Source organism: Pongo pygmaeus, chromosome 1, assembly GCF_028885625.2.
Source record: "Pongo pygmaeus isolate AG05252 chromosome 1, NHGRI_mPonPyg2-v2.0_pri, whole genome shotgun sequence".
Taxonomy (NCBI): Eukaryota; Metazoa; Chordata; class Mammalia; order Primates; family Hominidae; genus Pongo; species Pongo pygmaeus.
The window spans coordinates 145,720,083-145,785,783 of NC_072373.2; the positions used below are offsets into that span (position 1 = coordinate 145,720,083).

At 39.9% G+C, this 65,701-nt stretch overlaps 1 protein-coding gene and 1 pseudogene across 1 annotated transcript; one reads left to right on the forward strand and one right to left on the reverse strand.

The window, feature by feature from the left end:
* Positions 1-1,804: 1,804 nt before the first annotated feature.
* DNASE2B (deoxyribonuclease 2 beta) lies at positions 1,805-32,132 on the reverse strand. Its single transcript, XM_054478582.2, has 7 exons — positions 32,100-32,132; positions 18,116-18,454; positions 14,741-14,918; positions 8,312-8,393; positions 5,828-5,989; positions 4,287-4,484; positions 1,805-2,295 (listed from the first exon to the last, which is right to left on the reverse strand). The coding sequence occupies exons 2-7, from the start codon at positions 18,238-18,240 to the stop codon at positions 1,955-1,957; spliced, it is 1,086 nt and encodes a 361-aa protein (XP_054334557.1). The 5' UTR covers positions 18,241-18,454; positions 32,100-32,132; the 3' UTR covers positions 1,805-1,954.
* LOC129043719 (uricase-like) lies at positions 30,024-51,500 on the forward strand (annotated as a pseudogene).
* The last annotated feature ends 14,201 nt before the right edge of the window (positions 51,501-65,701 follow it).

Genomic DNA, 65,701 nt, shown 5'->3' on the forward strand with positions numbered 1-65,701 from the left:
GTTACATGTGTATACATGTGCCATGCTGGTGTGCTGCACCCATTAACTCACCATTTAACATTAAGTATATCTCCTAATGCTATCCCTCCCCACTCCCCCCACTCCACAACAGTCCCCAGAGTGTGATTACTTATGCTTTTTTGGCCTCAGATGCTCTCTCAGAGGCCAAATAATTTTTTTCAGGCCTCTTTATATTTGCAAGAATGTTAGTTAGCTAGATAGCATACAACATAGTTTATGCTTGCTCCTGACAGGAAAACCAAGTTAGTATTTTCTCTGTTTGTCATTGAACTAGTGCCATGAATTTTGGTTGATATCGAGATATTAAGATCGATAGCCTCAGAGGTGAGATGGACCTCTATGATACTAAGCAAGTTCCTAAAACTCTGTAGGCCTCAGTTTCCTTGTCAGTAAAATGGGGATAATAACAGTTCCTACTACATAGAATTGTTATGAAGATTAAATAAAAATGTAATTAATCGGCTGGGCGTGGTGGCTAACGCCTGTAATCCTAGCACTTTGGGAGGCCAAGGCAGGCGGATCACGAGGTCAGGAGATTGAGACGATCCTGGCTAACACAGTGAAACCCCATCTCTACTAAAAATACAAAAAATTAGCCAGGCGTGGTGGCAGGCAGCTGTAGTCTCAGCTACTCGGGAGGCTGAGGCAGGAGAATGGCGTGAACCCGAGAGGCAGAGCTTGCAGTGAGCCGAGATCGCGTCACTGCACTCCAGCCTGGGCAACAGAGCGAGACTCTGTCTCAAAAAAAAAAAAAATTGTAATGAATCCTGAATTAATATGAGTTGAATACTTATTACATAGTAAGTGTTCAGTAAGCGCTAGCTTTATTATTGTTGTGATTACTTTTTCTAGGTTGTAAGCTGCTTGAAATTGTGAACAATACATATGTCAAATGTTATTAAGCAATTAGTACTTAACACAAGTTTATTATTATCCATTTATATAATAGTTACAAGTAGTGATAAGAATGCCAGAAAAAGAAACACATTGAAATTAAGATTATTGCATTTGGCTGGGTGCAGTGGCTCATACCTGTAATCCCAGCACTTTGGGAAGCCAACGTGGGAGGATTGCTTGAGCCCAGTTCAAGACCAGCTTGGGCAACAAAGCAAGACCTCATCTCTATTATTAAAAAAAAAAAAGACTATTGCATTTGATTCTGGTTTCATTATGTTACACTTCCTTATTTCCTTCAAGTTGATGAGTCACACTTATGCAGTTTTTTCTCCTAATGTGACTTTAACATTCTTCTTGTAAAATATCACTCATTTCTGAAACTTATTTGTCTTTTTTTTCTGGAATTCAAACTCAAATGCCACCATTATTTTTAAGTGTCATCTATGTGCCAGGCTCTGTGCTAGGTGCTTGAACATACCTAGCTATTATCTCCCTTTCATAGATTAAAAAAATCAAGGTTCAGAGAATCCAAGTGAATGGCTCAAGATCATCCAATTAGTAAGTAGTAGCTGAGAGAATGACAAATAAGTCTTAACCGTAAACCAGTGAGAAAGAACTTTAGGAGCAATATGATCAAATAGCATGGAAGAATACGCAGAGAGAGTTATTTGCTTTTCTTCAAAAAAGGGTGGGGAAGAGAGTCAGGGAAGTCTTTGTGAAGGAGATGAAATGTAATCTACTAGGTGGCCAGTCAGTCCATAAACAATTGGAGTTGACTGATGTGGAAAAATATTTTTCTTTTTATTTCCTCTGTTCTCAGTTGTGTATAATAGTTTATGTCTATGATATATAGTGCAAAGTAAATAAATTACCATTAAATAGAAGATTAAACGGTAAACATGAGAGAAAAATGTTTTATTTTGTGATATGCAGGTTATGAGTATATTCACAGGCCTTTAAAATATAAAGAAGGTGTAATGGAAGAAGACCCATTGTCAAGGTTTTCAATGATAGTACCTGTGTCCTTTCACCAAGTTTAGTTACAGCTTTCATAATATAATACTAATCCTTGAAATGCTTGGTAAATATGCCAATTCTGGGTACAAATGAATCCTCCACTTCTGAAGGCTTGGTATGGACTCCGATTTAGGTCTCCAATACATGTCCAGCTATTTTTGGTGCCTTTTTGGGAAATACACCACTTGGCATGATCCTGATAAGAACTGAAATGAGAGTGTCGTGATAACTTAATTGCTTTTATATTGTAGACATGGTAAGGAAGGGAGCAGTTTGAAGGAAGCTCTTGTCCTTTTCGCTGCCAGGTTTCTGTTAACAAGTGTGTCTTCAGCCGTTGAGCCATCCAGGCTGCAAAGATGTCTAGGGTTTAGGAGGAGAAAGATAGGGAGGTTGATATTTACACTTAGATTAGTCCCTGAAAATATACTCTGGAACGGAAATCATCTTTCACCCCTGATATGTGGATGTCGCAGGCACAATAATAACAACATAATTGAGATAGTGGATGAGAAAACATTTTGTAAATGCTAAAGTGATGTGCAAATGTAAGTTATTATCATCATTACTCTGATGATGTTGGTGTTTCCAAACATCTTCTGTTCTATAAAATGAATGAAGCAATATATGTCTTTGTCCTGGAAAGACCTTTGGAAAAAATTAGGCTAGAGAAGGAATCAGGGCCAGTTTCAAGGGACTTTGTAAATCATGCCAAAATGTTTGGATTTTCCTGAAATCAATGGGGAATTTTTAAAGGAATGTTAGTAAAGAATTAATAGAAACTGGTTTATGATCATAAATATCAGTTGAGAGGCAATGGGCAGGATGAATTGGGAAGGACGGGTTAGAAAGAAGAAAGGAAAAACATAAGGCTGTCACAATAACTGTGTCAATAAACACAGATGTGACCCATGGCAGTGGCAAAGAGTTTGGAGAAGATACAATAAATGTGAGTGTTATTAAGGATCTGGAACTGACTGAATTTGATGGTTTGATAGAAGGGTCAGAAAAAGAAGAGATGGGGAGTGGCTGGGTGACTATGCAGAATACAAGAAAAAGTAGATTTATAGGGGATGATGATGCAGTGAGTTTGGCATGTTGAACTTGATGTGGCTGTACCACCTTCAAGTAGCAATGTCTCACTTGCTGTTAAATACATCAGTCAGTATAGAGGTCTGGGGTAGAGATCAAGACTTGAGAATCATTGGAGGGCTTGCTGGAATTGCCCAGCATGGGTATGTAGAATGAGATAAGGAAGGGTAGGGGCCACATGGCAACCCAGTCACCTAAATAGTAGTCAGAGGAAGAGGAACTGGCATAAGAAACTTAGAAGTGGGAGGAAGACCAGGGGACTGCGTATTCCCCAAAATCAGTGAAGGTGAGAGTTTCAAAAAGGAAAGAATTTCAACAGTGCCACATTCTCCAGAGACTATCTCTGTCCTGTCAAGTTTGAGATCTCCAGTGCCTAACACAGGGCTTGGCTAGTAGTAGGCATTCAGTAAATTTTATTCAACGTATAAAGGATGGAAGCAAATAAGCAAGGAAGACAGTGAGGTCATCTAAGACAGCCATTGGTGACTGGGCAGAGATTCGAGTGTCTACAGACAGAAGCAAGACTGCAGTGAAGGAACATTGAGCAAGTGAAGGCCCTGATGAGTTTTAAAAAAATAAATCTGAAAGAAAAGGAAAAATAGAGCCATAGATGCTTTAGAGTTGTGGGAGGGTTTTTAGTCATGTTTGTATGTTATGAGGAAGTAGCCTGGGGAGTGGGAGAGCTGAAACGGAACACAGAGAACAGATCAAGTGGACAAATCAAGGTATGCTGAGGCTGAGATAGGTTTCAGAGCATAGGGGGTGCATCACTTCTTTGGGGGTGGGGGAAAACCCTGCAAAAAGGAAGGAGAACAGATAAGATTGTTGGAGGGGTGGAGGGGGGGCATATTGAACTGGTTTCTCTCTAGTGATCATTGTTCTATTTATGAAGGAGAAAAGGAAGCTATGAGTGAGGGGGCAGAGTAGTGTAAAGGGCTTGAGAGTAAAGAAGACTTAAAGTAACTGCTCAGGGAATGGAAGAAATGGAGATGGCTATGGCCCCATGCCAAACAGAGGATGGAGACTGTGAGTTTTCACTGGCCCCTGGCTGGTTGGTTGTGAGATACTTTTGTGGTTGACTCAGCAACCTGGTTATTCAAGTATAGCAGGCTGATGTTCGAACTGATCCGTGACTTTCCTTTTCGTTTGCTCCCTTTTTTCATCTCTCTTTCTCTGAATACTCAAAATATTTCTCTAAGCTATCCCTAGTCAGTTCAACAGCAGAATTATATAGCATGTTGTTTGATGATGGTCTTTCATACCGTCAAGAAAAGAATCCGACTTTGCAAAATGGAGGAATTTTTGTCCCTGGGCTGACTGAAGTGTGGTGAGGAGCCTGCCAGGAATCTCTGATGAGCTGGCCCTGGTGCACAGCTGGGGCATGTGAATGAGCTCCTGGTGAAAGGTGGCTGGGATGGAACAGCTATAGACGTTTGGGTTGCAGACCAAGAGCTGAGAATCTGAATCAAGAAACAGTAAAGAAAAGTTGAGAATTAAGACAGAAATGGAAATACCTGCTGTTATTATAGATCTTGTTGTGGATTTAAAAACAAAACAACACAAAAACAAAGGCATTTCTTTCTTTAAACCAATAGCCTTCAAATAACCTTTTGTTTAAATAACTGACACCTGTTAAGCACTTCCTAGTTTCCAGACATGGTCCTACAAGTTTTACATGGGTTTATTCATTTAATCCTCACAGCAACCATATTATCAGGTAAATTCTGTTGTTATCCTTATCTTTACTTTATAGATAAATTAACTGAGAATTTACATCACACACCCAAGATTATAAAGTTTGTAATTGATGAAATTGATATTGAAACCCAGGTAACCTGGACTTGGAGACCATGTATTTTTTCTTCTAAATGTACATATACATATACAAAAGTTGAGAACTCCATGTACAAAACAGCTTTAAGAATCATCAGCTCCTCAGTGTGCATGCCTAATCTCTGTGATATTCAGCATCATTACATGATTTCAACTAGTGAGACTAGAGCTTGACTTGGGTGAGGAGCTCAGTGATCCTTGCCATAAGATGGAAATTTGATGAAAAACATTTTCTAAACCTCCTGTTTCTATATAGGCAGTTGGTTTTCACTACTATTTAGCTATGAACCTGTCCCTACTTCTCCTTTCCCACCACAGTTTGCCAAATCTAAGTATTTTTGGCTGAGCTTGAAATCTTAAAAGGAGATTATCTGGCTCAGAGGTGTCATGTTGGTGGCCTACAAGGAATATGTGGCCTGGAAAACTTCAAAAACAAAATTAAGATTGAGCTCATATTTAGAAATCAGTTTCTCTCTCTCTCTCTCTCTCTCTGACACACACACACACACACACACACACACACACACACACACACACACACCCCCTAGGTTTCTGGTACTTCATGAGAAATATGGAGATCTGTAATCATTAGGCTTGTATTCCTGTAGAGCCACAATATGATGGAGCTGAGGCTTTAAGGGAAGCTAGGTGAGTCAACACCCCAGTTTGTCACCATCCTCACTTCCTATGTAACATCTGTCTGTTTCACTCATATAGGTTATCTACCAGGCCCCTGAATACATTTGAAACTACTGCCCTGATCAAGTTCAACGACTGCACTGGTAGATTAAGAGCCAAAACCCAGTAAGCGAGCCTGCCCAAGACCTCACCATGGCAAAGCCAGCATTAGAATCTAGGTATCAGAGGGTCTATGACTAGACTAACAAATGAAGTGACACATTTATGAATATATTTCCAAATCCTTTCTTCAACATAGTTATCTGTTTTTTCTCACATACTTTAGTTTTACCTATTGTCTCATACTGGTTGTACTTGAAAGTTATGCAGATGCCACTTTGTCCATTTCGTCTCCCTGTGGGTGGATAATCATAGCCTTCTTCTGGAATTGGAGGAAACTGAGGGATGGAATGAATCAGCCAGAACCCTTGAACTCTGTTCCACAGCAGTAAACCTACCAAAGACACATTTAACAAAGATAAATCAGAAAAACAAAGCTTCTTTTATAATAGGGTTCACAGTGGCAACATTTAAGCCCATTTATGCTTCAGACTAGTGTTTTATTAGGCTAATAATCACAAGGATCATGCTTATTTTTCAAAGATTTCAAATACAATTCTGGCACATATCACATTGCCTGATTACTGATAAAAAGCCACCACAGAAAGGGAACCAAGGTAGCCATTCTGTGAAGAGTTAAGAGGAATTTCATTTTGAAATCACAAGGAAAATTTGTTTTGGCAGAATGCAAATTTGCTAAATTGGAATTTGACCTTGTTAAACTATACAGTCACCTAGCAAGATTTAGAGAGTGTCTTCACTGCTAAGCAGCTAGGCTCTTTTCAAAAGCCAACTAAAAAACAGAGTTGAAAGAGAAAATATCAAATGGAGAAATGTACTCACAATAATTTGTTATAAAAAACTGCTGCTCATTTATTGGCAGAAGAGTCACTATTTCTACAAGCCCAATAAAAGAAGCAAAGAGAAAAAAAGGAAGCTGTGCTAAAGCATCCTAGTTAATTACATTTGTAAAAATCTCTAGAGCAAAATAAACAACATGAATGCCAATAAGGAAGAAAATAGAAAGATTTTTATTATTTTGTGACATACCAAAAAGAACTTTGTAAAACAGACATCTGACTATTTTTGTGTTTAGAAATTTATCATGGTAGGTTTGGTATGATAGCTAGACTTTCCAGTTTGCATATGACTATGCAAACATAAGATTCACTCGTGTTTGCCTAATTGTTAGATTAAAAACCAAATGCCTTCTAGTTATTTTTTTTTCAAAGTGCCTATTTTAAGAAAGCATACTGTTGTTCTTTGGGTGGAAATAGAATCAATACCTGTGTCAAAGTGGAAAATATTGAAAGTTCTGTTGTGTAATGGAACTGGATAACCTTCAAGAGTTCTCTGTGCAGATGAGTGTGCCAATTTGCTGGAATCCTATCCTCCTGGTACAAATGCCATAGGATATTAGGGCATCTGTTGGCCAAGAGAACCCCTCCACTTGATATTGTGCCCTACTTCTTTACAGCCATTTCCCCAAAGCCTTGTGGCAGCTAGCAGGGTAGAGCAGGAATGGTGTGGGAGATTGTTGGAGGAGAGGTTGAAGAATGTAGCATGTTATGAAAATTGTTGGGTTCCCAGTAAATAGGGCATTCAGGAGAGCAACTTTGCTAAATAAAAAGCTTTCAAAGTTCATGACCTTTGTCAACCATTACAAACTATTTTCTAAATCAGAGGCTGCAAACTGACATCCCATGAGCCAAATCCAGCCTATGGATACATTTTATTGGGCTTGCAGAATATTTTTTAAACTTCGAATTTAGTGCCAACATTTAAAAACTGGGGAGATTTTCCACAAATATTAATTTTCAACACCTCCTGGAAAATTGTGTCCGTATCAGGCAAGTTGAATAGTAACTGTCTCCTTTCACTTGCTGACATCATTTGCCTGCTCCCTTGAAGGCATTTGAATTTGGAACCTTCTGAATACTTGTTGTCATGGAAAGTTATTTGTGATATATTAAATTGAAAAAAGATTGAAAAATAGTCATTACAGTAGTTTTGTAAAAATGTTTTAAAATATGTATTTTAGAAAAAGTAGAAAGGATTAAATATGGTTTATCTAATGGGCATTAGGATTATAGATTTTTTTGTTTACTTGTATTTTGAATTTTTCTATAGTTCACAAACACATATGCAAAGTTTAGAAATAAAAAAATTGTGAAAGTATAATAAAAATTACTATATGTGATAATGTAAATAACATGATAAAAATTAATATAAAAAGTATTTAAAATGCTTTTTCAAAAATGTATATTTCCAAGGGAACTGTATGTTAAGAAGAGCTCATTTTACTCTCTATAAATTATACTTCAATAAATCTGACTAAAATGTGTTTGTACATATATACTACATGCACATATACATATATACATATTCATATGCATATATATATATATATATATATATATAAAAAATTGCTGGTGTGTGTGTGTGCCCTCAGTATCAGTACCTGGATTCCTGCTGCTGCAAAGCAAATATTTTAAAATATGTTAAGAAATAAAATGGGATTTCTAAAAATGAGATTGCCAAGTCAAATCATATAATTATAACCAGTGATATAGAAGTCATACATTTCAATAACTCAAATAAACTCTTAAGAAGAAAGGCTATCTATTTAGTATGGAATATAAGGATATTCAAGATGAAATATTTAAGAAAATGTTGATTTCCAATAGGAAAGAGAAACCAAGAATCTTTGTCATACCTTTGGTATGTCCATACTTTCTGCTGTAATTCACAGATTTAGGGACTCCATCGTTGTATATTAGATAGGCTGTGTTGTTACTCTGCAGGAATATATTAGGGTTATAATGGCGTAAATCTTCCACTTACAAACTCCCACAACATTTCTACCAGCTACCCAGCCTGCAATACATTGCTTTCATTAATACACATGAGAAGTCATCTATTCCCCTAATAGGCAGCTTCCCCATCAATATGAAGCCTGTGACAAGTAAGACAGGGGAAAGGAAGTCCATTTTTAACTATGCATGATTTTTACTCAAGTGACAGGAGCCCTATGCATTGTGATCTGTGTGTGAGGGCAATGTTCCTATTTCTCTTGGTTGTTTTGGAACCAAGTTTCTGATTAAGCAACCAGTGTATAATAAAGGAGTACTGAATTATTTGTTCAGGAAATGAAGTAGGAACAACCAACCAAGGATTACATCTGAGGTTTTTTCCATTGATATTATAGGCACAGTGCAGAACTGGCTGTCAGGATCTGATGTTCTCTGCCCACTTTGTGCTTCACTTCACTGCTGGGTAGTAGCGTTGTGTTTAATCAGGATTCCTCATTATCTGCTCTCCCTTCCTCCCATTATGAGAGGATTTTTCTGCAATCCATTTTTCAGTGTCACTTCACCTTTCCAACTTGATATTTTCCTGCTTAAAAAAAGTGGTGAAATTTACTGTGTGATATTGGATTTCCTCTGGTAAGGCCAAATATGAGTCAATTTTCAAACAGCCAAATCTTAGAGCCAAAATAAAGCTATTATTTCGATAGTATCTATTTTTCATGTTTTAGAAAGTTGCTAATATTTGTTCTAGGTGGTTCCATTTAATTTGTGTGATGATACAACTTTTATTGAAGCCAATAATGTCAATATTAAAAAAATCTGAGTGACATAATTAAAAGCAGGAATGGATAACCTATGTCCTTAAAAAAGGCCCTTGCTTTTTTCTTAGAAAACAAAGTCAATAAAGAAGCCTCTCATAGTTACTTAATTATATGCTGTAATAAAATTTTTTTTAAATGCACAACATGGTCTGTTGTAGCATTCTTGTCTACTGTGCTTAGGAATGCCCTGAAAAGTAAGCTGTTTTCTTACCTTCATTTTCCATAATTGATCGTAGCTACTGAATGGCATTCATATCATCATCTGGAGAACTCTGAAGAGTTAGTTACTCTATGAACTTGCACTGAATGTGGTAAGGAGGCCATTTGTGTGCCTTTGGGGTACAACATGGAGGAATTCTGGGATGATCCAGTGAGGAATTTATTTTTTATGATAAATGAAGTTTATTATTCTAACTGAGTGTAACTGCCAGCTGAGGTTAAGTGGATTGTAGCCTTAGTTGGAAGAGAGGCTGTTGATAAAGGGAAAAGATCATGGACTTAAGAGTAGGTAGATGTAGGCATGTGCCTTTAAATAGCTTTATTCCTGTAACACATATATTCAGTATTGTTTTGACTATTGAGTGTTGAACAAGAGGTGTACAGTCTCTGCCCCCCTGTCTAGCAGAAAATATAGTCAGACAAGTGCAGGCAATATAGTTTGATAAATGTTTATGAAGGTGCATGGAAGATTCTTATTTGTAAAGGCAAGAGAAGGGAAACAATTCCAAATGTAACCCAGCTATTGGCCTTGGTCACCTTCACATTTGAGATTTAAATCAGTCGGTCTAATCTTGCATTTGACTCTCTGTCGGAGGTTCAATTCCAGGTCAGGGAGTGGAGGAGTAATATTCTCACAGTCACTTCTGGCACATAATTCCAGCTTCCAAAGAACACTGAGTCATACCTGGATATCACCAACTGCTGTTGCTCTCTTCTTTTGGCTCTATGCCAATCAGGCATGGAAATCAGTCCCTTTCCTGTCATTTTCCCCCCAGAACCAATCACTCAAGACATTGCATGTGGCAGGTTTTACTAAAGGTAAGAAATATTGAATGGTTTTACATCACCATAAGGCCTTACCCCAGTCTCTCTCCATGTTTCTTATGCTTTTTAATCCCTGGCTTCCTTCTGTCCCTTTTTTGTTTAGCAGAGCAGTTTGACTGTGTCTCCCTGCTAGGGTATGGGGCTACCTTTGCACCTTCAAAGATCATTATTGTATTCCGCCAAGTGAAGGCCTATCTACTCCAACTAAGGCAAATGATAGAGGCTTTACAATGTTGCTCTTTCCTTCTTCCTCCCCTAGCAGTCTCATTGATGTGGAAAGAACAATGTAGGCATTATTTTCCCACTAATAGATATGCTCCTGGTCCCCATCCCCAACCTGGAAAGCAGAAGCAGCTGCAGGCGTTTTCATTTTATGTAATACGGTTGGCCCTTGGGTTTGAACTGCATGGGTCTATATGTATGCAGGCTTTTAAAAACATATATTGGAAAATTTAGGGGGAGATTTTTGACAATTTGAAAAAAAACCTCACAGATGAACCACATAGCCTAGAAATATTTTTAAAAATTAAGAAAAAGTTAGATACGTCATGAATGCATACAATATATGTAGATACTAGTCTATTTTATCATTTGCTGCCCTAAACTATGCACAAATCTATTATAAAAAGTTAAAATTCATCAAAATTTACATATACAAACATAGACCAAACATGGTGCCGTTCACAGTCAAGAAATATAAACAAACATAAATATGCAGTATTAAGTCATAACTGCATTAAATTAACTGTAGTAATACTGTACTACTGTAATAATTTGATAGCCACCTCTTGTCACCATTGAGGTGAGCTCAAGTCTTGTGAATATCTGCTGAAAATGCCACATGACACTAACAACCTCCACGTGAGCAGTTCTCTCCAGTAAATTGCATACTGTAGTCAAAAGTGATCTCTCACAGCTCTTGCGTATTTTTCATCATGTTTGGGGCAATATCAGAAACCTTGAGTAAAACCGTAGGACCTATACTGAGTGCCACTGCTGATGCTGGAAATGCTTCTAAAAAGCAAAGACAAGTCATGACATTATAAGAAGATGTTGAATTGCTTGATATGTACTGCAGATTGAGGTCTGCAGCTTCAGTTGCCTGCCATTTCAAGATAAGTGAATCCAGCATAAGAGCCATTGTGAAAAGAGAAAAGGAAATTTGTGAAGCCCTCACTGCAGCTATGCCAGTAGGCATGAAAACCTTGCACTTTTTACAAAATACTTTTATATCTTATACTTAAAATTAAAATGCAGCTTTTATATGGGTGCAAGATTGCGATAAGAAAGGAATACCATAGACTCTAATATGATTTGAGAAAAAGTGAAGTCAGTATATGACAAAGCAGAAGGAAGGTAGATCATCTAAAGCTGGAGAATTTAATACCAGCAAAGGATGGTTTGACAATTTTAGAAAGAGGTTTGGCCTAGAAAAAAAAAAAAAAATTAAAATAACAGGAGAAGCAGCTTTTGCTGACCAAGAGGCAGCAGATGAATTCCCAGATGCCATCAAGAAAATCATTGAGGGGAAAGAATTTCTTCCTGAGCAGGTTTTTAATGCAGATGAAAATTCCTTATTCTGGAAAAAAGTGCCACAAAAGACATTTATTGGTAAGGAAGAGAAGCAAGCATCAGGATTTAAGGCAGGAAGGGACAGACTAACTCTACTGTTTTGTGCAAATGCAGTTGGGTTGATAATCAGGACTACACCTATCTATAAAGCTGCTAACTCTTGAGGCTTGAAGGGAAAAGATACATACCAGCTGCCAGTTGTACAATAAGAAGGCCTGGGCAACAAGAACCCTTTTTCTGAATTGGTTCCAGTGATGCTTTGGGTCTAAAGTCAGAAGGTACCTTGCCAGTAAGGAACTGCCTCTTAAAGTTCTTTTGGTATTGGATAGTGCCACTGGGCACTAAAAATCCCATGAGTTCAACACCAAAGGTGTCAAAGTTGTCCACCTGCCCCCAAACATAATGTCTCTGATTTAGCCTCTAAATCAGGTTCATAAGAACCTTTAAGGCTCATTACATATGGTGCTCTCTGGAAAGGATTGTCAGTGCTATGGAACACATGATAGAACACATGAAAGGATTACAGCGTTGAAGATGCCATTTCTGTTATAGGAAAAGCCATGAAAGCCATCAAGCCCAAAACAATACATTCCTGCTGGAAAGAACTGTGTTCAGATGTTGAGCATGACTTCACAGGATTTATGACAGAATCAATCAAGAAAGTCATGAAAGAGATTGTGGATATGGCAAGAAAGGTTGGGGGTGATGGGTTTCAAGTATGATTCTTGGAGAAATTCAAAAGCTAATAGACACCACACTAGAGAAGTTAACAGAACATAACTTATTGGAACCAGAGCCAGATGATGAGCAAGAAGACCTAGAAGAGGTGTGCAAGAACACAAATCAATATTAGACAATCTGGTAGAAGCATTCTGATCATTCAAGACTGCTTTTAGGCTGGGTGCAGTGTCTCATGTGTATAATCCCAGCACTTCAGAGGCCAATATGGGTGGATTGCTTGAGTCCAGGAGTTCGAGACCAGCCTGGGTAACATCGTGAAACCCTATCTTTACCTGCCCCCTCCGCCAAAAAAAAAAAAAAAAAAAAATAAGCCAGGCATGGTGGTGCATGCCTGTAGTCCCAGCTACTCCAGAGGCTGAGGTGGGAGGGCCACCTGAGCCTGGGAGGTTGAGGCAACAGATAGCTCTTATGGTGCCACTGCACTGCAGCCTGGGTGTTGAATGAGATCCTGTCTCAAAAGAAAAAAATAAAAAGATTGCTTTTAACTTCTTTTACAACATGAACCCTTCTGTGATACGGGCACTGAAACTAAAGCAAATGGTGAAAAAAGGATTACTACTGTATAGAAACATTTTTGGAGAAATGAAAAAGCAAATAGATAGAATTCATTATGTATTTTCATGTGAAAGTTACACTGAGTATGCCTGCCTGTCTTGCTTCCCCTTCCACCTTCCCCACCTCTCCCATCTCTGCCACCCCCGAGATAGCAAGACCAGCCCTTCCCCTTCTTCCTTCTGCTCAGCCGACTCAACAGGAAGATGACAAGGATGAAGACACTTATGATTATCCATTTCCACTTAATGAAGAGTGAATATATTCTCTCTTCCTTAATGATTTTCTTAATAATATTTTCCTTTCTCTAGCTTACTTTATTGTAAGAATATAGTATATAAGATATATAACATAAAAAATACATGTTATTTGACTATTGATGTTATCAGTAAGGCATCCAGTGAAACAGTAGGCTGTTAGTAGATACATTTTTAGGAAGTCAAAAGTTATACATACATAAATTTTTGACTGCATGAGGGCCGGCACCTCTACCCCAGCAAGGTTCAAGGGTCAGCTGTCGTCTTTTTATTCAAAGCAGGTTTGTTGAGACAAATAATTTTGAAAAGCATCTAGAAAAGTGCTTGGCACGTCACATGTTCTCAAATAGCCTACAGATAAGCTTTAACTTTATAGCTTGCCTCTGAAGGCTAGTCTTAATGGCAGGTAAATAACATGAATATTACCACACACCATGATAGTTCCGTGTGTATTTTGAGTAAATACTCAGATACACATGTGCAGTGCCAGAGGCTAAAACAGTATTGTTGTGGGCATTAAATTACTTGACATATGTAAAGGCCCAGCATACAGTCCAGCATATTATAGGAACAGAGTCATGTTATATATTTACTTGTCTATAAGTTATTGTTAGGAAATGCATACGTGAGTATAACTGGATGTTAATCATGGCTTGATTTTACTTGCCACCCCTGGTTGGAAAGCAGTATCTTGAAACTAAGCAACAGATGGTGCCTGGAATATTGGGAGCATGCCCATAATAAGCCAGCAGGCCTACTTACCTGTGTCTCTTTGGCTGATTAGCTCATTGCCTGATAAAGTCCAGATATAGCAGGGATAATCTCCATCCAGGCAAGTTAGTTCTAGGGCCTTGAACTAGAGTCCTAATTTTCAACATATCATTTTGAAAACAATTAACTAAAAGGAAGATCAAGTAGAACCCTTTACTGAGCTCACCACCACTGATCAACACCATGATATAAACAATCCATAACTCATAGCATGTTAATCACAGATCTGTATTGCCCTGTAACAGCAGAGGCTCCTCTCCCTATTTCTATTAGATGAATAAGCAAACTGACAGACATTTTGGCAGAATTCAATATACAATTAATTCACACCTTGCCTAGTGACACCACTGGACATGGTGCCAAGTAAATTTGGCATTGCTGTAGAGTATGATGACATGTTTCCTCAGGTCTTAGTCAGATTGGCTCAGATAGTTGTCTTGAGCTGGTTCTGAGCTAACTTACTTCAAGGTGCTAGGATTGGGGATTGGGTGGGTGAACAGAAAACTCTGGTGAAGGCTTTGGATTCAGTTTTATGCATTTAATATTATTCAAGTGAACAATTAACTATATAACATACCTTAGAGGCATATGCTTCATATAGTTGCTGTAATGTCCTTCCCAAAACACTCTTGGTGGTATTCATTAGTTGCTCACTCTTCCTCCAGCTTCTAGTTGTAGAGTCTAGGTACAGGTACTCTAACCCAGTCTCTCCGCTTTCCTTGTTCTGTCTTTTAGGTAACTTATAAAAAGTAAACCTAACAGACAAAATGATTATGAATTACTAACATTTATTGACTGTTTTCCTGCGGCAATAACTGTGTTACCCACTTTAATATATCTCTCACTTATGTTTCGTGGAAGGCCTCTAAGGAAAAGGATTTGCTCAAGCTCTCTGCCTCTTTCTTCACTCTTATCTTTGCTCCTCCCCAGAGAAGAAAATAAAAATCTGATTGGATATGTTCTAAGACCTTGGTTATACTGGTGGGTGGAGTCCCTGAAGTGGAAGTCCATATACATTGAGAGTGGCTCTTTCTGTTGCTTCCATGATCCATGTGGCTACAGTGGAGAGAAGGCCAAGGCCCAGACCATGCAGTTGGCTGACTGGGTATGAGATTTGGGTCTGGGCTTCAGGAGAGGTGGAAGGTACTTTGAGCCCTTGTCCTAAGCTGCATTCCTCAGCTCAGTTTATCAGAATACTCTGCCTTGATGATTCAGGGCTAAAACCAAGTAATTAAGTAGGCCCTTTCCTTCCTTTACTATTGTTTTCCGTTTGTATATCTCCCTTGGATATCTCACAGGGAGGAGAGGTAGCTCAGCCAAGACAGCATTAAGGCATTATTGGATTACCTAGCTCAGGGTTTCTCAATGTGCTCTATTCACATTTTCGGCCAGATCATTCTTTGTTGTGGGAGCTGTCCTGTGCATTGTAAGATCCCTGCCCTCTATCTATTAGATGCCAGTAGCACTGCCAAGTTGTGACAATCAAAATTGCATCCAGACATTATCAAAAATCCTCTGAGGGCAAAATTACCCTCAGTTGAGAACCACTGATCTAGCCAAATACTTTCTAATAGCATGAACCCCACCATTAACCCCTAAACACTCACAGTGCACCAAACATTATAATATATACACTATTACCATACAACAGTGTCACAAACCCATAAAAGCTGCACACTCTTCACTTGGTCCCCTTCGGTCTTATACTTAATTTAAGTGAACTCTTTCCTGCCCTGCTTATGCTTTCTTACAGGGTCAGTTCCTCACATGTGGCAGGAAACATGAAATTATTCTTTGGGGCTGACTTGATGGTCTCTTTCCTTAACTTTCTCAATAAATGTTAGCAGCTTGGCAACAAGTTGTTTATATTCTCTCTAACAGACATTGCTAAGTAATATGTCCATTCACTTGTGGCAAAAATGATTTTCTATATCAATCACAATTTGGTGGCCCACCAGTAAAGGGTTTGTGAACTATCAGTGTGCCGTGGCACACCAGTTGAGAGCTAGTACTTTTAAACATTTTTCCTGGGTGACTGTCTCTAATTATGTACTCAAGAGTCCTCAATCTGTTTCTAGCCTAGACCTTTCTGCTGAGGTCCAGAGAAACCTAAACTCAAAGATGTCCCATTAACCCCCAACTCTGTATTTTTGAAACCAAGTTGATAATATTTTGCTCCAAATCTGCTCATCCCACGCTATTAGGAACATATTCATGCAGTCACAGAAGCAGAAACCTAAAATTATTTCTTTTTCTTTCTTTCTTTTTTTTTGTGACAGAGTCTCACTCTTGTTGTTCAGGCTGGAGTGCAATGGCATGATCTTGGTTCACCGCAACCTCTGCCTCCTGGGTTCAAGCAATTCTCCTGCCTTAGCCTCCTGAGTAGCTGGGATTACAGGCATGCATCACCATGCCTGGCTAATTTTGTATTTTTAGTAAAGATGGAGTTTCTCCATGTTGGTCAGTCTGGTCTTGAACTCCTGACCTCAGGTGATCTGTCTGCCTCGGCCTCCTAAAGTGCTGGGATCACAGGCGTGAGCCACTGTGCCTGGCCAACCTAAAATTATTTCTTAACATCTCCCTTTCTCCTACTGGCTGCAGCCCATCCATCACCAAGTCTTTTCAGCATGTCCTTCTTTCTATTTCCATGACCGCTTCTTTAACTTGGGCCCACACCTCTTCTCATTTGTAATGCTGCAAAAGTGCTCCTGGTCTCTGTGATTCTAGGCTGCTCCCCATCCATCAGCCCTCATAGTACTGCCAATGGGTTTCCTAAAGTGCAAATCTGACCATTCCCACCCCTGCTTGAAGTCCTCCAGTAGCTCCCTTTCAATGTCAAGTTCAAACCTTGCAGCTCAGCACACAGACCCCCTGGCTGTCCCCACCTGTCTAACCTCACCTCCGGTCATCTTCCTGTATTCTCCTGAAGTTCCAGCAATACCAAACTACTTTGCAACTCCCAAATTTCCACGTTGCTTCTTGCCTCTCTACCTCCTCATTGCTCCTTCATTGGCCTGAGATGCCCTTGCACATCCCTTCTTTTTCCAGCTACTTCCTAATTGTTCTTAAAACTTAGCTCAAAAACTACATCCTCAGAGAAGCTTTCTGGGCTCTCTATTCCCCAGTGTTCCACCTATGCCCTTACCACATAACTGTGAGGTCCTTGAGGGTAGGAACCATATTTCGTTCATATTTATATTTTCAAAACTCCACACAGACCTCTGTTGAGCTCAGTAACTGATGGAAGACTGACTACTGCCTTGAGTATATCTGTGTTCTCTAGCCTGAAGTTTACACAAAAAGCTTGACACCAACCATTATGGCAAACCTAAATATCCGAATTAAAGAGTGAAAAAGTAATTAAAGCTTTAGGAGAACCCATGACTATAATGCAACACAGCATTTAATGTCTTTAACACTGTACAACAGGCCAGTGACCTACCTACCACTCATGGCAACAGCTGCCTCTGCTTCCAAACAAACTGAGGTTAGGCAAACAGTGCTGTGTGTGACCAGGTCCCCCTTCTCTTTCTCATAAGGAGCAGCACATGCTCCATTTTCAGAAAAAAAATAATCTGCCTTCTTTACTCTGTCAGTCTTTAAAAGGATGTTGGAAGTGTTCTGTTAGGAAAAGCCATGATGCAATTAAAAGAAATTGCCAGCTGACAGAAGCTGTCAGCTCAATCCCACTTCCGCGGCTACCAGCCTTGCCCCGCCAAGAACAGTGAATCAGGCCCAAGAGGGGCTGCTCAGCTCTTTTTCAGGGGGAAACTCCCTCACTCAGAAGCCTACCCCTGCCTGGGAGTTTGGCCGATTTGCACACTTTAACTTCCTTTATTTGTAAAGGGAGGAAAGAGAATGGACATTCCCCTTAGGAACTTCACAGTGAGCCAGGCCAACTCCCATACTGAGGCTGTTTGCATGCAGCAGTCCTTCCATTTCATTTACCTACCAGTCCACAGCTTTCCCTTCTTCATTTCTGCATGAAATTGTTGCTGCCTCCAGCACCCCAAAGAGGCCAAGGAAGAGCAAAGCAAAGGATGTTCTTAGCAGTCTTGCCATCATTTTCTGTTTCATTTATTTCATGCCACAGCAGGACACTTTCCCCCATAGATTGTGGAGTCTGAGTTTCAAGAAGCTCTCAGGCTGTGCTGGCTCTGACGTTTGATTCCATTTACCTGTTCTGTTCGCTGTTCGGGGCATTTTCAGAACGGGATGGATCCCATGTAATTGTGCGATTCTGTCACAACATGCCAGCGTGACTCTGGATGCCTCTGTGCTGAATTGTTGACTGGTTTGCAAAGTCATCAAAAAGTTTTGCAGAAAAAAAGGGAAACATAGTTAACTCTTGGGAGTGAATATTGTTGTATAAAATTCAGTGGGCAGGGGAACTTCATTTTAATAAGTAGATGTTAAATATATTTCAGGTCTTCTCCTGTTTGACTCAATGAATGAGAGCAAATGCAGGTGGTTCGTACATTAAACAGAAATGATAAAACCTTATGTCTTAGTAATAATTAGGATCTGTCACTTATAATAATCTCTGTCTTAAGGAACCAGTTGCTAAGGGATACTTCAAAGGGTTACTTCAAAGTAACAGTAAATTTAACTGTATTTTACCAAAGATGTTTACATATTCTCTCCATCTTCCTGGTTTTAGCCACCCAATGTGGTGCTTCACTTCAAAGAGGCTTTGGTGTCCAGTTGGCTGCTATGCAATAGGTAAACATATTGAGCACCCACTCTTCAGGTTAATAAAAAATGTTACAAACATCTATTTTGCCCAAACTATGCTTTCTCATTCTCAAAGCTGAATCTGAAGTAGAAAACCAAAAGAAAATGGCCCACTACCGTAACAACTATAAAAAGGTGAGGCCAATTTCTTTGTGAATGAGGGAAGGAGTAGATAGACTTACGAAAATAATTTCTTGAATGCATACTTTTGCATCAATTATTAAACCTGCCATTATAATAAATAGCAGTTTACATCATGCCTGGAAATAATGCTGCCCCTAATCTGTTTCTCTGATAATCACAATGATAACTATAATAGTTCCAGATCAGAGGATCCAGACCGAACTGAACCCATGTAAATCAGATTACTGCTGTGGCTGCACTAGAACTGTTCACAGTTCTCAGGATTCATAGAAAAGGGGAAGGCTTGTGTCTCTATCCTAAGACAGAGTTTTGGGAGGAGGACTCTGTACCACCTGCCCAATTACCTGTCGTGCCTGCAAAAAAGGCAGAATTCTAGGACTTATTCCAAACCTGCTACATCAGAATTCTTCCAGTTGGGCTCAAGAATCTATATTTTTAATAAGCTTATTGGTGATGTTGGTGTACCCTAAAGTTTGAAACTCACTGCCCTGAGGCCAAGACTATGCTGTATTTGGTAGATTCACAGCTTTCTGCAGGTTAAATGAAGAAATATTTTTTCTTACCCATTCCTCCACGGGTATTATTATTATTATTATTTTGAGATGAAGTTTTGCTTTTGTTGCCCAGTCTGGAGTGTACCCACCTCGGCCTGGGAATCCATCCACCTTGGCCTCCCAAAGTGCTGGGATTACAGGCATGAACCACTGTGCCTGTTCTCATTTTGTTTTATATATTTTCTTCTTGTGTTCAGAAAAAAGGATTTCAACAACCCCAACCTTTTTGTCAATTTTTAAAAATTTTCTTAAAAATTATCACCTGGACTCAGTGGCTTATGCCTGTAATCCCAAAACTTTGGGAGGCTAAGGCAGGAGGATTGCTTGAGCCCAGGAGTTCAAGACCAGCCTGGGCAACATAGCAAGAACGTATCTCTACAAACAATAAAAAAAAAAAATTAGCTGGGCATGGTGGCACATGCTTGTAGTCCCAGCTGTTCAGGAGGCTGAGGTGGGAGGATTGCTTGAGCCCAGGAAGTCGAGGCTGCAGTGAGCCACGATGGTACCACTGCACTCCAGCCTGGGCGACAGAGTGAGAGTGTCTCAAATATAGATATATATATATGTATGTATGTATGCATACTGAGAGAGAGAGAGAGAGAGAGAGAGAGAGAGATTACTCTTCTCTGTTAAAGTAAAAACAGAGTCTTGCTGTGTCGCCCAGGCTGGAGTGCAGTGGTGCAATCTCAGCTCACTGCAACCTCCACCTCCCATGTTCAAGTGATTCTCCCACCTCAGCCTCCTGGGTAGCTGGGATTACAGGTGCCCACCACCATGCCCGGCTAATTTTTGTATTTTTAGTAGAGATGGGGTTTTACCATTGGCCAGGCTGGTCTCAAATTCCTGACCTCAGATGATCTACCCGCCTCAGCTTCCCAAAGTGCTGGGATTACTGGTGTGAGCCACTGCACCCGGCCAAAATAATTTTATTTATTTACTTATTTATTTATCTGTGAGACTTTTTGGTATTACAACTAATAACAGAAACATACCAGTAGGATTCACTGATGCATTTAGAGAATGTAAGCAAATTGTTTTCAGTTATGTAGGGCTAAAGACAGTTTGTTGAGTAGGATTTAAAATTATTCCTATTTTCTTCTCCTTATTACACACTTAGCACAGTGCCGGTAACAGTAAATGATTCATAAATGTTAGCTAAGATTATTCTTACTACAACCTGAGCTTTTCCTGTAAGGTGGTTGGGGACATCTGTATTAGAATGATATTTGCTAAATCCAATTTTATTTCAAGGTCTGGAAAGACACTGTTAGGTTGGTTTCTTTCAGATGTCACTTTCCATAAACTTCCTTATCTCCCATTATTGCTAACCTGATCATGCTGGTTGTCAGTCAACAACCTTTCTTATGCAATCACTACTGTGTCTAATACTGTACCAGACACTGAAGATCTCCAGGGATTTCAACATTACCTAAAACCTAGAGTCCAGTCTGTTTCAGTTTTTACTAAAAACAGCAAAGTAATTTGGAAAAAAACCTATGAATTTGGTGAGTGAGGAAAATGCAAACTGTGCAGAATGTTTTTCATAATATTATCTGCTTTTGAAGCCCAAGAAGTATAATGTTATGTAAGTGCCATAGTTCCTTCATAACCTGATTGCCTCTAAAAACAGTAGAAAATGCCTTCATTGTAACTTGGCCAAGTACTATATAGTGTACAAGTAAGAATTCTTTTTAGGTAATGGGCTTTTAATTTCATGATTGAAGTTTTGTAGTCACCCAATTATTCTGGAAAATCTCAGTCTTGAGCTCTTCAAATAGTGCCTCTTCCACATTCTCTTTATTATATCTTTCTAGTACATTTTATGTGTTGTTCATATATTCTAGCTCCTTGTATGTCTGCATTAATCCTTATGATTATTTATTTAGATCTGTCTTCCAGTTCTCTAATTCTCTCTTTGGCAGCATTAATCTGTTACCTAATCTATCTCTTCCAAATAACTAATTCTTTTAAAAAATATTTTCTTGAAAAATCTTTATTTTTTATTTGTACATTGACAAACTATACTTACATATATTTTAATTCTTTTTTGAGTTATGTTTAATGTGTTTCTTAATCCACTTATTAATGCATTTCTTGCTCATATACCCAATCTTTTCTTTTATTTCTGCAAAAATATTAAATATATTATTTTATATTTTTGTATCTTATTCAAATACCTGAAGTCTTTGCAGGTCAGACTTTGCTATTTGTTATTTCTGAAGCTCTTTCTTGTAATACCTTGCTGTTGTATGTACTTTTGATTTTTGGCTATGAGTTCACATTCTGTGAGGATTTTTTGGGATTGAGATAAAGTTGGGTTTCTCAAGAACCTGGTCTCTACTGGCTTCATCAAAGTTCAGTTGTCCTTTGAGGACTCCTGGGAGTCAGGATGCTGGCTTTATTTATTTATTTCCAATAGCTTTTTGAAGTATTATTTACACACCATAAAACTTATCTGTTAAAGTTCAGCTTATTTTTGTTCAGATTTTTACAAGTCTGTTGATGGATTGAGTAAAATCTAGAAGTTGACATACTGAAGGAAAAAGTTGATGTACTTGTTGTGTGAGGATGGGGAGAGGACTTGAATTATTTTGATGAAAAGGAATGAGACAAGCAAATGATTCAAGTATTTATAGATTAAAGAATTTGAAGATTAAAAGAATTGTTACTAAGAAATGCAGTTAAAGGAAAACATAAATACAATAAGTGGAAGAGGACCAGAAAATTATGTTTGGTTAATTCCTACTCATCCTTCAGGTTGCTTTGAGGATGCCAATTCTTCCTGGAAGCCATCCTTGATCTCTCCCAATCTGACTTAGGTGTCCCTGCAATATATTCCCAGATCTCACTATTTTCTCAATTAGAGTAATTATCACAATGTATTGCTAATAACTTGCTTACCTTTCTGAGTCTTCCTCTAGAGAGCAGGGGTCAGAAAACACCTGTGCCTATTTTTGTAAAGTTTTATTGGAATACGTCCACACCCATTCATTTATGTATTACTTATAGATGCTTTTATGCTACAATGGCAGAGTTTAGTTGCAACAGAGACCCCACAGCCTAAAAAGCATACAAATTAACTTCTGATTCTTTACAGAAGAAGTTTGTTCTAGTCTATGAAGGCAAAACAGTGCCTGGCTTGTTTACTGTTGCATCTCCAGCACATACCACAGTGCTTGTCACCTAGAAGGAGCTAAATAAATACGAGTGAGTATATTGATTGAATGAAAAAGTTTTCAGATCCTGCTGTGATTGAGTCAGGGGAAAAAAACATGAAAAAGTTTTCAGAGACATCTATTTTGGGGTTATATGGAACTTAGAATGAATTTAATCAGAAGATATATAAAAGTGGGTATATAGTAGGTAAAAATCCCTTTAGAAAGAATTTTAATACAATGTTTATAAGTCAGAGAGGCAGCTAAGCATAGTAAGAAGAATCAGCCAGACCCGGGATCCATGGCTGCCTCTCACTCGCCATGTGGTTTCCATCAAATGATCAACCACGCTGAGCTTCAGCTTCCTTTTCTAAGGGTGGGGCTTATGATTTCTATCTTCATAGAGTGCTCTCAGGATTCAGTGAGATGCTATGTGCACAGTCCCTGTCACATAACTGACTCTCATAAATGCTGGTTCCTTCTCACTTGTTTCCTTTTCTTCCATGACAAAGTAACTTTCTTTTCCTTGCAGATAGACTGGAATCAGTCCTTTGGTGAGGTTTTAAATGACCTCAAGCCCATGTTATTTGCGTTTTCAATGCTCTTTATCAGATAAAAGTCTGTGTTCCATTCAAATGAGTGCCATGTTGTTGAAGGCATAAAGCCGAAGGGGCAACCACCCTAAGATTTTCCTCCTGTTTCACAGCTTAAACCTTCCCACCATAAACACAGAATTCATCTGAGTTCAGGATCCTCTGTAATTAAAAAAAGAAAAATGACTGAAGTGCTAGAAAAAGGGATGGTTTGTGCAGGGGTAGCTCTTGGTGTGGGGTAAGTTCTGCCTAGCATAGTGTCTTTTCCATCTCAGCAGGACTTTTTCCACTATATCAGTCTGCCTGTCATCTGTGTGACTTTGGGTAGCTCACTTAACATCTCTGGGCTAGTTTGTTTGTTTGTTTCTTTTTTTTTTTTTTTTTTTTGGAGATAGAGTCTCTCTCTGTTGGGCCAGGCTGGAGAGCAATGGCGCTATCTCGGCTCACTACAACATCCGCCTCCTAGGTTCAAGTGATTCTCCTGCCTCAGCCTCCCAAGTAGCTGGGATTATAGAGCGCCACTACATCTGGCTAATTTTTTTTTTTTTTTTTTTTTGAGACAGTCTCGTTTTGTTGCCAGGCTGGAGTGCAGTGGCGCAATCTCGGCCCACTGCAACCTCCAGCTCCTGGGTTCAAGCGATTCTCCTGCCTCAGCCTCCTGAGTAGTTGGGACTACAGGTGTGTGCCACCATGCCCAGCCGATTTTTGTATTTTTAGTAGAGACGGGGTTTTGCCATGTTGGCCAGGCTGGTCTCCTGGCCTCAAGTGATCTACCCCCCTTGGCCTCCAAAAGTGCTGGGATTACAGGAGTGAACCACCGTGCCTGACCTCTCTGGGCCAGTTTATTTTCAAATAGAGTCTCTCTACCAAATCACAGGGTGCTTGTGAGGAATAGATAAGGTAATATCGATCCCAGAGGGTGGAAATTTTAAAAATGGTAAAGTGGTATATAAATGCAACTTTCTACAGCAGCATGGCCAATTCCCTGCTTTGCTGGCATCAGAATAAATGCTTCCTTTCTTTCCCTAATGAATGGAGGGGCCAGCCATCAAAGTGGGTGTAGGGCCTATGATGTAGTGGGAAAGAGCATGTCATCTAGGGGCACATGCGCTGAGCTCTCATCCTGTCTCTGCCACCTAGTAACTATGTGACTTTGGGATATTACCTAACCCTACTGTCTTTTTTGGTCAAAGTTGGATCATAATACATATTTTACAGGGCTTGTCAAGAAGTAGAGGAAATAATATATGCTAATTTCTTGACATATCAAACTCTTAATAAATGGTTGTTGCTATTTTATTTTCAAGACATACATTAGGAAACAGATATCTTTCAATGTATGAATTTCAGCAAAATGTTCTTTCAGCTGTGTTTTTGGTGGTCTCCATCAATTCTTTATTGTGGGATCTTCTGCCTCTAATCCTAGAAGCTCCTGTGGGCCTTGTTCCAGGTTCAGTGCCCTAAGCCTGTTGGTGCTGTGGGAAGGCTGGCAAGAAAATTAGTATTTCTCCTGGCAATTAGTGATGAGTTTCTCTTTCTTGGTAGTAGGTGAAAGAATGAAAAGAAGACTCCTGTAAATGGAGTCTTTATTAGGTAACAGGTTACCGTTTCTGCCATAGTTATGCAGATGAGTTGTTATACTGTTCTTGAAACATCTGCTTGACAAATCCCTTTAGAGTCACTCTCTGAACATAACATATATCTTCCCCCATGATAGCAATAATAGGCCACTCTGCAGGTTAAAGCAACATGCCATTCCCTACTGGATATCAATATTTTCCCATCAACATTTAGTAGATCCTAGGCAATCAAAAAGATACCAGCTGTCACTAAGATTAGCCACCATTATTGTTCTTATCATTATTGTGTATTGTTAAAATCTACCAAAGTGACATTAAGATTGTTCATATGAGTGCTCATTTTTCTCATTTTAGCTTAGCATTTTTCTCTGAAGTCTTTTTGTTCATGAATGCCCAAAAAATAGCAGGCAAAGGAGAAACCTGGGAAAATAATTGGAAGAACTTCGCTACCACATTCCGAAGACAAAAGAGGCTGTCACCATGAATAATTTTTCCTTCTATCATGGTGCACTGCAACTGAATTGATATTTATCTACATGTGATGGGTCCTACATAGCTAGTATTTTTGTATTTCTATTATATAGAAGAAAGATGATGCTTTAGAAGCTCTTCTAAGACTTGAGAGAAAATTCTAGTCATTTTAAAATTTACATTTATAAGTTTCCCCTTATCTTTCCTAATATTTTTCCAGTCATTTTTCTCTAATTAAAACTACATACATAAACACACATTTGGTGAACATACACATACACCAAATAAAAATTCATATTTAAGTATTGGAAAAAGCTAAAATTAAACACAACAATAACCTTAAATATCTGCCTTTGCCAGCAGAGTAGAGAAATTTGATGTTGAAGAATGATATGCTAGAATCAAAAACATAAGACTATAGCTAAAAGAAGCCTCTAAAATGAGGCAGTTCTGTGCAAAAAATAAATGAGTATGTGCCAAAGGTTTAGGTAGTTGGAAACTGTGTTATAATATTACTACATCTGCTAATATTTAATAATATAGAGGCCCATGGGTGGTTTCAAAAGGATTTTTATTTTCTGAGAATGATTTTGAGCTCCCAAGCCACAAAAATCCACCTTATTTCTTTTCCCTATAAGAGTTCTTGTAGGAAAATATGTACTGATATAGGCTGAATCTCCTTATACCCTTCCACCTCATCCTGTAACTTGAAACTGAGGCTCCATTGATGAGTGACTTAGAGCTGAAAAACATGTTTTTCCTGCCAAAATAAAAATGACCTAAATTTTCTGAACTGATCTGCAAAATGAGGAAGGTTGTTTCTTGGACAAATAATTTATGACAATTTTCAAAGCACTGTCAAGTGCTATGGGCAAATATAAAGATGACTCAATCTTGCCTTCAAGACATTGATATTGGGAATACTAAGACATGTACACACATGAGAATAATAAAGAGTGACCTCAGCAGCTAGTAACTCTTCACCTAAAGTGCACTGGAAGTTCAAAGGCAAGAGGTGTTATTTCCTCTTGGGGGCATTGGGAAAGCTTTATGGAGAAGGTCCAATGTGGAATGAACCATGCTCTGTGGAGAGAGGGCATTCTCGGCTGAGGGTAAGAGTGTTGGTTGGTGGTTAAAATCACAGAGACTTGAAGTCAAATCTTGGTAGTGTGGCCAGAGAAATGTACTTCTTTCTGCCTCAGTGCTTAACTAGAAAATGGAGAAATTCATTTGGTACCTGGTACATATAAGTACTAATATGTGAGTGCTATTATTAAAAGGAAGCATGCATAAATACGCACAGAGCTAAAAAGTATGGCCCATGGGTGGAGAAGAATATTAGCTTTATATAACGATTTGCCCTCAATGTGTATAAGCAGCTAGGATTCATTTAAAATACAATGAGTATTGCAAGGATTTGTTTTATTAGTTGTACATCTGTAGCACAAAATAGTGTGCACCTGTGTGGGATCATCAGTCTTCTTTATCAAAAAGAGATGAAACTCCTGTACTGATCAGTAGTGGGATCATGCCTGTGAATAACCGCTATGCTCCAGCCCAGGCAACATAGTGAGATCCTGTTTCTAAAAATGAAAAAAAAGAAAGAGATAAACAAGGATGTCTCCCTATCACTTACTGATGGAACTGATTTGAAATATCCTTTTTTTTTTTTTTGGTCAAATTGGCAGGTCAGATAATAATAAGAGCTAACATTTACTGACACTATGAGCAAGTCACTTTCAACCTCATGACAATTGTGGGAAACAGCTGCTGTCATTACCATATTTTACAGATCCAAAGGGGAGGGAACAAAAAAAATTAAGTAACTTGCCTAGGGCCATAAAGCTAGCAGGTGGTGGAGGCAGAAATTAAACTCAGGCAATCAGACATTAGAGCCTTCACCTTTACAATACTGTTCCATTGCAGTTGTACACTGAAATGACAAAGTCTTCTCCCTCCTGCCGCCTCATGGCTAGTTGTCAGACTGTGGCAAAGTCAGTTTGATCAAAGTGATCCTAACAATTTGAACACCAATTACACAGAGCAATGGTTCTTAAACTTTTATCAGTCATGAGGGCTTTTGGAATTTAATGAAATTCTATGAATGCTCTCCCCAGAAAGTTTCACCTCTCCCCTCCCCCAAACAAATAAACTTTTAGTTACAACTTCATGGAGTACACAGTTCCAACCCAAATCCATCCACTGAGACTTCTAGAGGCTAAAAGACTCTAAGGTAAGAACCCCTAGACCTGTAGTGACATCTATATCACTTTCATTATGGCCTGAAAATAAGAGAACACTTACTATCTTATTGCAGAAGTGAAAATATATGAGTCATTTAAAATCCCTGAGAGCTCTCTCCAACATTACTTGCAGACAAGTAATCCCTTTACATTTTAAGACGTGTAGAAAAGGGGATTTTTCTTGTGTAGAGCCAGGTAAAGATTTATTCCTGGCTGGGCGTGGTGGCTTATGCCTATAATTCCAGCACTTTGGGAGGCCAAGGTGGGAGGATCGCTTGAGCCCAGGAGTTTGAGACCAGCCTAAGCAACATAGTGAAAGCCCACCTCTAAATAAACTACAAAAGTTAGCCAGATATAGTGGTGTACACCTGTAGTTCCAGCTACTTGGGAGGCTGATGTGAGAGGATCACTCAAGTCCTGGAGGTTGAGCCTGCAGTGAGCTGTGATTATGCTACTGCACTCTGGCTTGGGTGACAGAGCAAGACCCTGAAAAAACAGAAAGAAAGAAAGAAAAAAAAAAAAAAGAAAAAAGAAAGAAAGAAGAAAGAAAGAAATAAGGAAAGAAAGAAAGGGAAAGAAACAAAGAAACAAAAAGAAAGAATGAAATTATTCCTGCTAATATTTTTTCCAGAGTATTATTCTAGGAAATCAACTTACTTTTATAACTTCTCAAACCATACAAGCCTGAGGAAGGACAACCAAAGGGGTGAGTATCAGTAATCATGAACATTTAAAGAAGGCCAATGTACCTGAGGGTAGGCAGGCAGAAGTAGGCCTTTTCATAGCAACAGCCCTTTGATTTGACCACTCCAGCTCTCGATTGGTGTGCACTCTAGGTATTTATCTCTGTCAGTAACTTTATCCTTTAATGCAAAATTTGATGAGTGATTAGTATTTATCCATGATAATTATAGCTAATAAGTGCTGATTAATCGAGTGCTGATTATTGGTAAAACACTTTTCTAAGTTCTTTATATTTTTTCTCATCCTCACATCAATCCTTAGAGATGGACACTACTACTATTTCCATTTTATAGATGGAGAAATTTGCCTCTGTTCAGAGCTAATATGTGGCAGAACAAGGATTCCGCCTGGGCTGCCTGACTGCAGAGCCCAAAGCCTGTCCTTTCAGCCAACTGCCCACTCTCCAGAAGAGAGCACCCTTTGTATTTTACTGTATGAGATCTCTGCACCATTTCCTACATTCTACACAGTGGGGCTCTGACACCTACTTCTGATTTATCTGATTAGAGAACTGGGGGAGAACAGCCTCGGTTATGGTCCAGGCCATTATCTGTTCTTTGGGTGCAGGGATGCTTTTGGGTATCCCTTGCCAGACTTGTTCCACCTGCTCCAGGCTCAGATGATTGGTTCCCTTCATACAGACTCATTGCCAGTAAACTTGATTACTCAAACTTTGCTCAAGGGCCAACTCTGCTTAGCCCAGTCAGGGTCCTGCTAAGGAGCGCTGACCTGTCCCGCACATGTCTTGCATGATCTCCGGTCTGGGATGGCTGTGCTGCACTGGAAGGCTGTCTTATTAGCCATGTGAACACTTTGTGCTGCCTTACCGACTCTACACTCAATTCTGCCCTTTTTGTTCTTTGGCCAGCTGTGCCTGTGATCTCCAGGCTGTGGTGATCATTGGGCATAAATTCCTTGCCCCACTTTCCCAGGAAAAGGACTTCCTAACTGGGGTCTGAGCTGAAGTGGCTCTTCCTGTATTGAAATCCTTTGTGTGTTTTCATTAACTATGCTGTGTCATCACACAAGCAGTGGAGGTGGTGGTGGCACCATCCATTCATTCATGACACATTTATTAAGCACCTACTTATGTTCCCGGCATTGTGCTGAGTGCTGAGGTTGCCATGGTGACCAAGATCAAACTTCTTCCTGCTTTCATAGTTTACTGTTTTTGAATGAATCAGACACATAAAGAGGCAGTTGCAATAGAATTTGATAAATATTCTGATAAGGCAATAACAAATATTTTGAGAGCTTCTGAAAGGGCCAACTATTCCAGACTTGAAGGGCTGGGGCGGACCCTGGGAGAAGTGGCATCTGAGACCTGAAGGCTATCTAGAAGAAGCTAGGCAGGCAAAGAGGTTGGTAGTTGGGTAGTAAGGAGGAGAAAGTATTCAAGAAAGAAGGAATAGCAAATCCAAAGGCCAACAGACAGAAAAAGCATGTAACACCTGGGCAGCCATGATTAGATCAGCATAGCTAAAGCAGAGTTTGCAATGATGTGTGGCCAGATATTATGCTGGTGAGCTGAATAGGAATGGGGATAAGAAGGGTGGCTATCATTTAATCTTTCTATGTACCATGTAGGTACCACTTGCCTTCATAGGCTAAACTACTGTTGCTTGAATATATAGGGGCAGGGATGAGGCTAAGGAGTAACATTTGTCGAGTCCTGGTACATGTTGGGGATGATGGACAATCTCAGAGACCTTTCATTCCAGACTCCAGCCCATACCACTCAAGGGCCCCGACCCAGCCAAATGCCTTCCTCCTTCAGGTAGAGTCCCTTTTGGCTCAAGATACACCAGAGTCTTCCACCTGTTACTGCCCCCAGTGCTGTCCACTCTGAAAACTGGCACCCTTAATCAAGGTCCCCTCTGATAACCTCTGCTGCTGCTGCTTCCACAGCCAGGCCTGGCCTCTACTGCTGGGATTAACCTCAGTGTATCACTAGCTACTGGGAACTAAGCCAGGCCTTTGACATTCACCAGCAGCCCTACAAGGTAGAGGTGCTTCTTTCCATTTGCACAAATGGGGAAACTGAGGCTCAGAAACATTAAATTACTTGTTGCAAGCCACAAAGCTTTAAGTGGCAGGGTTGAATTTGGACTTCGTTTAACCCCAAAGCCACTACCACACAACAGTTTCTCTTTCCCCGACAGTCTTGTAGTTCTTACTGAGATCCCTTTAGTCTGCTCCTTTGGTTTTCTTATGGACCCTTTTCTTCAGCATGAGTCCCCAAATGTCAGGCCAGAGGCTTTTCAGAGGCCTCTGCAAGAGTTTTCCTTAACCGCTCACAAGAAAGAACTGAATTCAGACATCTCAACCCCCGAGGGCATGTTCGATGACCAACAATAGCCTGCCCTGCCCAGCTCTATCTCCAAGATTGGAGGCAGCCTCCCACCCCCCACTTTAAGAACAGCAGTACTTTCTGACTTTGGCTAGTATTTTTAAATTCCCCTCAGAGGGTCTGGTGATTTTTTATTCAAATAGATATTTAGGCAGCCCTTGGTACACCTGAACATCCTAAGTGTGATTTGCAGGTGAGGTTCCTTCTTTGTCTCTCTATCCAGACTCTCACTGCATGCTGTTTTTCATTTACTTTTATTTTTGTCACCTTCTTTCATTATCATTTTAATGTTCAATTTCTGTGCTAAATAAAATAAGGTTTTTCTGTTCTGCTCCCTCCTGCCTCTTTCCTCAAACACCAGTAAAGCCCAGGGACAAATCTTGTGGATTCTACCAGTGGAGATGAATGTGTTCACTAGCCAAGGCTCCAGCTTCAGACGAGGGTAGTAATGAATCAATCACCAGGCATTTACTAAGTGTCTCTTCACTAAAAGCATAGCTCTGCCTGCAGCCAGACAGCCTTGGCTCTGCACTCCTGAAGGTAATCTGGACCCTGTCACTAATTACTCTTCTTCCGGGCAGCAAGTAGAAAAGGCAATTTTCAAATTGTTTCTATTGATCACAGGGCATTTTCTCCAGAATATCACTCTCTATAAAAAGGACATGGAATTATTTCCAGCTAACATAGTCAAGATATTTTATAGAAGAAAAGCAGTTCACCTACTGGCCATTCTACAATTTAGAGTCAATAGACTTGAGTGCAAATCCTGGCTCTGTCCTTTACTAGCTGTATGAACTAGGGCAAATCACTTAATATCTTTGAAACTCACCTTCTCCCTCCATAAATGGGAATATTAATTCCCATTTTACACTGGAATTATAAAGATTTTATGGTGCTATTACAAGGATTAGGTTAGTGGGGATTAAATAAAACAGCATAGTTTTGACCCAGGAGGTCCTATTAATGTATTTATTATTATTATCAAAAAAGCCCTGTACCTGTCAGTCTTCAGAACAATCTGATATATTTTCATTTGCTGCTTGGGATTCTCTTTTTCCTATACAAGTTCTCATTGTTCTTCAAAAGTAGAATGTAATATTGCTTCCATATATACTCTGAATCTCATCTTTTACAATTGTATGACAAAATGAAGGTTTAAATAAATTTCACCTAACTTTTGGCTTTCATTTGGCCTTCTTCAATAAGATGCCTGTGTTTTCATTGCAGAATGATGAGGTGGAGTTTGTCCGAACTGGCTATGGGAAGGATATGGTAAAAGTTCTCCATATTCAGTGAGATGGAAAATATCACAGCATTAAAGAGGTGGCAACTTCAGTGCAACTTACTCTGAGTTCCAAAAAAGATTACCTGCATGGAGATAATTCAGACATCATCCCTACAGACACCATCAAGAACACAGTTCATGTCTTGGCAAAGTTTAAAGGAGTATGTGTCATTCTTCTTAGATGCCGCCTATCTTGATGCAGAATTTGCTATAAAACAGCATGAAGTGTTACTTGCTTATTTCAAGTTCCCTTTGCATTTTAACCTATTTTTACATTTAAGCCATTTTTTAAAAAAATGTTCTTTTCTAGCCTAAAGGTCTCAGGATTGAAGAAAACTTTGCTGAAAAACAAACAAACACACAAACCTCACATCTTTGTTTCCTTGGCTCTCATCTCACTGCAATCTTTTAGGCAGAGAATCTTATTGGACAAAATACATGTTATCTCTAATTAGAATCAAAGGAAAATCAAGGTCCTGAAAGAATTTCAGAATAGAATTTTACACATTTTTTCATGCATTTCTTTGAGTCATACCATTTAGGTTTTATTTTTTTAGAATGGTGTGCATTTATAGAAGAAAATATCATTTCACTTCTTGATATTAATACAGAAAAATATCTTGAGTATGAGATACATTTATTTTTATTGTTGAAATCTATTTTCCAAATTTTAATGCCATTCTAACTTTCCCAACTCTATTACCACTTACTGTTCATATACAGTGGTTATTAGGACTTTTCAAGAGAGACTTAGATCTGTTAGAACTGATATTTTAGCATTTTCAGCTCTGGTTTCTCTTTTCTTTTCTTTTCTTTTTTTTTTTTTGAGACAGAGTCTCACTCTGTCAATAGGCTGCAGTGCAGTGATGTGATCTCGGCTCACTGCAACCTCCGCCTCCCAGGTTCAAGTGATTCTCCTGCCTCAGCCTCCCAAGTAACTGGGACTACAGGCACCTGCCAGCACGCCCAGTTAATTTTTTTTTGTATTTTTAGTAGAGACGGGGTTTCACCATGTTGGCCAGGATGGTCTCGATCTCCTGACCTTGTGATCCGCCTGCCTTGGCCTCCCAAAGTGCTGGGATTACAGGCATGAGCCACCGTGCCCGACCCCACCTCTGGTTTCTTTAAGTGTGAGTGAAACTGTGCTGGGTCACCCAGATTTCTGGGCAATTCAAGCTGATTTCTTTTTTTACTTGCCATGAAGTCTAAAAAGGTAAGAAATGTAGACTGGAAAGCTTCTTTTCTCATGTTTTTTCATGAAATCCATACCCATAATTCATTAAATGAACAAACATTGCGATATAATTTCTGCAACTCCTATTTTTACCCTGAACCTTTCTCTTGCTAATCAGAATGACCCAGCAAACATAGATGGGGCTATGGAAAAAGGAACTGCATTCTTTAAAAAAATCGTTTGAAAGTAGACCTGTGCTGTGATATGGACAAAGGCCAGGTACAACAGATTCTTGTATTTCCTGTACTGTGTAGGAGTTTGCAGAAAAGTGAAGAATGGACCTGAATGTTAAAAACTACTTAAAGTCATTCATTATGGATAGAGTGATCGTATAGCTTCTTATCCAAACCAGGACACTTTTGAGCTCAAAATAGGATGCTATTCATAATTATTCTGGGCCAACAGGTATAAAACAGAACTATACTGGGGAAGCCTGTACAAATACTTCACTTTAATTATAGGCAAAGCCATTAATAATTTGCAGACTGTGCTAAGACCATAAAATATTACCTAGGGATTAATATGGAAGCTGCATTATGGGGGTGGAGAGCTGGGATCAATAGAAGGCCTGTATGCAAGATAAGGAGTGAGGTGGCCCTTCATTAACATTTTTCCTTGGGAAAATGGGAAGCCTCATAGAGTTCAGAGTGTTATGGTGTGCTGTGGTTGGTACAAGTGATGACTGAACTGACTGTGAGAAGAATCTGAATGTTAAGTTATTTTTTGCTCGTCCGCTGACACATCCTCTCCTGCAAAATGGGGTTTCTTTTAAAAACAAGAGTCTCACCTGGTGATGGTGATTATTAACTTCATTTGGGAGCTCTAGCAAAAAAGTGAGATAAACACCTTTTTCTCTTGAGATAGACTCTATTCTCTGCTTGTCTAGTTCTAAAAAGCAATTCATCAGGAAAGAGAACATCATGAGTTATATCAAAAGACAAAATTACAACAAGTTTAGTTATAGAGTGAATTGGTTTTTATTTACCATTGGGGCAGCTTCTGTTCTATAAAAAAGAGTAAGAGCTTCCACTGGGCAAGAACAGAACATTGGGTTTTGTAAGGTGGGAACAAGAAACAGAACAATGGAAAAAAAACTGATTGGTTAACATCAGGTTTCAGATTACTTTTTTAGCAAGAGTTAAAGCAGAGGGGACTTCCTTATTGCACTGACTCAGATAGACTGGAATCTCCTGTTTTCAGGAAAAACTGGTCTGTTTTGGTATCTATCTGCTTCCTTAAAGCTTCAATTTGATTATGTGGAATTTAGCATAAGTGACTCCATTTTGGTCTGGTCTGTTGGGGTCTAATGCAGGATCTTAGTCCAAAGCAATGACCTCCCATAATTTCATTTAACAGTATTTATAAATTATTTTTAAATGGGACAATTATTTCTGCTTTGAAGTACTTTGTTTCTTTTTACAGATCAAAAGCATAGAAGCCTTTGGTGTGAATATTTGTGAGCATTTTCTTTCTTCTTTTAACCATGTAATCTGAGCTCAAGTCTACGTGGAAGAAATTCCTTGGAAGCATCTTGAAAAGGTTAACTCACTTATTTGTGCTCTCAGTTTAATTAAAGAAATTGGCTTTATGGCATGAACTGAAATTTTCCTGGAAATAATTTGTTTCCCTAATTTTCAGAATGGAGTTAAGCATGTCCATGCATTTATTCACACTCCCACTGGAACACACTTCTGTGAAGTTGAACAGCTGAGAAGTGCTAATAAACTATTTTTCATGCTTTGATTCTATAGTAGCAACTTCAGGGTGGCTTTGTTTTCTTTTTTCTTCCTTTCTTCTAAACAATGCTGTTTACTAACATGGAAGAAAACTGTAGAGACTTTTTAAGGCTTTTAAATCTGAGATAGAAATGAATGTTGTGACTTTGAATTACATTAAAGACTTATCTACTTTTTGTCTTAAAAATATAAAAATGAAATAATTCATTTTGCAACAACCCTGGGGATTGAGTCAGGTAAATCATTTTTATTACCAGATTTTGAGGTAAGGCAAAATAAAAAAAGGCCCCGGCTGAAAAGAATGCAAATCTCTGAATTTTCTGACCAATATTTTTTGTGCCATACCATGTCACAATTATAGTAACCTTCATAGGAAATATTTACTAAATAATAGTCAAGTTTTCCTGAAATTTTATTTGTGTAATAAAACCACTAATACTGTAATTCCTATAAAATGCATCTCATTTAAGATAGCAATGACAATTATATAATTCTATTTGCTAAGAAATTTCAATTAATTATGAAACGTAATTGTATCATAGGTGTTATTAGTACTGATAACTGAACTTAGCAAATATTAAAATTTCCACGGCTTGTATTCCACAGATTTGTTGAGCTTGTCAGAGCAGAGTTCAATAATTGGCTAAGAGTTAGGCTAGAGGACCTCTAAGAACCATGGAGACAAAGCTGGTAATAATGTCTTTATCCCAGTAAAAAAATAAACTTTAATGATTGTTATAAAATGAAAGGGTGGACTCTAAAATTTTTCTATTTTCTTTCCCTCCCCTCCTTTACTCTTCCCTTTTCTTCTTTGCTGTTGCCTTCCCTTCCCTTCCCTTCCCTTCCCTTCCCTTCCCTTCCCTTCCCTTCCCTTCCCTTCATCCTTAGTAGGAATTCGAAGTGGCATCTAATGAATATCAGATTTATTATAAGGTTAATAAAATATAAGGTCCCTTCTCATTCTGAGTTCTTTTGGATAATGCCCTCCTTAGAAAGTTCTAGTGTATTAGCTATTTTTAAATATTTTCCACTATCTGAATTAAAGTCTATGCATAACTAGGGACTTCTCAACGTTTGATAAACAGTTATAAAATTAATGTTATATAAAAGAGACTAAACAGTTGTTGTATTTGGTTGAAAAGATGATCTTTATCGCCCAGATGTGTAGTCATATGCTATATTAGCTTTCTGAGCTATTTGTTAAGTTAAATTGGAACTAACTTCTTTCTTTCCTTCCCTCCTTTCCTTAGCCCTTCCTTCCTTCCTTTCTGTCTCTCTGGTTGCTTCCTTCTTTCCCTCTCCTTTCTCTTCCTCCCTCCCTCCCTTCTTCCTTCTTTTCTTTCTTCCTTCCTTCTTGTCTTAGATATGCGGCTTTGGAGGAGAGAGAAAGAAAAGTTTCCTGACTCAATGTTATCCTACCCAAGCCTCATTAACTATCCTCATAAAACTAGAAACTCGAAATCAGCTCGCCCAACTGAAATATAATGCAAGCCATATATATAATTTTAATTTTTTTTCATAACCACATTAGAAAAGCAAAAAGAAATTAGGGAAATTAATTTTAATAATATATTTTATTTAAATAACATCAAAAATATTTCAGTATGTAATAAGTATAAAAATTACTAATGAAATATTTTACATTCTTTTTACAAAATTGTCTTTAAAATTCTGTATTTTATATGTGTGGCTTATCTCAAGTTATGCTAGCCATAATTCAAGTGCTTAATAGCCACATGTGGCTTAGTGGCTACTGTATAGATCAGCATAACTTGAAACTGCTTTTCAGTGACTTTTGGGATGCTTTTTTACATTTTTTACATTTTTCAATTATGTAAAATAATAACAGCAGCTAGGATTAGGCCTCAAGAGAGCTAATTAACAATGAGAGCATTTATGAAAAGTGCTTATGTCATTCATTCATATACTATTCATTCAACAACTAGATTTCGAGGACCTATTATGTATGCAGAGGGCTGTAGGTAAAGAGGGGAATAAAATGTTCCCTGACCCTAGTGAGACAGACTGACTGCAGTATGAAAGGCTAAAGACTATGATGAAGGGATAAAAGGCATGCTATGGGAACTGAGAAGTGAAGAAACTCTTTCCAGAGCTGTCTGTCTGGAAGGCTTGATAGGGGAGGAAAAAATATTCCAACTGACTTTTGAAAACTGATTCAGAATATGCTGCGCATTGAAGGAGGAAAGGGAATTACGGGTAAAAGAAACAGGATACATATGAGTACAATCCATGAGGAGTGGAAGAGGGGAAGTAAAATATTTTGAGCACTTGCCTCATGCTGAAGACTATGCCGGGGAAGTAATTTATTTAACTGTGGAAAGGGCAAGGGGTTTGAGGGACAGTAACAAGTTCAGTGGGTCCGATTTCTAGAATGTAAGAAGGGAGATGAAGATAAATAAGTTGGTGGTTTGGGCTGGAATCTGAAGGGCCTCATGTGTTATACAGAAGTTTAGTATAAGATGGAGGCAGTTTTGCACAGTGGTTAAGCAAGAGGCCTTGAGATCAGGATGAATCATATTCGAATTTGAGCTCCACTACTTAATAAGTTTGTGATTAAGAGCAAGGTTACTTATACTACATTGGTGGGTTTTCATTTGTAAAACAAGGATACCAGTGCCCACTTCAACAACTACCCAGAGAAACAAAGGAGATAAATGCTAATTTATCTTATTAAGGCATTTAGCATAGTACTTGGTACCCAGGAAGCTCTCCTTAAATAATAGCTATAGTTATTGTTTAGAATGACAACAGAGAACCAGAGAAAGTCTCTAATGGTCAGATTACTATGTGCATGTTTTTGTTCAGAAACTCTGAACAAGGTATGGTGACAGACTAGAGAAACAGGCAGTAGTGAAACATTTGGAGACTTCTTGCAAAGATGAAGTGATGGGGTCTAAACTAAAGCAGTAGAAGTAGAGCTGGAGAGACTGAGAAGTGGGAAGCATTATGTGAGACATTTTTGAAGTGTAATCAATAGGTCTTAGTGGTTGATTAGAGATGGAAGTTTGGAGAGAAAGAGGAGTTAAAATGGACCCTAATCTGGGAGGACTGGGCAACTGACTAAGGAGATTACACACAAGGGGAAGTTTTCAGGTGGGAAGCTGGTGAATGTGGGACTATGTGATGGAGATAGATTTGGGGCCCATCAGCAGATTGGTGGTAGGTAAAGCCATAGGGAAGAAGGACCATTCCAGAAAAACATACAAAGTGAGAAGAGTTTGGAAGAGGAGATGGCCTGGGAAAAATTCCCCACTGTAAGGGTTGGGTAGTTTAAAAACTGAGACAGAAGAATGTTTAGAGAGATAGAAGGAAGACGAGGGATGATAGTGTCATGGAAGCAGAAGAAAAAGACATTTCAAGAAATTAGGGATTTCTGAATTACTGGGGAACCAAGATGCATAACAAATAGGTCCATGTGCAGTGGCTCAGCACTAGAAGTTTACTTCTTTTGGCAGAAGTCCAGTTCAGTGTCTGTGTGTGGGGCTAGGGGGGTCAGGGGGATGCTGTGCTCCATGAAGTTCTTCAGGAACCCAGGTTGATGGCAACTTTATATTTTTAATCCTTACTTTTCGGTGTCACCTTGAAAGTAGACCCCCATACCAGACAACCAAAGAAAGAGCTTGGAGGAGCAAAAGGAGGGGCAAAGTCCTTGAAGCATAAACTCCCGGCCTAGAAACAGCATGGATCATTTCTTCTGGAGAGAGCTCGGTCACATAGTCACACCTCACTGCAATGGACACTGTGAAATGTCATCTAGCTGAGTGCCAGGAGGAAGAGCAAGTAGATTTAGCCTCTGCCGTAGGAGAGTTAAGAAGTTGGGGTTCTGAGAGGACTGATGAGAAACTACGTAGTCAGTAAACAGGCGTCATTGGCGACTTCCCAGAATACTTGTAGCAGAGCCATGGAGGTGGAAGTCAAGTGGCCAAGCATAGGGCTCTGCTGATTATGAAAGGAAAACGGACTTCTCTCTATACCCTGTTCTTTCCAGGAATGACCAAGAGTTGCTGTCAGCTTGAATTCTAATCACCTGGCTGCAGCTGAGTGGAAAAACTAGCCACCATAATCAGGTTAAAGCTTTTTCTTTCTGCAGAAAGCTGCAAAGCTTCAGGGTATTAAGATCATTGTGGCAGTGTTCCCAGAAGCTCCAGCTTGACTCATCTAGAGTCCAGCCCCCAACTGCCCCTCTGATTTCATGCAGGGCTGGCAGGGATTGGGGTAGCGGAAGAGACATCTGTTGCCCTAAGTGTATACAGGTATGTGTGTGCACATGTTTATGGGTGTGTGTATCTTTCAGTGTTGTGTATATGAAGGTGACATTTCTACTCTGTCCCTCTGGAGAGTAGGGATGTATGCTCTTTTGGTAGCAAAGTTTAATTCTTTATTTGCTTATTATCCAAGAGCTGAAACTGTAGGAATTGTAATGTGAGAGAAAGTTACAATGATTGTCATAAGAAATGCCCTTGTAAAGGCTTAACTAAAGAAAATAGTAATTACATTATACACATACCACTCATAAATTCACATGGTGAAGGCTGTTGTTACAAACACCTGAGTAGTGCCTTTGGTGGCGGACTGGCTAGAATGCTAAGACTTTTGCCCCCTCAAACACATGTGCTTATTCACACGTTCAGTCATGCCACTCCCAAAGGAACTCTTCCCAGGAGGAGGTGTGACTGAGTTTCTCCCGATGGACTGTATTCATTCCTACGTAGCAAATGAACAAACATTTCTAGAAATCCTGCTGAACCTCAAGCACCACTTTAAGCCCCGGGAATTGCTCTAAAACTCCCATTACACTGTTTCTTCCTAGTGGATCTTTTACAGCTACATCACTAGGCTGTATTTTAGTTGTTTCAAATCCTGCTGATTCCACAGGAGAATCTGGAAGAGAGAAAGAAATTTGTTCGCCCAAAGGAATGAGGGCTGTTATGTTTGTGACTTCTCAAGCCCTGAGAGGAGAACTAGGCCCTATGTGTATGAAGCAGGCTGTTGGTTTAGGTATCATATGGCGTTGAATCTTCGGAACTCTTTCTGTCATGTATCAGTGAGAAACTACAAGCTTAACGGAGCTTTAAGTCATTGGTATGATTGAGTCACTAATTTGAACTAAATTGACCCCCAAACTTCTGCACTGTTTGAATTATAACTCACAATTTCTTCAGCATCACGTTTCTCCCATTTGACACTAATTATGAAATTCAGCTAAAGCATAGCTAAATAGAGGAATGGAAGATGGAGAAGAGACCTCAAATACTAGATTGTGTCTTCTGGTAGTGAAAAATACTTCCTATATATCTATTGACATGAAGGGTAGTGAGGGTAGGGGGATGGTTGTAAGGAAGGTAACTGATGAAATCCGACCTGGAGGAGAACAGATTTAAGAGGTGACAAGATGGGCAGATGGAAGAAGTGAGATGGGAGAAGTGGGAGATCCAGGACAGAGATGGCTACTGCCAAGAAGTCTGTTTATGTCCTTTTGATATCAAGACTAAAGTGCTCTTCGGTTCCTCTGTCAGAAAAGTTCTTGGCAGATTTGTGGTCTTTTAAAATGTTCTTGGTCATCACCTGGTTCTACAAAAGCCCAGTTAATTTCCTACCATCTGGATGATGTCATCTCTTTCCATCCACAATTGCACAGAGGGAGCTTTCACTCTTCCTGCATGAGCTAAATGGACTCTCCAAGGCAAATATTTAATTGATCTTTACTTTTTCTGGCACTTTACAAGTTTGAGATTTTCTACTAGAATGATTTAATATGGTTTTAAAATATCTGCCTTTCAGCTATTTGTGTCCTTTTTGGAGGTGTTAAATGTGGAAGCAATTATCCTCTTATGACAAGATCTTTTTCTTGGCTCAATAAAGCTTTGTGCTTTGTGACACCTGATGCGTAGGTAAGGAATTGGGCTTATTTTCTATTAATTCGCAGTGAGTTTCTTTCCCTTAGATAGCTAAAGGGTAGGATGTATGATTCTCTGAGAGATAAGCCACAATCTGCTAAGTGTGTAGGAGGACACTAAAAGCTGGAAAAGATTATGTTCTAGCAAAGTGAAATGTGAAAAATCTTTCTTTTGCATTACTCCATAACCAAGGCAGAAAAACAAAACAAAACAAAGCTGATTAAGTGATTTCATGGGGCGTAACCTAGAAAAGGACAGTTTTTGAATTACTTCTTGTTAGTCTAAATGGGAATCTTTTTTAGAGTGTGTTAGGCATCATATTTTTAGTTGATGGGCCCATGATTTTGAAAGCCTCAGGTTCTTACCAATGTTCAGAAAGCTGGGGCACCGCCAACAGAGAAGATAAAATAAGCTCTCTGATTTCATCCAGCATGTCTAATGTGTGCCAGGGAAAAATTCTTTTAACATTCAGAGAGAATAGTTTTTGTTGTTGTTGTTGTTGTTTTTAATAGAATGATGAGAGCACCAGAGTAGATGGTTTGTGTTCTGCCAAAACTGTGGCAATAGTTAATTGTCTTGGGGAACATGAGACATTTTATTCTGTGTGAAACTGATGCCAAAACACATTTTAAAGATACAACTGCTGTCTCCGTTTTTAGATTCCAATGAGAAAGCAGATCATTTCAAAGTGGCCTAGTAGGACTGACACTCCCTTAAGGTCAATAAATCTTATCCCAGAGCTGGAGATGGATAGGACAGCACATTAGAAGTTGTTTTCAGAACCCAGTAAGACTTTGTGAAACATGGGAAATATTTATAAGTTGTCGAAGTCATTGGGAAAAAGTCAATTATGGCAAAATCATCATCATCACGTTTGTAGAGCACTTTCGTAGGTCAGCAATTCTACTAAGTCCTTTACGTGCATCCTCTTAGACATGTGGCAACTCTAGGAAATATGTATGATTATCGTCACCATTTTATAGATGACAAAATCAAGGTAGAGAGAGGTTAAATAATTCCCTCAGGAGCATGGAGCTCATAAAAATGGGGGTTGAGGATGGAAGGAGAGCACTGGGGTTTGAGTTCTAGGAATCTGAGTCTCAAAGCTGTAGATTCAACCACTATGCAACATTGCAACCAGGAATCCTTTTATGGTTAACACCTTTGGAGGAGCCAAAGTTTGACTGGCTTACATGGATGCCAGCAGTCAAGGCCAGATGAATAGGAAGAAAACAGTGTAGATAAAGTTCGTCTTTGGTTCTTTTTCACCTTCTTTTTATTCTCCTGCAAGGGTTTCTACTACTCATTTTAACCCCACACCTGATTGCAAACCCATGTTTCATTTCTATAGGATTTTGTTTTCTAGAAAGGCTTACCATGGGAAGTAGATTATCATAGTACCTTGCGAAGGCTTAAGAAGTCACTCCTTTAAGGGATATTTATTTGCATTTCAATAGGAAATGTTTAAGTAGTACAAAGGTTTTTAGATATATAGGAGCCAACTCTAAAAATGATTATTCAATCTCCATTTCTGACCAATGGAGATGGTATTTTTCAGGCAGGGGGCTCTATCTGAGGTCCTTAAAGCACGCTGTGGATAGGAGGTGGCAACCTTGTCTCCTGGAAAGGCCACGTATAGAACACAAATGGGGAAAGGGTCAAAGGAAGGAGGAACCATTGCATAGATGGGAAGTGATCCAAAAAGCAGGAAGAAAAGCATGGGATCTCATAATGTGGTGCTGAGTTTAAATTCTACCTCTGACAGTTTCTAGCCATGTGACTATGGGCAAATGATTAAAAGTCACCTACATTAAAATAACTGCTTTATAGAGTTTTGAGAACTAAGTAAGATAGACTGAAAACTGCAGCAACCAAAGGCATGTCTACAGAGAGGAGGTTCTTAGCCAAGGTTAACACCCTTCTTTTCACCCCCTGCCACACTATGTGTGAGTTGGAGGGGACCAGGAAGGGAAATGGTAAAGATTGATGGGGCTGAACTGTCTAGAAGAGAAAGATACTAAATTGTGCAATGCTTATTCCTTGACATGAATCAATCTTGCTAAACTCATTCATTCATTCATTCAACAGATACTTATTGATTGTTTCTGTAGTTCTGCTGGGTTTGAGGCTTCTACTCACTGCATGTAGCAATGCTGACTTTGTGAGATCATGACTTTATACATTTAGAATCTGATAAACCCAGCCAGCTGAAGGCGTTAAGGCATTGTTGGTATCTTTCTCTTGCTCCTTCTTCAGATATAGCTTCCAGTAAGTACTTCGGAAAGTTAAACAAGGATCATTTCCTGTTTCACCGCATTATCCTGGGACACTCTGCACAGAATATCTTCTTTAATCAGGACATATTTAATCAGCAGATCTACCACTAACCACTGGCTATTGTTCTCTCTGATAGGAGTATACTGAAGCATGGAAAAACAGAAATACAGACTTCATTTACCAACTTTTGAAACTCCACGGCTCCCGAGTTAACTGTAGCAATAGAAACCACATGGGTGATGTAAACCATTGGATTTTTAAGAGCTTCCTTGGATTTTAATTGAGGATCATGAGTTATATTCTTGTTCTTTAACTAAGACCATGTATGTGGTGATACCTGACATCTCTGGCCCTTGATTTTTAGACTAAACAGACCAAGAAGCATAGATATTGGTTGGAACTAACAAAGAGACTGAAAAGAGGTGATCTTAATAATCATGCCATGGCACTTTGCTATTAGGGTTTGCCAAGTGCTCCTGGAATGTCCCCAATCCTTGCCAGCCTGTGCAGACAAATAAAGTCACAGTGATGTTAATATTGTTCTTTTTTAGATGATGCCTGTCACCCTTCCACCTGCCCCATTACCTTATGAAAGCGCAGCAGAGACAGAAGGAGAGCCATATCATCCCCTCCATTATTTTCAACTCTCCCCTCTCTCCCCCAGGTACCCAAGAACCAAGTTCATCCCTTCTCCTTTGGCAGAAAAAACAAAAGCCTTTATAGATATCAACTTAGGCAGATCTATCCCCTGTGAGTCACCAACTCCATCTTCCCTGTCTTATTTAGGCTCAGCCAGGCCCACGCTGCTACCCATTTATGAAGTTGCCTGGTTTTGCTGAGCTGATAACCATAAGGGAACTGGGATGCTGGGATGCCGGGATGCCATCAGGGCTTAGTGGAGATTGGGATCATCAGCTACTGTAGATGATCAGCATGAGGACTACCCCCAGTAAAGAGGTCACAGTAGCAGGTAAAGAAATGGCTCTTGAGGACCTTATTAACACATTTCAGCATGATCACCTGTTGGAGGAGACGGAGCTCAAAATACATAAGATGAGTTGGCCAAGAAGACACTCCCGCTTGTAGTTGAGAGGAATGTATTCATTTCTGTGGCCTTCAACACGGAATGGAGGTTATTCTTAGACCTTCAGATTTTCTAGGGCAAGACAGGGCAGGGAGTCATGGAATCTGGATTGAAGCAAAGGAACACCATCCTCTTCACTTGGACTTCAGAGGAAATAGGATGACAGAAAACATGGGCGGTGATGTAGTTTTTGTACAGAATGTGCCATGTTTTAATGACCAGGATCCTCTGTGCTAGGTATCAGCAACAAGACACTGTTTGTTTATGACCTCAGCCACTCTTGACTTTCTACTTGAAACAGGACCCCCAGTCATTCATTCTGGAATCAAAGACCTCAAGGTCTTGAAAACAACATAGTCTCGATGTGACGGTTTCATCAAGGACCAGTTCACTACCCTCCCTGAGGTGAAGGACCGATGCTTTGCCACCCAAGTGTACTGCAAGTGGCGCTACCACCAGTGCAGGGATGTGGACTTCGAGGCTACCTGGTATGAACATGTGCATGTAGTGTCTGCCCTTGTCCCAGGGGCCCAGACTTCATAGAATCTTAGATGTAAAAGAGAAACTTAGAGGCCATTCAACTCAACCTCCCACTATTCAGAAATCCCTTCTGTTTATTCGATTTATTAAATTGGTGGTTCTCAAACATGCATGTGCATCAGAATCACACAGAATCAGAAAATGAAGCTTGCTGGGCCCACCCCCAGAGATTCTGATTCTGTAGGACTGAGGTGGGGCCCAAGAAAATGCAGTTCTTGCAAACTCCCAGGGGATGCAGATGCCACTGGACCAGGGACCACACTTGAAGAAACACTGCATCAAATGAAGAGAATATATGGCCTTACTACCTCATAGTGATGCAGAGAGGGCTAAACGAGGGTGACCAACTTGTTGTAGTTTGTCATGGACTTCCTGGTTTTAACACTGAAAGTCCCATGTCTCAGGAAACCTCTTGGTTCCGGGCAAACTGGGATAATTGGTCAATCTAGGCTAAACTCAAAATGATACGATGTTCACAAAAGCATTTTATAAGTTATGAATGCCTTAAAAATATTGTCAACTGAAATAACAGAGAGAGATTCTCCAAAGATAATGAATTTATTTAGGAACACACAGGGAATCTGCAAATTTGTGGGCTGCAGGAACCGTAGGCATATCCTAAGAGGTTGAGGCAAGGGGAAGCTTTTAAAAGCAAAAGGAAAAAGTGTATGTAATTTGTTTTCAGACAAAGAGAACACTGGTTATAGTGGCTATCGCAGGAGTTGACGCCAGCTCATTAGTGGAGACTGTGGCAGGCAAATGTTCTTGTACATCTGGCTAGCTGTCCTTGTGACTCACGTCGCGAGCCACTGTTTGAAAAGTCCTTTGCAAAATTCTTGTTACAGGCATATGTACATAAGAGCCCTTCAGAGAGTCTTTGCAATAGTTCTTACAGGCATCTGTGCATGAGGGCCCTCCCTCAGCTTCCTGGCTTTATTTATTTATTTATTTCATTAGCATCTGACACAAGTGACTCCATTTTGATTCTGACAACTCACAATATAAAGGTGTGATTATTATTATATCCTGACAGGGAGTAATTAGGCCTCTGAACTTTCAGAACTTGCTTTTTGATTAGGTATCTCATTCCTTTGCTAAAGCTCTTTTAGAAATTTCTACCCTACCATAAGCTAGAATCTGCATGCACAACCTTCCCCCACCACCCACTCCCACAGCGCTCCCTCCCAGTGGTGTAGTTTTTCTCTGCTTCTTTTATTATGTGATAGGTTTTTAAATGCATGATGAGAACGTTACCTCAGTTTTCTTTCCTTTTTATTTCAAGTGCTCTCCATGGGCAGCAGCCTGATGTATTTATGTTGAAAAGAGCTTGAAATTGAACATGCCAGAGGCAGGATAGTACTGTAGGCTGGGCCTTCTTCTAAAGAGAGGGACTTAGAGCATATCATGTAACTTTTAAGCTCAGGTTCTTCTTCTCTAATTGGGGATAATAATAGTAGCTACCTCAGCTATATTGAGAGAATTCAATGACATCATCACATAAAATGCTTAGCACAGAAAAATCTGCCTAACCTAAAAAACACAGAGTCTGGCACAGAGCAAACCCCCGAATGTAACAATTCAATGAGCGAGCCAAGCGGAGCAGCAAGATGGTGAGAATACTTGGGAGTCTTCTTCTTAAGTTCTTCAAACATGACGGGAAATTTACCCTAAAATGCCCACTGGGCCCTGGTGCCAAACTATGAAGACAGTCTAGTGATGCTCAATATGTTTGTTGAATGGTGTGTGTGTGTGTGTGTGTGTGTGTGTGTGTGTAGGGGAATGGGAAGTGAGGTGTTTTGTTTTTGGCATTGCAAGATACTAATATCTTCTAAAAACATCAATAACATTGTTTTCTGGGGGACAGACAGGTCACTGCTTCTTAGCTTCCTAACACATTACTAAAATTCCTTTCAGGATCCTCAGTGACCTTCTCTGTGTTTTATGGACACCATTTGGGACCTTGTCCTGGAGAAATCTGCTGGGCCTTATGACAAAGGCGAATACTTGCCCTCTGTGCAGAAGACCCTCTATGATATCCAGGTGCTCTCCCTGTGCCGAGTTCCTGAGGTAAGTTCTGTCAGTTGCCATTCTGAGGATTGGGAGAACGTGTGTCTTCTGTCAGCTCTGAGAAAGAGTTGAGAGTTAAAATAAGAAAGTGGAAGACACATGAAAAATGACATCTGTTGTTGTTCAAAAGCTTGTTATAGCAAGTGAGAAGAGAGCAAAAATGGAAAAATCTGTCTAACCTGAAAACACAGGCCCCTGTTGTAGTCCTTGAGTTTTGTTGAAAATTCTTTGAGTCCCTTCAACCTGCCACTGATTTAAGCCTCAAATTCAGGACACTTGAATGCCCTGAGGGAGAGGGGTAATTAGACAAAGGTTCTGTGTTTCAGGAGAACCAGACAATGAAAGATAGATGTAGAGAGATTTCATCCATCCATCCATCCATCCATCTGTCCATCTACCCACTTCCCCACCCATTCATTCATTCATTCATTGAATGGTGATTATGTCTCTGGCAGCACACGAAGGATACAAAGATAAATTAGATAGTCACTACCCTCAAAGAGCTCATCATTCAGTGAATGAACAAAATAAGCAAATGAACAATACAATAGAGAAAAGAGTATTATGAAAGTACAGAGCAAAGCACCTAACTCAGGTATAGGAGATGGGTTCAGCCAGGTTTTCTAGAGCGGAAGGGTGTTTGAGTCTAGAGGTTATCTGAGTTTACTCTCAAGGGTGAGGGAGCAGGGTAGGTATGGAGACAAGAGATAGCATGATACAGTCGTTTACTGTTGAGGGTCTACCACGTATGAATGAATATATATGAATGAATTATAGTCATTCCATGCGCCTGGAAATGAGGCAGGAACCACAGGAGCCAGTCAAGAGGGCCTTTTTAGGCTTATTTATAGAGTCTGTACTTTATTATGAAGGCTTCTAGGCACCACCAAGGGGTTTAAGCAGGATGTGTTGTGCCAGATTTGTACTCTAGAAAAATCACGCTGACAGAAATGTGATGAATGAAAAGCTTGATGGACCATAGGCAAGCAGACATGTTGGGATCTATTTCAGAATCTTGCAAAGAGAGTCTGGGTCATGGTGAGGCTGGAGAGGAGGAGTGCCACCCTTAGACCTGGACAAGAGGGACTCTGGCCATGGCTCAGCATTCTACAGGCCCCCTTCAGGCGTTCCTCTGGCTATGCCTCCCTCCACTAGGTGAAGAATCAGTGGGGCCACAGCAACACACTCTGCAGAGGCCCATGCATTCCCCAGAATTTCCTGTCCAAATAGCCCGGAGACTACTTCTGGAACCTGGGCAAATCCCTTCTTGAGATCTGTCTTCCAGAAGGCGAATCATGCTATTGGTGTTCACGCTTAGGCCTGAGAGTAGGCAAAGGGGCAGATGTTTGTAGGAGGTATGGATGGCACTTGACATGCAAGCTGGAGTGTCTACCCCGTGAGTCCAAGAGAGAAGGTGGGACGGGCCAGGGGCGAGGGGCTGGCTTTTCCCATGCTGCCATGCCCTGGCATGGTACTCCATGCCAGGCAATGAGGAGAAAAAAAGATTCTATTTTCACTTCCTTCCATCATTCTTACCTTTTGATTAACTAGTCAATTCAGTGGCATAAAATACACACATGAAAACATGAAAGAGTATTTATGTTTCTAATTGCAATCACAGTTAGAGACTTTTAAATTAATGCTTGGCCTCCCAGGTTGTTATGAAGGGTATATTTGTCAAGTTAGAAGAGTAGAACGTATCTCACTTAAAAAAATTTTAGCTTGATTAATATAACTAAAATGTTTATACATTTGGTATGTGGGTCTCCAATTATACTCTTACTGCAGGGCCTATAAATGTTAGGTACAGGCCTGGAAAGGAGGGAGTGGAATGAGGAGGAATTTAGAAGGTTGACTGACCAGTACCTGGAGGCTAGTTGGATGTTGAAGAGGTCTCCCAGATTTCTGACCCGAGGAGCCCTTTCTTTTCAGAGAAACAGATTTTGTACACTGAGGGGAGAAGAGTAGGCCCACCATCTAATCACAGAACTAGCAGGAGAGAACAGTGTCAGGCAGTGGAGGAACATCAGAGGGTGTCTCCAAGTCAGAGAGAGAACCTGAGTAATGGGTGCGAGATTAGGTAAGGTGAGGGTGGCTGGAGTGATGGAGATGGAGGCTCGCAGCTCCTAATGTGATACCTACCACTGTGGTTTCCAGATAGAAGATATGGAAATCAGCCTGCCAAACATTCACTACTTCAACATAGACATGTCCAAAATGGGTCTGATCAACAAGGAAGAGGTAAGAGAACTTTAAATATATTTAAAGCACATCTCTGCCCCACCCCCTTCTGCCCCTTTATAAGCCTGGGATGATAATGTCACTGAATAAAACTCTTAGCAACTGTTGCTTTGGGGAATATTTATAGTTGCCAGTGATTACAGCCCTCTTCAATTCTGGGCCTTTCAATGCCTGAGGTTGGAGTGCCCTCGAAGTGGATGAGTGATTACAGAAAGTTGGAAGTCCAAGAGAGAAAGACAGAGAAGGAACGGAGTGTGCCCAAGGAAACAGCTCTGAGATCTGCTTCTCTGAAAGTGCCATGCAAGGACACAGCTTCATTATTCTTCCATCATGAGGCAATGAGGAGAAAAAAAGATTCTATTTTCACTTTCTTCCATCATTCCTACCTTTTGATTAACTAGTCAATTCAGTGGCATAAAATACACACAGGAAAACATGAAAGAGTATTTATGTTTCTAATTGCAATCACAGAGGTAAGATGCGGAAATTAATTTTTGGAAAACAGCCCTTTGTCTTGGAGAAACATCTCTCTTGCTTTTTTTTTTTCAAGCCATGGCAGAATGTTAAACCACTCAGTGTGTCTGAGTAGACAGCCTGAAGTACTGACTGGTGGGCTGGTGTGGTCAGTTCTTGGGAGATCAGAACCATTCTTCCCTCTTGGACCACATTCAAAATAAGATTTCTCAATTTGCTCCAGCTTCCCACACATTTCTATTATCTAGAAAACATTATTTTGAGTAACTTCTTTTAGTATGTGTTGGGGAGTAAGATAGGGAAGGAGCCATCTATTAGCATGGCTCTGCTCCCATAGACTCATATCCTTTGGTGGATAAGGGCTAATGAAGGGGTTAAAGGTCCCACATTCTGCACCTGCTGGCCCAGAAGCCTCACAATCCTTCGGGCCAGGTACCTCCTTTCTGGTTTGCAAGTAATGTGGGTGGCCTCTAGCAGGCTTTGACCACCATCAGCTGCAGGTGGAGGCTGGGGAGTTGCATCTGGAAACAAAGGTCATGCTTAGGCACCCGGCAAAGGTGATCTAGAGTTCTGAGTTGCTGAGGAGAGCAACCTTGGTCCCACATGCTGTACATCCAGCCACAAGGAGAGTCAGCAGTATTTACTTTAGAGGAAGGAAAGGACATGGTTACCAGAATGTCATTAATTAGAATGTGAAGCCTTTTTAGAGCCTTCTAAAGGGCAGGAGAGCGACCTGAAAGTAATGCTGGCCAAGTCCACCAGAGGCAAAACAAATGGACCCTACATAGAAAAAAGGATCAGGTGTCATGGCTGGAGCAGTGCTTAGCTCAGGACCCCAAGCAGAGAGAGGAGGGCTCCTGAGGGCCCCCGACACCTCAGGTCTGCACTAATCCCAGCACGCTGGGGGGCTGCGCCCACAGGGTTCTTCCCTCTAGGAAGTCAGATTCGCAGCTCCCTCATGGAGCCCAGCTGGGGACTTGGAGTCAGGAAGGCCTAAGTTCCTTTGGGTCAGGGCTCTACATAAAGTCACCTGAGTGGCTGAACAAGCTGTCCTTGTGTCTGTACTTTGAGGATGGCTGGAGCCACTCTTGGACTCTCACCCAGCAGGTGTGTACAAAGTGAACATAACACATGAGAAACAGGAAGTTGGACACATTGACACCAGCAGAGAAGTGACAAATGACAGGGTGGGAAGGTGGAAGAACTCTAAAAGCACCGCTCTCTGGAGCCATTTAGAATTGAGTGAACAGCCCTGCAGACCTCAGACACTTCTGAGGGCATGGTGATCTTACAGCATTGGACAATGACTCATGGTCGAGGTGAGTCACCAAGGAAAGGTCAATTGTGTTCAATACACTGCATTTAAAAAACAGGGATATGGAATGCATTTTAGAAACATTTATATCTCAATGATTAACATTTTTCAAAAGCTTTTAAATTTTCTTTTTTTTTTAAAGTAAAATTATACATATATTTATATAGCCAGTCATGCCTGTTAGAATTTATGAAAGAAGAAAAGTGTAGGAATAGGAAATGAAAGAAAAGCTTTTAAATTTTCTAGAAAATTGACTCATCTCTCAACTCTTGCCAGAATAATAAGGCATTACCATGCTTGAAGTAACTTTAGTGGAGGACATACACATTTTCCTGTTTAGTAAGTTGTTGTTATTGTTTTTAATATTGAGTCATAGAAAGGAGGAGAGAGCTATTTTAATGTCCCTTAAATTACCATGTGGTTTTTCTACAGGTCTTGCTGCCATTAGACAATCCATATGGAGAAATTACTGGTACAGTCAAGAGGAAGTTGTCTTCAAGACTGTGACATTGTGGCCACCAATAGGAGTCCACTCTCAGCTGAGGAATTCCTTAAGTCATCTGTGATGTTGGAGATGATAGCATGTAGCCATGCAAAATTTCACACTAGTATATTGATTTGTAGTGTTCACTTTCCTCCAATATGAAACAATTTATTTCTTCTACACCTAGCTCAGCAAGGCATTCTGTGGATTACCTTATTAGTAATTATAACAGGCTTTATGGCTATAGTTTACTTTAAAAATGCTGAGCAGTATTAGAACAGTTATAAATCAATATTTCTTTTTGGTTGTCTTATGCCTTCCTATCTTAGAGAAGCTTTAGAATCCATTCATTAAGAAAATAATCATGAATTAATGAGTGTGTGACATCAATTAATTTGTGCACAGGTTTAAGAAACAAATATTATTTTCATCCTACTGATGCTTCTAAGTAATGCAGAAAATGAAATAAAATTATATTGAAAAATATCAACATTGTTACTTCATTTGACTGAATATTTGATTTTAAGAATGCTCTAGCATATGTATCATTGATTATTAATTTCCACTCTGATAGTACTTCTGTGATCTTTATATTTGATTTTAAACTTTTTCAATCCTTAGAGAATATTTAGTACATATGAGGGTACTGAAAAAGAGTATAAATTGTTTTTCTTTGAATAATGCATCCCTTATGTGCACAAAACGTCACGTTTAATAAATGTTAAGCCAATATACAGATGGGTGGATGTACATTTAGAAAGAAGACTAGAGAGTATATATGTGAAAATATCAGCAATGACAATTTCTGGATGATGAGATTATGAGTGATTTTTATTTTTCACCATGTACTTTTCTGAATCTTCCAAATATGAACAATTATTCCTTTTATAGCCAGAGAAACAAATATAGTTGATGATTTAAAGATGTGTACAGATTTGAGGGCTGATTATATCAATTGACTAACACTACCATTGTATACATGTAATAAAGCTTCACAAATTACAATTTTAGAAACCCATGATGAAAACCTGTCCACGTTAACATTCTGGGTAACCTTTTCCATTTTAAAAAATAAAATCAAATCTCCATTTTTAAGAATTGCTTACATATGAGCCCTTAGTATTATTTGTTAATATGGCTTCATTCACCTTTATGATACTACTACTTAAGGTTGCATGGTATAGTGGTTAATTGCACAAACTCTTTTAAATCCTGGCTCCACCTCTCAGTAAATATAAGACAAGTTTCTTCATCTGTAAAATGGAGGTGAAAAGATAACATACCTTATAGGTCTTTTGAGGATTAAATGGGTTAATGCTTGTAAAGTGCTATGGTAGTATTTGGCCTGACACATAGAAATTTCTATATGCGTGTGTGTTGAATGTAATAAATGTCCTGCCTTCTTTTCGTTTGTTATTAGGCCCACATAGAAAAGCCGTCATTGGCCTCCGGGTCAGGCAAGAGATGGGAGGTGTTCAGAGCAGCAAACCCTACAAGATGCTGGAGGCCATTCACAAGCAAGCGCCTGCTTGGAAAATAACGTGGGATAAGAACAATGAAATAATGTGATGAGGAAAGTGTTGTGCTACATTGAATACTCATGTCACAAAATGTGCTTCTACATTATGTAACTTACATGGTCAAATGACTGGTACATTTTATTCCTCTGCTAATTTGTTAATTCTGTTCCAAGAGGAAAGAGTCTAACATGACTTTTCAAAAACAAAAAAACAAAACAAAACAAAAACCCCAACTTAATTGGGCCTTTCTTACTTGATGTTCTCTTATTCTTGTAAGTTTTAGAAACACTGTATTTGCTTCAGAGAAGAAACCCATGTTAGAGCAGAATCCTTAGAAATTGTGGCCCATTTATACATATGTGCATTTTGCTTCTCCTTAGCTCTTAGCACATTTACTGCAACAGATTGCAATTGAGCTATTGGATGTTATATCCCAGGTATGTGGCAGGAAAGCCTGTAGTATGTGAAATTTTCAAGGACAAAGTTCCTGTTTTGTGAAGGATGTTTCCTTCTTAGAATTGTGAGCGATGGGGCTGAAAACCAGCTTTGGGTTTCACCTGTTCCTTTCAGTTCGGCAGACAGGCAGGCAGAACTGAACTGTAAACACTTGTGAGGTAATTTGTTTTAAAAACACTTCATGATTTTGCTAGGAAGCCTCCAGGGATTCAGTTCCAGTTCTCTGGGAAGCAGAGCTGCCCTAAAACACTCTTCTGTCTCCTCACTCACTCTCTCTGCTTACCCCAACCCTATCTCAAGTACTTTCATGGAGGAATCGTGCAGGTAGTTCCAAGCCCACGTGCTGCCGGGGAGGCAGTTTCCATGGCATTCAATGGAGCAGGCTGTCATGTGGGGCTTGTGGTTTTGGCAGCCAAGATTCTGCCTGAGGTTTGTTTCATATTCTTTAAATTTCATCTCATAATTTTCATAGTGATAGACTCAGAAAATATATCTCCTTCCTTTTCCTTTTCCTTTTTAGAGTCAGACTTAAGTTCATACCATTCCTTATTTTTAGACACCAATGTTTTCCCTCTCTTTTTTCTACCCCAATATAGAAGCATAATAAGTCTTTTGAGACAGCATTTTATTGATTTGTCATTTTAACAGAATTTACCTTCTTCAATACCTGCAGATTTTAACTAGAGAAATTTGAACTTTTCCTAACCTCTTTATACTTTGTCCAGAAGGAGTGTTTCCTTTCCTCCGGACTCTGAGCTGTGTGGAGTTGGCCCTTTGCAGTCGCCTTTGCTAGACCTTTACAACTTCTGCTTTCTTGTCTGAACTCATGAGGAAGCCAAAGCTTCTTCCCAAAGAGATCGACTTGAAGCCTTCTAACCAGACACACAGGACCTTCTGGCTTCCACATACTTGAAACTTATTCTCTGTATGTTTCACAGTCTTAGCACTTGTTTCTCTTAGAGCTTAGCTACCTGTCATTCTTCCATTTGCCCAGGCTCCCTCTCAGAAATTCTTAGTTTTGTGGAGCCTATCAAGACCCTACTGAGAGTATGATGGCTATGGACCTTCTTCCCAGAAAAATGCTCATTCATGTCTCTACAGGTGCCTCTAGCTCTGCTAAGGAAGTAGTTCACACATTATCTTTAAAGTATAAAGGATTTCAACAGAAATTTGCCACATGAGGAATATATTCAACCAAACTTAGAAAGTATACTGCTAACCTTTACATAAGAAAGAAATAAACATAGTATTAGTTTCCTGAGGCTGCCATAACAAATTACCATAAACTTGGTGGTGTAAAACAATAGAGATTTATTCTCTCGTAGTTCTGGAGGCCAGAGTCCAAAATCAAGGTGTGGGCTGTGTGCTACTTCCAAAGACTCCAGGGGAGATTCTGTTTTTGCCTCTTCCAGCTTCTCATGCCTTCAGGGGTTCCTTGACTCGCAGCTGCATCACTCTAGTCTCTGCCTCTATGGCCACATTGCTTCCTCCTCTTTCTGTCTGGCAGGTCTTCCCTGTATGACTCTTATAAGGACACTGGTCACTGGATTTGGGGCCCACCTGGATAACCTTAAGACAAGATCCTCAAGATCCTTAATGACATCTGCAAAGATCTTTTTTCCACATAAGGTCATATTTGCAGGTTCTGACAATGAAGGCATGATCTTCTGTTTTGAGGGCCACCATTCAACCCAATACACCAAGTAAGAGGTCAGTGAGCTTTTTAAGGGCAGCTCTTCTGGTGTATGTGGATCTTAGCTATACATAAGCTACTCTTCCCTTCAGATCTGGGGGATGGTACCATACCCCTCCTGGTTTGATCAGTTGTCACATAGATTTTTATAAAAGGGTAAAGAGCACAGACTTTGGATACAGATAGTACTAAGCTTTAGACTGGGCTCCACCAATTTCTAGTTGTGTGATCTCGAGCAAGTATTCTCTAAGCTTAAGCTCTCTTGTTTATGAAATGGGAATAATAATAACACCTACCTCACAGCACAGGGTAGCGAAGCATTAACTGAGATCATGCATGAGCTAGAATGCCTTTGGCTGCAAGTAACTGAATACCTAAGAGTGTCTTAAAGAGAAAGGACATCGTGCTTGCTTCAGAAGTTTAAGAAGTAGGCTATCCCAGGATGGAATTGCTAATTCAGTGATGGCATCAGGACTCAGGCTCATTCCACCCTTTGCCCTGCCATCCTCAGTATATGGTAATGTTTTCTCTATGGCCACAAAAGGGGGATAAAGCTCCTGGTAAAGATGCTCTGGTGCCTTCTGCATGACAATCTCAGGGTCTTACTGTATTTTTCATGGGGAAGCTGACCTGTGATACTAAGAGTTCCAGGAAGGAGACTCGAAAATGGGATTTTGGAGCTGGATCACCCACTGGCTCACTAGCAATGAGCCTTTGTAATACTGTAATCACGCAATTGTTAACACTGTCTGCAGAGGTGAATTGGGATAAGATACTGGAGAAAGGAATACATTGGCAGGGGCAAAATTTCAAATGCTTGAGAGGTGTGGGGGAAATGGTTATTATAAGCACTATGGAATTTGAATGGGTGTCACTGGGGACCATTAATAAATTAAGAAAGGCAATGAAAAATTGAGGATGATTAATAACTAATATAAAGTAGAGCATGAAAGCAAGAGGGCCTCCTTGGCAACATATAAAGACAGTATACATCTAGATGGCAGAAAAAGCTTAGGAGACCCAGGTCTTAATTATTAGAATAGCAGAGCTCCAAGGAAAATTGAATTCTCCACCCTTGACAGCTCTGTCACACAAAGGTCAGGGTCCTGATTGATGCACTTGAAATCTTGAATCTTCAGCTTTACCTGAATTCTCTGCGCCTGCAGAACTGGCCTATTTCTCCTTGTTAAAAGCTAGCACTGCCCCCTCTTGCTTGAAGACAATGCAGAAGCTTCTGCCTACAAGGAAACACATGCCTCCTTGTGATATATCCCCACCTCCTGACCACCAGATCTATAAATAGGGTAAGTCACATCGTAAACCAGCTAGACACATGCTGAGCTTGTTAAGGAAGGAAGGAGACCACAGGCCAAAAGAGTGGCAAAGGCCCAGCCAATATATATAAAAGCTGGAAGATTATACATGCGTGCTGGATAAAGCCCATCTAATTTTCAAATCAAGAAGCAAGAAGAGAAGCAGTTTCCATTCACATGGATGGACAGTTGCATACATTTATGGTCTTGCCCTGGAATGACATTAAATTTTCTAGCCTTTGTATATGGGACCAGGATCATCAGGACATTCCCTGGGACATTAAATTGGTCCATTATACCCATGAGACTATGTTAATTGGACTGAATGACCAAGAAGTGACACTTGTACTCTGGAGAATGGTAGATAAACCCATCAAAGGCCCACCACATTAGTGACATTTTTAGCAGTCTGGTGGTCTAGGACAAGGATTGGTGAAATCTGTCCCATCACTTGTTTTGGTAAATAAAGTTTTATGGGAACACAGCCATGCCCATTTGCTTATATATTGCCTATGACTGTTTTCATGTTATAATGGCAAAGTTGGTAGTTGAAACAAAGACTATTTGGTCCACAAAGCCTAAAATTTTTTACACTTTGACCCTTTGTAGGAAAAGTTTGCTGAGGGTATTATAGGACATCCCTTCCCAAATAAAGCTTTGAGATGCACATTATTGCATCTCAAGCTTTCTACCACTAGGAAGAAAGCACAGTGCTTGGTATTCTCTTTGGTTTTGGAAGACTCATGTTCCACACATGGTAATACTGCTCCAACACATTTACTGGGTGGCAAGGAAGGCTTCCAACTTTGTGTGGGGCCCAGAGAAGTAGAAGGCACTGGAGTAGGTCCAGACTGGGTACAAATATTCCTTCTGCTTGAACCACGTGAATCAGCAAATTCTATGCTATTAGAGATGTCTCTGATTGGGGAAGATGCTGTGTGGGTCCGTGAATGGACTAAAACACACTCACAAGTATTTATTCTCTCAGTCAACAATAACAATCAACATAGAACACTTCTGTGACCAAATGTTTGGGGATTTCTCTCCACCAACAAGCAAGCAATCAATTCTGCAGCAGGCACCCTTTGAGTGTCTTCTAATTCCATTCTATTCTTACTCTATCTACCTAGAGATAGCATCAGATCCCACAGGTTAAGGAATTAATGCCCAAGACTGCCACCACTGCCCACTCCATGCAGCTTTCAGACACCAATCTCAAGCTCCAGGTTGTTTTACCTGTGCTTCTGACCAACTGGCTATAAATCAGGGATCCCACACACACCCCTCCTTGAGTTAGATTAATTTGCTAGAGCAGCTCCTGAAACTCAGGGAAACACCTACTTACATTCAGCAATCTATTATAAAGGATATTACAAAGGGTTCAGATGAAAAGATGCATATGGTTAGGTATGGGGGAAGAGGCACAGAGTTTCCATGCTCCCTCCAACCCCTAGGTGCACCATCCTCTAAAAACCTCCACAGGTTCAGCTATTTGAAAGCTTTTCGAACCATGCCCTTTTGGGTTTTTATGGAGGCCCCACTACATAGGATTGATTGATTACATCATTGGCCATTGGTGATCAACTTAACCTTCAGTCCCTTTCTCTTTCCCAGTGGTTGAGAGTGGACTGAAAGTCCCAACCCTCTAATCAAGCCTTGGTCTTTCCAGTGACCAGACCTCATCCTGACGCTACCTAGGGACTGCTTGCCATCAGTCAATTATTAGCATTCAAAAAGACATCACTTTAGAGATTCTAAGGATTTGAGGAGTTGTATGCCAGGAAATTGGGTGAAGACCAAATATATGTTTTACATATATCTGCCAAGACCCAATGGGAAATTTACAACATAAACTCCCAGGTTCTGGAGTAAGCTATGCTATCTGTAGCAGAGAATCATTCACCATTAGAAAAATAGCTCCTGGTGTGTTACCGGGTTTTAGTAAACACTAAAGTCTGACCATGGAACTTCAACAGATTTTGTGGCCAGAGCTGCTCATCATAAGCTGGTTTCTATCAAACCCACCAAGTATTAGGGTCTGGCAGGCCCAGCAGCAATCCATAGCAAGATGGAAATGAGAGATCCAGGAGTAGGTAGAGGTAGGGCTAGAGGGCACGAGAAAGGCACATGAGCAGGTGGCCCAGATCCCCATGTTATCCACTGCTGTTTCTCCAGTGCCTCTCACACTATGGCCATTAAGGAGAGGGTGGTTCTTATGACAGTGGTGAAGGAAAATCCTCCCAATGAATACAGTTTTAGGAAATACATCAAAGAATCATCTACTTTATGTGTAATGTGTTTCTAGGTAATAATATATGCAAACCTGTGGGCAGTGGCAATTGGTTTGGTTGGTTGGTTAGACTCTTGGAATGAGAAAGATTAGGAGATTGGTCAGAGGAAAGGAGCTTGTAAATGGGCCTGTGTGGGTGGACGTGAAATGTGAAGATTTTTGCTTTGCATCTTAATGTCCACCAAAGAGCATCAACCATGGATGAGACACTAAACAATCAAGCAGACAGAATGATTTTGCCAGTGGATGTCAGTCAGCCTTTGTCATTGGCAGTCCCAGCGCTGGTACAAGGAACTCATGAATAGCCATGGTGGCAGGGGTAGAGGACACACATGGGCCTAAAAGTCAGGGATCTGGCTTTCCATTACTAATAATAACGGTTGCTAACAAATATCCAAACTTCCAGCAGTAGAGACCTTGATATGGCACCTACTTGGCAGCAAGTTAAACACATTGGGCCCCTTTTACTTTGAAAAGGTGAGTGATTAATCCTGACTAAAATAGATACATATTTTGGATATGGCTTTGTCTTTCCTGCCCACAGGGTCTCAGTCAGCACCACTATCCAAGGGCTTACAGAATTCCACATAACATCACTCAGACCAAGGGACAAAGAGACTCTCTTTAAAGTAAAGGAGATGTGGCAAGTTGTAAGTGATCATATAGTCCTATCACATACTTTACTATCCCAAAGCTGCTGGCCTGAGAGAGCGATGGAATAATCTCTTAAAGGCACAACTGAGATGTCAGCTTGGAGATAATACCCTGTGACGATGGGTTACTGTCCTCCAGGATGCAGTGCACTCCCTAGACACTTGGCTCTTGTATTGTGTTATGTCCCCAATAGGTAGAACATGTGGATCTGGTAACCAAGATGTAGAAACAGGAATGGTCCCACTTGCTATCACTCCCAGTGACCTGTCAGGGAAATCTGTGCTTCCCCTACCCACCCCCTGAACTGTAAGCTCTGATTGTGTAGAGGGCCTATTCCTAGCGGGATACTTCTACCATGGAACACAGTGAGAGTGATTTAAACTTAAAGCTATAGGGTTATGCAATCAGCCAACTTGACAATTCTCAAGATAAAACAGCTGTTCCAGCTTACTGCACAGAGAGAACCATAATCAGACCAAAACTTTAGAACATTTATGAAAGGGAAATGACGTTGTAGAATGTGACAGTGCTGTGAGTTTTAATTGAATGGTGGAGGGGGCCAGTGACACATATAACTCAGATCACTGCATTTTTAGAAAATCATAGAAATTGAGTGCTGAAATAAACCTCTAATTGGACATGTTTATTTTAGTAGCAACTGAAGCAAGAGAGGTTAAGACTTGTACAAAGTCTTGTGGATATGTTAACGGCAGATCTGGGACCAGAACCCAGGTCTTCTGACCCCTAGTCCAGGATTCCCTGCATCCACCACTATGGATGCATAGCTCCACAGTTTTCCTTTTTAACTATGTGTGGATTAGGCCAATGTTAACTTACTTTGCATTCTGTATACACACCATACGGAAGGCTGATCAATAACCTGCAGACATTCTGGTGGCAAGAAGTCACATTAGCATTAAAAATTCTTAATAGAAATTTGCCCAGATAGACAATTTAGCAGACTGGTGTCAACCTAATTGGCTCAAATTAATGAATGCAGCTCCACTCAGATTTTTTCAATTTTATTAAAATTTTTTTCTGTTTGTTTATGACCCACATATACCTTCATTAAAATCACAACAGTATCAGAGACCTCCCTTTCATTAGTCTCACAAAGCGATTTTGAATGTCATTGAACACTCATTTTGGATTGAGGACAGGATCCATTTGGAATTCACCAATGCCTCAAACCAACTTCTCTAAGTCTTTGGGGACTAATAAAAATGTATATGCATTTTGCTTAGCACATTTCCCTTAACTCAACATAACAAGTTTTTCAGGGAGCTTAAATAATGCAAGCTTTTTTTTTTTTTTCTTTTTGGTTTATGTGACCTTTTGAAAACAAAGCATCTAGAACCACCCAATATCCATTTTCATCCACCTATAAAAATGATTTTTTTTTTAGCAGTATTAGGATGCATCCAATCAGCAGTATTTAGGTTCGGCATACATTAATTCTGTGACAGTGCTGAGCTTGAAGTGGAATGAGATCATAGTAATAAAACTATATTTTTAATGCACTTTTAATGTAATACAAACAACTGTACAGTGTACTCTCATTCAGTCCTCCATCAACTTATAAGACTGGTACTATAGAAGAACTGCCAGCTTCTCCAAAGTATCCACCCTCCTGTCCTTATTTATCTGGATACTTGGCTTCCTGAAATAAAGACTACAGTTCCAGCCTCCCCTACAGCTAGGTATCACCAAATGACTAAGTTCTTGTCAAAGGGATGTCAGAGAAAGAGATAAGTGCAGTTTCTCATATGAGGTGTCCTTCTTTATCTCTTTTTCTTGGCTGGAATGCAGTTGTGATAACTGAAGCCCACGCAGTCACGTTGGACTACATAGGGAACTATGTGTTGAGGATGGTGGAGCCACACAAGAGGAATGAGACCCAACCATTATGTAGCAGCCCTGCCATCCCTGAACTGCTTACCTTCAACTCATATGCATCATAGAGAATTTCTATCTTAAGTCACTGTTATTTTTATCAACTAAAACTAACCCTGAATGATACACTTGAGCTACATTGTCCTAATTGAGGTGTGCAGTAAGCATGAAATACACACTGGATTTCAAAGGCAAATGAAAAGATTTTATAAAATATATCATCAATAATTTTTGCATTGATTATATATTAAAACTATAATATTTGGATATATTGGCTTAAAATTATATTAAATTATTTTTTCCTGGGTCACCTTTCCAAATGTGACTACTGGAAAATTTTAATTTATATAAATGGCTCACGTTCTGTTTCTTTTGGGCACTGCTAGGCTGGTGCTGCTCCACTCTATTTCTGCATCTGCACTAGAGAATAGATGAAGTTCCTGAGGCTAAGAGGAGCCGTATGACTTACCCAAGTTCCCATGTCAAGTAAATGGTGGGACTGGATTCAAGCTCAAGTCTATCTGGTGCAACCTCAGTGACTTCACCCACTACCTACTGTGCATCTCAACTATTGTCGTTGGGTTCAGGTATAGCAGACAGAATACTATCCCAAACACTAATTATTATAGGCAGAAACTGCTGGTGGCTTGGAGTTTTACTGACTTTTACTCAAAATGTGCTTATAATCTGATGAATTCTATAGTATTATTCCCAAATCACATATTCCCCAGCACATAAAAATAGAATGTAATCATTGAAAAAGGCTATGAAACACAATTTGCTGAATGCTTCTGCTGCCTTTGATTCAGAAAGAAGACATTTAATTTGGAAAACTTTGCCACAGATATCCAGTGACAGAGCTGGAGGCCCTCATGGCAAAACTTTCCTTGGTTGCTTTATCTCACTTTTCTGGAAGCTTAAGGCCTCTAACCCCTCTGACCAAAGATGCCCCATGGATGGTGCCTGGGTAATAACATCAAACATTTTGCAGCATATTTCCCTTTATCTGGTTGAGTCAGGCATCCTCTGCAGGTAACAAGTATGTTCAGTATTATTTACACCTCTACTTACCCTTTTCCCACTTCTTTAAAAAAGGTGGTAGTTTGGCTCATGTACTTGTTCTGTGGAAGAGGGGCACAGTTTCTATTTGGAAATGGCCTGGCATCCCCAGCTTTCTTGATTTCTCCCTGAAGACAGTTGTGGACAGGAACACTCTGACTTAACTGAAGTGCAGGGATGTCAACTGCTTTAGCCACAAGATCCTCCATTATTATGCTCCAGTGCTAGGTTAGACACAATTTTTCCTTGGGGTTCACCACCTGCAAGGGATTCTAAGATGTAAGACAGCCACACTCACCAAATGAACTTGGATGTGATCATTTTAATCTTCTTCTTGCTGTCTAGTACTGCCATGACTGGCTAGAAATGGTACCCAGACTCCTTAATTGCCCATGGAGCTACAGCATGAAACTAACGAGCTGTTCATTAATGCATCCATTGCTCGCTCTCTCCTTCCTGTGGCTTCTGTTCCTGGTTTAGAAGCAGAATTAACAAGTTTTCTCCTAAGAGGCATATCTGTCCTGCAGCAGTCAGCTCTTTGAACATTTAACTTCATCTTCCAAATCATTCCAAAAAACACTTAATGGCTCTGGGCCCAGACCTGACCCCTGCAGATCCCATGTACAAGGACTGTCAAAGACAGATGAATCACCACCAGTAAGTCCTTTTTGCATTTGGCTTCCAAATATGGGAGTGGCTGGGCAACTGTGGGTTATTAGACTTTTGCAAATTAAATTCTCCCAAAGGTATATTTCACTAATGCAACTGAAGGACAGTGTGTGTTCCTGACTGCAGATGCTAATCTCAGAGGGACAAAAACCTGTATTCAGCTGGTGCGGTGGCTCACGCCTATAATCCCAGCACTTTGGGAGGCCGAGGCAGGTGGATCATGAGGTCAGGAGTTCAAGACCAGCCTGGCCAAGATGGTAAAACGCTGTCTCTAATAAAAATACAAAAATCAGCCGGGTGTGGTAGCAGGTGCCTGTAATCCCAGCTACTCGGGAGGCTGAGGCAGAGAATTGCTTGAACCCGGGAGGCGGAGGTTGCAGTGAGCTGAGATCGTGCCACTGCACTCCAGCCTGGGCAACAGAGGGAGACTCCGTCTCAAACAAACAAACAAACAACAACAACAAAAACAAACAAACAAACCACCCTGTATTCACGTAGGATATTTGTTGAGGACAGAAAGAAAAGACTGCTACCAATTGGCCTTTTTTTCCTCATATTCATCATGCCCACTAGGTATAAAAAATGATGCTCAAATCTGCTGCACATTCTATGCGATATGCTAGCTTGTTTTCTTTTCAGTTGAATCTATTTGCAATTTTCAATTCCTGAATGAACTCACTGTTTTTCTGTTTTTTGTTTTAGATCGGGATGGGTGTGTGTTTGGGGGGGGTGTCTAAAATTGATGTCTCAATTGCCTTCAGGGGCCCATCAACTTAAGTGTGAAGTTGCTGGTTTTAAGACCTTAGGGAATGGAAGAGTAACAAATTGGAGTTTTCGGCCTCACTAGAAGTGTGTAAATGTGGTTTTTAAAACACACACATACTGCATTGGCCAAAGTAAAAACATGTTGGCTTAGATTCCACTGAAAAGTGGCCAGTTTGTGACCTCACCTTTAAATCAATTCATTCAATCTCCTCTGCAGAGTCTGAATCAGAGGTTCAAATGTGGGGGCGGTGGGGAGTAGCAATTACTTTCTTAAATTCCTTCTGATTCTGATATCCTGTCTGCTTCTCTGGTTGAGAATAATCAAATTCAACATTAGCCAATTCTCATATACACCTTCACCATTAAATATATTGCCATCAGGGCACATCACAGCCATGAAGTGCTTCCCCTCACAGCACATGTGTCTGCTACTCATTGCAGATCTAGATCACATGAATAGAAATCCAGTGTGATCTGAAAAGAAATCAGACGTCTCTGGTTTTTACAGCTGTCTGGAGACAAAGGCTGCCTACCTGCTGAATTTCAAGCACTTCCAGCCTCTCTTTTTGGCCTATTTTGATCACATTGGTTTTCCCCTAAATGGAGGAAAATGAAATCACCTTGAGCTATTGCCAAGGTGTGCAGGCCTGCCTGTCCTTGGCCTTTATGCTGACTGTAGGGAAGGGAGACTATCTTTAAATTGCTAATTTTGCCTGAAAGCTCTTATCAGAGACTGAAGGATGATTTTGTACACTTCTGTTTGCTTTTCAATTCCCCTCGCCCCCAAGTACTCATAGAGCAGTCCAAATCTGAGGTTTAGTTGACTTAGTTGAACGCAAGTTTGAATCTCGAGAAAAATACCACCAAAGAAACCCTTTTAGTGTCACTTGCTATGAGTGTTTAGTGGTCAGCTGACATCGGTAACAGCAAGTTGTCCCTCAATATCCATTTTCCTTTATCTACAGAATAATGGAACTTTGAATTTTAATTCGGCTCATGGTTTCCAATAAAAACATGAAATATTTCAAGCAATGTGATTGACTTCCAGTCCACAAGATATGAAAGGAAGTAGTATGTACAATTTCTTGGAAGTATCCTTAAAGGAAGGTCTGTTCCTTCCCCCTTTCTTCTCCCCTCTGGTTGGAATTCAAATGATGATGGCAAAGAAGCAGCACCTATTTACAAAATTATTCTGGGAATGGATGTCATGCATGATGGAAAAAAAACATAGGCGGAAACTGTGTTCCTACCATCATGTAGGGTCACACCACCTCTGGTCCCCCTATCTGGACATTTACATGAGAGGAAGTAGGTGTCTACCTAGTTTATTAATTGGTGGGGGTGGGAGAGACAGTTTCCATCGCTCACAACCAAACCTATTCCAAATGACTACAGAAGGTATCAGGTGGGTGCACAAAAGTAGGGCTCAGAAATACCTCATATTATCCCTTTGAGGTAGAGACGGGTCAAACATCATCAGATTTTACAGCAGGACACTCCTTCACAGAGGTTTTCATCAAGATCCTCATTCCATCTTCCTTCAGCTTGATCCAGGAATCCCTTCTTTCCTATCCAGGTCTCCAGCAGCTGCAGTTGTCACCTTTTGTCTCCATCACTCCTCACAACACTTAACTATATATTTTGCCTTTTACTTGTGTTTTCTGTCTTAGGTAGACTGTGGGAACTTGGAGATTAAAAAAAAAGTCTCTTCTGTAACCACTTTTCCCACTTACAGTGAAAACAAGGCATTACTTAAATTTCAGATACTCTGTACGCTCTATAATTGAATTAATTTGGAATGCATTTTTAAACCCACCTACTATCTATACCACTTCCTGTGTTTTTTTTCACTGTCATCTCCAGACTTTCTGTTCTTTCAAGAAATTATCTCCACAGGGGACTGAATTATGATATTCTCTAAAATAGGAACTCTTAACTTGAGGAGGAGGAAGAGGGAAATTATGAGTCCACCAACTCTCTGCAAGTTTTGCACGTGGAAATGT

Coding starts and splice junctions, on each gene's coding strand:
- DNASE2B (XM_054478582.2), bottom strand. CDS start 18,240: ATGAAACAGAAAATGATGGCAAGACTGCTAAGAACATCCTTTGCTTTG. Junction 5,990..8,311: donor AAAGTATGGACATACCAAAG/GTATGACAAAGA, acceptor TGTCTTTGGTAG/GTTTACTGCTGTGGAACAGA. Junction 2,296..4,286: donor GTCGGATTCTTTTCTTGACG/GTATGAAAGACC, acceptor CCTAAACCCTAG/ACATCTTTGCAGCCTGGATG.